At 37.8% G+C, this 72,089-nt stretch overlaps 1 protein-coding gene across 1 annotated transcript; it reads left to right on the top strand.

Annotated features, from left to right (window-relative positions):
- Positions 1-31,737: 31,737 nt before the first annotated feature.
- LOC134432546 (atrial natriuretic peptide receptor 2-like) lies at positions 31,738-66,975 on the top strand. Its single transcript, XM_063181392.1, has 23 exons — positions 31,738-31,791; positions 32,763-32,859; positions 35,672-35,808; positions 38,180-38,308; positions 40,303-40,407; positions 40,999-41,101; positions 42,640-42,785; positions 45,381-45,453; positions 47,682-47,829; positions 49,228-49,314; positions 49,586-49,729; positions 50,487-50,608; positions 52,221-52,362; positions 55,233-55,278; positions 56,228-56,326; positions 57,312-57,425; positions 58,281-58,374; positions 59,181-59,268; positions 60,035-60,174; positions 62,946-63,098; positions 63,836-63,934; positions 66,170-66,261; positions 66,826-66,975. Exons 1-23 carry the CDS (start codon positions 31,738-31,740, stop codon positions 66,973-66,975), a joined length of 2,562 nt encoding a protein of 853 aa, XP_063037462.1.
- The last annotated feature ends 5,114 nt before the right edge of the window (positions 66,976-72,089 follow it).

Here is a 72,089-nt window from a genome sequence, read left to right as displayed (position 1 = left end):
GTTTTATGTCCATTTACAAGTCTGCCTAGCTTTTCCTCTCTTGGAATATGATTTGTCTCACAAAGAGTATTTCTTCCCAGCCTCACTGCACATCAGTGCAAGAAAGAAAAACTATAAAGACAACAGAACAGTGGAAAAATGCCTTTTTCACCTTGTACTCTGTCATTTCCCCGCTGAGATAGGAGAAACCCAACATTGTCATATGGATGCGTGTTAGAAATGATATGGCTTTGCCTCTAATGTTTAGAAAGCAGAAGGGCTAGAAGCAGGTGAGAAAATCACAAAGGTCAAGAAATGAGATCTAAAAATAACTTGCTATGGGGACAGTCATCCACAGGGGACTCCATCATACATTTAGTAATGGATATAATGCACAGGATAAAGGAAAATCAATTGACAGGCTGTGTGGCAGCAGAATAAGTATTCAGATTTATCAGTTAAGTTTTAATAAAGTCGAACATGGTAACTCTCTAGATCTCACCTCACAGGCTTTAATTGTTTATTCTTTCAAAGTTATCTTGCATGGTGTCTGTTGGAAGTATTTCTCCCAGTAGATAAAAGCACAGGTGTCAAGCACTACTGCATGGTATTTGACCCTCAATCAACAAAACCTATCACGCAGAATGATTTGTGCTTAATAAGTCTATGTTTGAATCTACAGTTTCTGCAACCCATGCCACTTTAGGCCATCAGAAGCATGAAAATTCTTTACTCTTTGTTCTCAATACTTTATTTTCCATAAATCTTATAATTGCCTGAGATATAAAGTGCTAGCAGTTTATGCAAAACAGGATGCATATGTCCCATACAATAAGATGAGGCTTTGTGGCTGGAAGTCTTTGTGGTTGGAAGTCTTTGTGGCTCTAAGACAAACTGATGACAGGCCTGTGGGTTGCAAATATAATGTACTATTTCATCCATCCAAGACTTCTTCCACAGGTTTATGAGTGTCTTAAGGAAAGAGGGGCTCAAACAAGCAATTTCTCATCTAGTAAAGATATCCTGGAGATGTCATCTACCAAACCCAGGTTATCATGAGGAACCTTGTGAGAAGAACAGATGTGGAGAAAGGCAAGAGGGAGAGAGCATGACTGGAACTCTTACATATTTTTATTTCTCACAAGATTTTGTCTTCCAACACTCTCAAAAATGAAAAGTGTTAGATGCCTTATCATGCATAATTCTCTTAAATGCAATTTGCACAACATATTGTACCGTCTCTCCTTGAGTCTTCAATTTCATTTTCACCTATTAAGAATTATCTTTTCTTCTTCAATCAGTTCCAATTTTTTTTCCTGCCAAGTCAAAATCATCCACCCTTCAAATCTCTTTATTCCTCGTCAGGTTACAAAGATATTTTTTATGTGAAGCTGGATCTCTGGCCCTACTATTCCACTCCAAAACTCAGAAAATTAATTTTGCCTTTCTCCTGATATTATTTTCCAACAGCCTCTCTCACTTTGGACAAACAGATGTTTAGCTGCTATAGCCTTGGTATCTTTCTTCTCTTAACAACCAGGTCTCAATAGCAAAGTCAGAGCCAGAAGAAACTTTCTCTATCTTCTACAGGTCCAGTTGCAGTTTTTGGAGTCTGTTGAGGACAAAAGGATTAGTTTTGGCTGAAGGAATAGTATTAGGGCTTGGGTAAGCCCACTAGATTTCCTGTGACAAGGTTTCCCTCAGTTCTAAAGCCTTCATTCTGTAAAGGTTAACTTCCTTCGCAAGGTCATAGCCGTGGTATAATGTTGGAATTTATAAAGTTAGAGGGGTTTTGGGAAATGGTTAAAATGGTTAAAAAAAATTATGTAGGCTTTAGGCTGAAATTCTTTTATAGTAGAAAAGATTCTCAAGTAAGCAGAAACATTTCTTAAGCAGTAGACGTGACGAATAACAATAGGCTTCTGTAGAATTGGCTTTAAGATGGCAATAAGGTTTTTTAATGTATATCTTTAGAAGGTTAGCATGAATAGAACTCTGTTCTTTGTTTCTTATGAACGTATGAACGGAGATCACCCCACAGATGAGACTAAGTAAGGCTCTGTATGTTTTTAATCTTCTAAACAGTTCAAGTACAGAACCAGATCCACCAATCTTTAGGCACTTTTCAAATAACACACAGGCAAAACTGATAGAACGTCCTCCTGTTCTAGTTAGAAACCCTGACTCTAGACAGATAGAAAGTCCGTTCCAATTAATAACGTGGGGCAAAGGGTATGCTTCTGTCTCCACAGGCGCTAAAATTAAGTGGGTTCCTGCCAAAAACATCAAACCATATCGCACTTCAGAACCTGTTGTCGAGCCTAGAACTGAGGAAGCGAGTACGCAGACGTGAACCGAATCGAAGGATCCCGGGTCTCGCCTGACGCCTCTTGTGCCTGACGTTCTTTGTGCATCGGTAGAACCCATGAACTCTGATTTTGTGCCAATGTTATTTATGAGTATGCTAATTGAATGCTGAATGTTTGTTTAACAAAGCTAATTTTTGGTAAAAACTTAAGTTATTGTTTTTGTGTAGAAAGAATTCTGCCAAAACTTAGTTCCTGAAAGAGATGAGGCAAATTCAAATGGTATACTTGTTTTGCTTGATTTTAATTGTTTTTTGTCGTGCAAATTTCCCTGTAGATCAACTGAAAACGAATGTTTGAGTGACCTTAGCCAAGGCTGCCAGATCAGATACTATATGTCTGTCTAATTCAGAACCAGAAAAGCCTTTTTCAACCTGTTTGGTTGGTGTGCCAGTAAAAGAGTTGCCTTTAGTCAAAAAACAATCCAATAGTAAACCAAGTAGAATTGACAATGGAAACAATCCTTCCTTCAATTGGAACATTTGGTCCAAAAAACTTCTCAGGGCAGCATCTGAACCTCAAGAATTGAAAATCCTTAGTTCTTTGACCATAGATTTTTGTTTTACTTTCATGACTCGTGCCTGGCGAAAAGGTGATCCCCAAAGTTCAGTGTTATTCCTCATTATTTTGCATATAAAAATTTGAGTTTTTAGTGTAATGTTTCAAACAGTTGGGATGTATTTCCAGAGATAGATCAATATCCACGGCAATTGCTGAAAAAGTATTAGTTCATTTGCAGAGACAGAGCTTAGCAAAGCATTCCAGCTCACCTTGAAAGTAGCCCTTGTAGCATTGGTATGCTCACCATAATTGCCTCCACTGCCAAAGCAGTGATGAAAAAGAAACAAAGGAGAGCAAGAGCTATTCCTCATTATGATGAGAACTGTCAGAGTGATTTTATGCCTTAGAATGCCACCAGAAATGAAATGAAAACTTCTGAGTCAAACAGAGAGGGGGAAATGTTGGAATCCATAAAGTTAGAGGGTTTTTGGGAAATGGTTAAAATGGTTAAAAAAAAGTATGTAGGCCTCAGGCTGAAGTTCTGTTACAGCAGAAAAGTTTGCCAAGCAAGCAGAAAAGTTTCCCAAGCAGTAGACGTGACAAATAACAATAGGCTTCTGTAGAATTGGCTTTAGGATGGCAACAAGGTTATTTAATGTATATCTTTAGAAGGTTAGCATGAATAGAACTCTGTTCTTTGTCTCCTATGAACTAGTCTTTGTTTTAACTATCATTGCATGTGCTTTGTGGGATTGGATGGAATGCTTGTCCATATGTGGTTTTCTGTGTGTGATTGGCTGAGATCTGGACTGAGATGATTTTATGTCTTTCTGTATTATCCCACCCTCGGCAGACATTTTGTGTAGATCCATGAGCTGTTAACATCGTGTCTTGATTGTTTTGAGACTGATGTTCTGGAAATAAAAGCAAAAATCTCTTCACTGGTCTGGTTCCAATGCTGTCCACATCTGGACGTTTTGCCGCAGCACAGTGAGTTCCTTTTTTAAGACATGAGTTCCTGACACAATTAGACTTATATCTACCCTTCCCCCGCAATAGTATACCAAGACAAATTTCTGGTTTTTAACATGGATATTCTTTTTTTGCAATTTCTTCTTTAATCTTTTTTTCAAGCTATGGCCTGTGCTAAAGCCAAAGAAACTTCCCTTTGGGAACAAGTCCAGTTCTCTTTTCTCAGTACCCTGAACTGGGCCTCCTAACACCTCCTTGTTCCCAAGCAAAGTTTAAACTTGAAGTTTATCTCAGAGCATTGGACCAAGCTGTCAATCAAAGCTGGCTCCCAAAACTGTAGTCCACCAGGAAAGAACACAAACAAAACTTCACCAATTTTTAAGTCATCTGAATTATGCCATGGGTAGAAGGACTGAACAATTTTCTTTCTGAATATATTGGCCCTAATATACTGTAGGTTATGAATACTTTTCAGTCTCTTCATTCTCTGCAAATGCAGAGATTACTGAAAAATAGGTAATGAGGCAATCCAAGAGCTTTCCCATATGTTCTCCCAATGAAGTCCTGCTGCTCTTTGACCTTTAGGTGCCAGAAAGCAAATTAACTGCAAGTTTCTCTCTAAGTCTGAATTTCTTACTTTTTATCATTTGAAGCAAACTTCAAGGTATATTTTTGAAATACTAGGAAAACAGGAAATTGTACAGTATAAATTGAAGAGAAGAGATGAAAAAAAAAGAAAATTATTATAACTATGAGACATTTCCAGAGCGCATGGATTACCAACAGATAACCCAGACTGGCTATATTGGCTGTGACAATGGGAGTAGACATTTTCAAAAATTGAAGCAGCCTAAAGAACAAATAGTTTTTAGCTAGGACAGCTTTGATTTTACAATCACAACAGCTTGTGAGTTTTATGAAATAAAAGGAAAATCCTTTTAAAACACTCACATCTGAAAAAACAAGCAGATCAGTTTTGATTTTAATTTTTAATTTTGGGATTAATAAATCATACAGACAGCTATACGCAAAACAGTTGTGCTGCTGAATAATCAGGGACTCAAAGGATCAGAGCTGCTTTTTAACACAGATTCACACTTAAAACAAATACCAGGGACAGAGGTCAGAGAAGTGGAAGAGAGACTCTCCATTAGGAACCTTATCCAACAGAGAAGTTTAACATAACAGTAGAACACAGTTGCCATATACGATAATAAAAAGAACAGCCTATTCTTTCTTTCAGTTGACACGCTTTCTTTACTTTCGTAAAGCAAATTAACAAATAAAATGCTACCAAAAACTGAATTATCTGATCTTTGCCCTAACCAGAATGAACGTGTCTTCTAGATAAAAGAAGTTTGGGTCATCAGTAGCTACAATATTTAAAGGGTCTACATTTGCTTACTTTTCACCAGAATTGTTACTTAATTTGTTCCCACTGCCATGCTTACCATGTTACCAGCATGCAACATGATAAACATGTAATACCTTTATCATGTTACCAGCATGTTTACCAGCATGGAAACAGAACACTGAATTTCTGTTAGAACTGGAATAGCCTCTGTTTGCCATTTATGTTGCTGCTATCTTCTTGCCTAATGGTCACAGGTTTGCTGTTTCAAATGTTGGGTTGTTCTTTGGTCATAAAGCAAAGACTAACATTTGCATAATCTCCAAAGGACTTTTAGCATGGTTATGACTTGTGCAAATATACTTTTGGGCTGCTATTCTTCCACTTATGCAAGAGGGAAATAAAGTTGTAATCTTCATTTCCTGTCTCCGTGATCTAGTTCTGAAACCATGATTTTGAATCGGGACAACAATCTCTGCAGCAAAATTAAAGAGATTCATTAGTTTCTGTGGTCAGGAGATTAGGCTCTTAAAGCTGGTCTATGGGTCTTTGCTGAGCCAGTATTACTCTTCTGGTTCTCAATGTCACCCATAAGTTCAATTTTAAATGTTTTCTGGATACATTCCAGCACGAGCCCATGACCGGGGAATTAGGGATCACTATCCTGTAACAACTTGACACTGCTGCCTCTTGCTTGGCAGTCCTCTGAGAGAAGCTGAAAATGAACCCAGATAGTCCCTTCCTTGTCCCGCACAGCATGGGGAAGCAGCTGCTGGATGAGTTATCTGTCATGCCTCTGACTTAACATCCCAGCCCATGCCATGGCAGTGACATGCCAGAGCAGGAAGCAGGTGGCACATTTCTGCAGGAAGCACTGGTGCCTTGGCAAGTGCACTGCAGACAGAAAGTCTGATCATCCCAAGCATGTGGCCACAATTCCAGGCCCCCCGACCATCACTTAAAGAGGCTGTGCTATTCCTGCAGGTGCTCCTGGGCAACAGCTTGGGAAGCAAGTGTTCTGCCATATGGGGCTCTGGGCAGGGAGCCATTGCTGAAGATACGTTAGGCATGTAGGCCTGCTCTTTGGGAAGAGAATAATGAGAGGTGAGGAAGAGGAGACATCCACATGGAGTCTCCTCCTGGAAATATCTTCTGGACACACTCAAGAGCTGTCTGGATGCAATTTTGTGCAGTGTGGCATAGGGAGACCTTGCTTGAGCAGGGAGGTTGGATGAGATGACCCATTGTGGTCTCTTTCCAACATGACCCATTCTGTGAGTCTGTGATTCTGTGACAGGCCAGTAGGAGCAGATTTGCAGGCAAGTCTTGAGAATCAAATCTGATTTCCAGGATGAGGGGTGCAAAAGACTGCTACAACATCAAAAACTGAATTATCATGAATGTAAGTTCGACAGGACATTACGCTTGAGAGGTGGCTGAAAAAGAGTAAAATTATTCAGTTCACACACTCTAAAGTCTGTGTTTCACCATCCCTGAAGGAGTACACATGAACATGGTTTCTGTCCTTTCAGCTGTGTGCAAGAAGCAACCAGTGGAGACTCGACAGGAAATACCTGTGACACAACCATGACCGCAGACACAGGTTTATGAGTGTCTTAAGGAAAGAGCAGCTCAAACAAGCAATTACTCATCTAGTAAAGATATCCTGAAGATGTCATCTACCAAATGGATTGAAAAATAGATTTTAGAGGGACATGGAAATAATAAAATATATTAAACAATAACCAGTTTAACCATAAATTAAAAAAGAAAATGCAATTATTTCTTCATAAATACCTTTACAGTAACTGTAAAGAAGTAGTATCCCTAGACATACTTGAGTTACACTCTGCATTCATGTCTCTGCCCTGCTGTACTGTGCACTGATTTCCTTCTAAATATAAACATTTTCTTCCATAGTGGCACTATTTAGTCCACAATGGGAACTGACTTCTTAAATTTTATCCAGAAATAGGATTTTAACTACATTCTAAATAGCAAACAATTACAGTCGAATGAGCTAAAATTTCTACAGAGGAATAAAATTGCAAATATTTGTGAAATAGAGGAATTAAGCAGAAGAGAAGAATAAATCAATGATTTGCACTTCGAAACAGAAAAGCTGTGGTTGTAAACCAAAATTCTCTTGAAAATGGAAGCTCCATACTGTTAAATTGTACTGTATGATCCCCCAAAAGGAAACCAAACTTTATTATTAACACCATATTTTATGGTGTTCTAAGATATACATACTAAACTTTACTGCATACTTACTAAACTGCCCTGAAGAAAAGATTGGCAACCTGGGGTTTTGGCAAGAAACAGAAATTAGAAGTTACATCTTGATTATTTTGAACTTTTAAATATTAATAAACAAGCTTCTCACATTCCTGGAGTCACTGAATACATTAGTTACAGCTTGCTGTCTATAAACAAAAAAACTGCCATTGACCCCTTAAATTTGCTGTACCAAATTAAACTAATTCCTTACTGCAAATGGAGGTATACAGTTTCTGTAGGACTTCCTTAATTACCTAGCTTAATAACTGTTTTCATCAAAACTTCAGTATGCTCAACCTCAGCAACATAGGCAGACAAGAATTCAGTGGAACAGCATCCAGAAGAATGAGATGTAGACCAGCTGTGAGACACAGAGCTATCTTATTGAATTCACTCCTCTGGTTAACAAAGTAGTAGATCTCTTTCCTGGAAAGACTGATAGCATTTAGGAAAAAAAATAACAATGAATACAGACATTGCAATCTTTAAATATCATTCTCAAGCCAAAGAGATGCTACCAACTTCATCTCAGAGGAACTTCATTTGTGGTACTATTTTACAGTCACTCTGCCATGTGTTTTAAAAGAAATCTGTAAGACTTTGTAAATGATGTAGTACAAGCACTGAATCACTACAAACTCTGGTAGATGAAGAAAAAACAAACAGTAGGCGACAGCAAGCAATATAAGTCTGTCTCTCAAGTATCTCATAGCAGCCTGGGTGCAGCCAATCAGGTAGTTTGGTTTGGAAACTGACTGCTGAGTTGGCAGGAGACCAGCATGGCCATCCTGCTCTACCAGGCTGCAGGAATGCCCACTGCTGGCTGGATCACTCTTGAGGGTATATGGAAAGGGAAAGCAGTGCCTGAGGCATCAGCAGTCCTTTGGGATCCTAGTTAATAAGAAGACACCAAAGAAACAGTGGGATTGAAAAATTAAAAATTACTCCAGATGTTCAAGCAAAGTGAACGTAAGGAGTCTCCCTGATCAGTATTACACATCTTTTTCAGATGCAAGGGACAAACCACTATTTGGAAGAACTTGTATCATTGCTAAGGGCAACGAGCAACAATTCAAATATGAGAGAAATGCAAAGAAATCATACTGACATATTAAGACAATACTGGCATCCAGTGGATTTTAAAAGCTGCCATGCTTGGGGGCTTTTTGTGATATTTTTGTTTATTTATTTGATTGGTTTGGTTTGCTCTATTCTTTTCTGAAAAGAAGTGTTCCCTTTTGAAACAGATGTTTGGCGCATCTCCCACATTTTGTCAATTAGGACCACAGTAAAGACTGTGATTTATTTCTAAAGAAAAATTGAGAAAGTATTGTTTCCACTCTTCCTAATTCAGTTTTTGCACTCAATAAAGTAATTTGTTGCAGCAAGAAATAAGAAGATACAGGAGCATTTCAGTCCAGTAGAGTGTATGCACTCCCAAGAGCTAGGCAGCAGAGGCCTTCAAATCCTGCTGGTTCTGTCCAAGTCCCCATGTCAGGGTTTATCATCAGGGTTTCTGCAGTAGACTCCTTCATGCTACAAGAAGCAGTACAAAGCCTACCTCTCCTCAGGTAAAGGAACAGCCAAAAGAAGAAGAAGATTACACTGTATGAGGGAACTAAGAGGAATGTGGGAGAAAGAGACAGGAACAGTCTATGAACGTCCTTGTCTATGAAGGACTTAAAAGCAAACAACTACAACTATCAGCAGGGAACACAGCTGGGCAAACTGCATGGCATTTGAGAGGAAATCCAGGAGTCAGTAGAATAGTTTATGGGCAAGAAAACTCTTGGAGAAACTTGCTAGCAAAAGTAACTCTGAAAAAGAGTTTTCCTTTCATCCACATCAAATGTAGATTGAGCAGTCTTGGGCATACACACTCCACAGAAGACTAAACTTCCTCTGCTGTCTCTGCTTCCACTGTGACCTGGGACTGTGGGAAAGCAGCTCATTCAAGGTTTGCCCTCTCTGGTATTGTGGGCAGCTGAAGTGGCATTGGGTTTCATGATAGTGACTTTTCCATCCAAACACAGCATCATCTTTTGGTTGCTACAGACCTAAGCAAGGCTTCACCAATTAACAGTGTCATTGTGCAAGCTTCTGTAGACCATTACCAGCATAATGGGTTTCTGCTGTAAATTTCTTTTGGTTTATTTTTAACGATTTTGCCCCCCAAATTCTGGCTTTTTAGATATCTATCTCAAAGTAAACCTCCCAACCATGCATTGGCGTGAAATTGCCATCCCTCAATATATTTAAGTCTGTTCACAAGTGTAAACATATATTTCACTCAACTGGGATTTTCACTGAAATGCAATTAAATTTGCAAAACTCACTAAAAAGAAATACTGTACATTTCACTGAGGTTCCTGTCTTAACAACAGTTATCAAATTCTAAAATATCTGTGGTGTCTTACAGTAAACCAGTATTTCTTTACACATTTCACCCGTTTTCAGGATTACAAACTCCGCTGTAGTCAATATCATCCAGGCATGAGACCAGATGTCTTCCTGTTTAAAATACATACACATTTTTTTGGCACAGCTTGCCAGTACACAGTCAGTCATGGAAAATCTGATAAGGAATGCTTTCATGCCTGGTGTCTTTGTCAGCTCAGGCCATTTGAAACCTCATAGTTTTAAAATAGGTACCCAATGGTCCATTCTGCTCACTATATCCTAATAGACTGTCTAACTCACATGCTAATTTAGCTTCTATCTCTCACTCCTTTTATAGGATCAAAAAATCGATCAAGAAAAGATCTCTGAGATCACTGAGTTCAGTTCTTAATCTAACACTGCCATCTACTCCACTAAATCCCCAAATGCCACATGAACCTGTCTATTACATACTTCCAGGGATGGTGACTGAACCAATTCCCTATTCCAAGCCTGTTCCAGTATTTGACTACCCTTTCAGTGAAGCAACTTTCCCTAATATTCAATCTAAACCTCCCCTGATAAAGCCTGAGGCCATTTCCTGTTGCCATGTCACTTGTTGCCTGGGAGAAGAACCTGACCCCCATCTCACTACAGTCTCCTTTCAGGCAGCTGTAGAGGGCTGTAAGGTTTCCCTTGAGCCTTTTTTCTCCCTCTCTCCATGACCAGCTCCCTCAGCTGATCCTCATCAGACTGTGCTCCACAGCTTTCACCAGCTCCATTGTGTTTATCTGGACTCATTCAAGCACTTTCTCATAGTGAGGGGCCCCAAACAGGACACAGAACTCAAGGTGTGGCCTCACCAGTGCTGAATATAGGAGGACAGTCACTGTCCTGGTCCTGCTGGCCACGCTATTGCTGGTACAGGCCAGGGCACCACTGGCCTTCTTGGCACACTGCTGGCTCCTGTTCAGCCATTGTTGACCAACACTCCCAGGTGCTTCACCTCTGGGCTGATTTCCAGCCCCTCCCTCCCCAGCCTGCGGCTCTGCAGGGGTTGTTGTGACCCAGGTGTAGGACCTCATACAATTGACCTTGGCCAAACAATCCAGGCTGTCCAGATCCCTCCAGCAGATCAGCTTGGTGTCATCTGCAAACTTACTGACAGTGCACTCAGTCCCCTCATCCTCATCACTGATAGAGATGTTAAACAGGACTGGACCTGATACTGATCCCCAGGGAACACTACGAGTGACTGCTCTCCAAAGGATTTAACTGCATTCACCACAATGAAGTTGTGGTGGGCTGGGCTACCCAGCCAGTTTTTTAACCAGGGCAGACTACACCTGTCCTAATCATGATCAGACAGTTTCTCCAGAAGAATGCTCTGGGAGACAGTGTCAAAGGCTTTACTGAGCAAAAAAACATCTACAGACTTTCTCTCATCCACAAAACAGGTCACTCTATCATAGAAGGACATCAGATTGGTTGAGCAGGACTTGCCTTTCCTAAACCCGTGCTGGCTGGTCCTGATGGCCTGGTAGTCCGGCAGAGGCCATATGATGGCACTCAGGTTGATCTACTTCATGACCTTCCCCAGCACTGAGGTCAGGTTGACAAGACTGTAGTTTTTGAGATCCTCCTTCCAACCCTTCTAACAATTTGCATCACACTGGACAACCTCTGGTTGTCTGGGACCTCCTTTGTTATCCAGGACTGCTGGAAAATGATTGAAAGAGGCTTGGTGAATTCTTGTGCCAACTCCAACAGGAGAACCTAATTGTGTTAGTTTAAGCAGGTCCTTAATAAAATGGTTTAATTGCTATGTTGCCTTCACTTTTACAGGGAGACAAAGCTGATAGCAGCAGTGAAGAAAAACAATATCTTCACTTGGGCAGGGGAAGAGCACCGCCAGAAACTTCCCAAAATCAGACTGACTGCAATTCTGGATGACAGGTGAGTATGACACTAAAGCCTGACCTTCACTAAATTCTACATTTCAGTCCTTCAGAGGTGAGAAGGAGCCCGAGCTCATGCTCAGCATGGGCTTTAATAAGGCTTCTACTGACTGGAATCCTGGAGAGAGACCTTGAGGACCATTATCTCATTGCCTGATTGAGCAGGCATCTGCTGTTTTCACACGTTCTTATACAGCTATGTATAGCTTCATTATCCTTCCTTACTTCCTCCAAATGAGTTTTGCAATGAATTCAAAATGTCATAACACTGATGGGCAAAGAAAAATCCCTGAGCTTAGAGGGAAAAGAAACATGAATGGGCCTGGGAAACTAGATTTTAACATGACGGGCTTAGTGCCTTAAGTGGATATGGTAATTATTAATGTAGAAGTTTGTTTCTTAGATCCAAACATTTAAATACAGTTTTGTTTTATATCCTTGTGTATTTATTACAAAAGGTCAGAAAGGATCTTCTGTTAGAAAGATTTGGGTTAGGAAAAGGGTTCAAGAAACCAGTTTTATTTCTAAGGAACACATCTTACTTCAAGATTGCTTCAATTGGTTAAGCATTTTGCTAATAAAGCTGCAGTTGTGGGTTTGATCCCTGTATAGGCCATTCACTTAGGAGTTGGACTTGATGACCCTTGTGGATCCCTCCCAACTCAGACTATTCCATGATTCCACTTTGCCTCAGAAAATGGCCATGCCCCACTCAGGTCTATCAGTTCAAGAAATCCCTTTTCTCCTTGGTAAACAGTACAGAAAGAAAGAGCAAGCAATGGACCTATTGCAGAAGAATGGACATATAAATTTGTATGCACACACATAAAATACAGGACGATGTATGACAACACTTTGATGTCTGTAAAATTCTACTTGCTGAAGCTTGTACTATCAAACCTAACCCACCACTTAGTGTGACAGCTGTCAAGAGAAACCCATTGTATCTACCAGGTTTAGCTGTGGGGATTTTTTAAAGCAGACTGGCATGTATGAATCAAACAACTGTTGAAATATAAGTCTCCATGGACACATGCGTATCTAATGCATGTAGGGAGTGAAGGAATTTTCTGGACATCATTGACAGACCAACTGATCACGAAACTTTAACTTTCTGAAAAGCCTTCGGAATAGATTCAAAGCAGCATCTTAGAGGTACTTCTGCCCTGACTTCTATGGCAACAGGCTGTATCCTGTCTAGCACAGCAGGAACTGAAATCTGACATTATCTAACAGCTATTTATCAGCCCATATAAAATGAACTGATGTGGTTAACTTGACCTACACAGACTACAGTCAAGAAAACGGGAATAACTTTTAAATACAGCACAGATGACGAGTAAATTATGTGATTCTGTGATGGAGTGCAATTGTGGGTCAATATCTACCTAAGAAATGTATTTTAGTGTTCTGCTGAATGATTTCCGGAATATGATGTCCACTATAAATTTTCACATTTTTGAGAGTGAAAAATCAGTTCAGCTAAAGGAAATTCAGCTGAAATTCACATGTTCATGAATGACATTCTCAGAAGCCATTGTCGCTTACTTTAATCTTACAAATTGTACGATAAACTCTTTAGTACAAAGTTTAGTCACACTTAGAGCTGCTGCATTTTATTCCAACAGCATGTACTAAAATACAGAAATTATATATTTCTCAATAGTTTCTTTCTCTTTTCTCTAGTCAGACAGACAGCATACTCTCTGTATTTCAGGTGTGTTAGCAGACTTCCAAGGAGAAGCCTGGTAATGTATATTCTTTATATTTTACATTCTTCTTTCATCTCCAATGACCAGGGTTAAGCAAGCAAATCAACATTATAAGAAGACAATGAAATCTTTGCTTCAACCTGGCATAGAGAATTTCTTAACTTTTTTTCCCCTGGGATTAATACTGTTTATCTTTAAAGTGCAATACAAGGAGCACTATATGCTTCTGTACCTAAAATTACTCTTATTAGTCACATCTCTGAAGTTATGTAACAACTGAGACTGTGTTTTACTGAACAATTTACTGAGCAATTCTGTGTAATAAAATTCAAGCAATGCTGAAGGACCATGAAGTTAGAAACCATTTGCTGTGTGGATGGCCAATAGAAAAATGGCAGCTGCATTTCTATAGCTGCTGAGGTCTCTTTCCTTCTTTGACAATCATCTACTTTTCCAAGATGTACATGGACTTTATACCAGTTACCAGCAAATAAGAAAAAGGCTGTTTTCTTGGTATTCCTCTGACCATAATTCTATATTTCTCAGTGCACAGATATTTAGCCTGCAACTTAGAAATCCTAGGATTTTAAGCATAGTATCTGTATAGTACTGAAAACAGAATATAAGAATATGAGGATTGTGCATTGAGAACCAACCATTAAAGTTAGGTCTGGTTAAATATTCTCCAGTTGCAGGAAAAACTCTGCAGTCCCATGTTGACCCCCTTCAACAGTTACTTTCCATGGATTTTACTTGTATCACACAACAGCAGGAAATACCCAGCCATGACTTTCAGGCTTCCAGGAGCTCTCCTGGCTGCCAAGACCTTTAAAAGATGACTGTGAGCAGCCACTGCTAGGTGACCAGCTCTCTCAGCACTCATGGATGCCTCCCATCAGGAGCCACGGACTTATACATGTCAATGTATAGATGTCCTCTAACCCAATTCTCCTTGACCAAGGGAAAAATCTTCCTTCCAATATTTCTGTATCCTGGTCTTGTGGGTCAGAGATTCTTAAGGGCTGCTCTTGTCAGTGAAGACCTATGCAAAGATGGCATTCAGTAACTCTGCCTTCTCTGCTTCTTCTTGCTTAGTACCATGTCTGTCATTACCCTTTGCTTTCTTCTTGTTATTGATATATTTGAAAACCATTCATTATGTTAAAGACCATTCATTTCAATAACATTATTTTGAGCTTCATTAACAGAAAAATATAGCTCCAACTCTTACGGGTCAAGTTTTTTACATTCCCTGCTTAGCAATTTGTCCTCACAAGAGCAACAGCCCCAGTCTAAGCAAACCATAATCCCAGAGCACTCTGGTTCACCAACAGGACAGCAACAGAACACCAAAGCATGGTACACCCAGGGAGGTTTAGGAATTGTCTTCGAGATCCTTTCTTTGTTGAGCAATTCTTCCTCTTCTTTGGGACATTTCTCTGGGAAAAGGCCAAGAAAATAGAGAGCCAAAGCACTTCCTAATGGGTGTTTTTGTAGAAAAATATACATTCATAAAGGTACTGGGTAGAAGACACGGATGTTATTGTCATGTTGCGTTGCTCCACTCAGCAACACCACCTGGAATAAGTTACTGTACGTTGGTACTGGACCTATATTTGTTTCCAATGAAGTATGTGTTCCTTATTTAGTATATGTTCCTATTTAGTGTAGTCTACTGAAACTGCTGCAGTTTAACGTTACAAAAATTCCATAAAAAAGGAGAACTTCTAAACCATTACCTCTGTTTTGTAGTTTGTGGGGTTTGGATTTTTTGTTTGTTTTGGTTTGTTTGTTTGCTTTTTTTTTTTTTTTTTTTTGGCTGAGGAACTTTTACTGCACAATAACCAGTTTGCATTTGGGTCATGCAAGCTTCCTCAGCTTGTCTTTCAACAGTGAGCAAACAAGGAAAACAAAGGTGAAACAAATCACTCTTCCATCAGACATGGCCTACATGAGCAACCTAATTTGAGTAGAGAGTTCTCATGGTGTGAATTATGTTGCAAAGCACAAAGAAACTGAGGAAATCAGGGTTTTTACAGTTAGCCTTGACTCAACAGCTTTCACCAGTGGGGATGGTTTCCACGGGGACTGCAGAACTGGCGACCTTGGGCAGGCTCCTGAGCACATCTACCAGCCAAACCTGGCACGAACTGAGCTTTGTGATTCCTTTGTCCTCTGTCCCTCTTCCTCACCCAGCCCTTTACAAACTGAGGCAATCAGCACTTCTCTGCAGTACATGATAGGTAGGGAAAAGGCCTCAGCAGCTGTTGGGACATGCTGATAAAAGTGCAAGGGGAGGGCTAGATGGGGGACAGCTGCAGGCAAGGCGGCCTTACAGCCCGAACTTCCCAGACGGGCAAGTGCTGCCCTGGTGAGGAGACCATCAGGAGGAGGAGAGCGGACCGCCTGTGCCGGAAAGCCCTCAGCACCCACGGCCCTTCGGCCATGCCCCGCCCGCCGCCATCTTCCCGCATCCCCTCAGGCCGCCATCTTGCCCCGGGGCGCGGCGGGCGGTGCGCGGGCGCGGGGCGCCACCTGGCGGCACGCGCGGGACAGGGCGGGGGGAGTGGCGGGAGCGCCTTGAGGGGAGGGCAGGGAGCGGGTGCAAAACTGACGCAGCAGCGGTAAATATAAATATAAATAAATACGGCCTTGCTGGGGTTTGTGGCGGCTGCGTGTTGGGTTTTTGCATCCCCTGTGATTATAGGTGACTTTAAATTAAGTATTTTATGACAAACAGTGGGCTTTAGTTTGTACTTAGCGGATGGCTATTGTAAATTTCTGTGAGCGCCATTTACTCCTGGAAACAGAGCAGTAACTCCCGAGTTCTGGCTCCCATATCACACGTAGCTTCAGTTGATCGGATTGGAGTATTTTAGTTGTCATTCTGTCAGAAAAAAAAATCCTGCAGAGGAAACCAAGAAACTAGTCCTGGAAATTAAGTGATTGTTGCATGATTGGTACAGAAGGCATTTCTGGATTTTTAAAATGTAGTTGCTAGTCATTCCCTGGAAATCCTGATCTACCAAGTAGCAAGTTCAACATTTTGAATATTTTTGAATTTTTCCCTTGTTATTTTTCTTCTGAAAAGTAAGGAAATTGGTCTGCTTTGTTTTACTTTGTTTTGTCTTCTTAATTTTTTATTATCAAAGTTTCGGTGGTGACACATCTCCTAATTTTGTTGGTTTGTGATGTGTTCTTCAAACTGGCGCTGTCACTGAAAGAAAAAAAGCTGTGTGACATGCACATTGTTCCCAGTTATTTAATCCAACATGGTACTGCATCTCTAGGCAGCCCAGTGCTGTTAAGAATCTTTTGGCTGTTAAGAATTATGTGTATTGTTAACATTTGCGTCATAGGTACTTTAAAGTACTCCTACAGCCAATCTTGCAGGCATCATGTTGATTAAAGAAGCAATTAATTATAAGAATTTTGTATACACTACTAGTGGTGTTTAAACCGCTAGAGGTGGTTTGGGTTTTTTAAATTAGATTTCTCTCACTAAAGTTCACAAGAGCTGTGTTTACTGGAAAGAACTGCATTTGTATTTGGGTTTCTGTAGGGTGATATTTTTTTTTCCTGTTTTAATCCTGAGAGGTTTGGTGTCACCAAAATATGTTATGCTTACTCTTCCTTCTCCTATATTTTGTATTTCTCAGTCCCTTCAGAAGATGAACTTTATTTACTTATTGGCTGGTGTGGGTATGTGTAAAAATCCTCCAAGGGATATGATTCTGTATACACTTTTACCTATGTCTGATAGAACTGCATAAAGTTTATTTTATGGCTCCTAGTTTACATTTTTAAATGAAACGGTTTTTATCTCCCCGTCTGCAATGTCTTTATTGGCTATTGCTATTACAAACTTCCATGGAGAAGTTTTAGTTCCTTGCATTCTTCCTAATGACTAAATATAAGTAACAAGGGACTAGAATAAGGTGTCATGTCAGTGAGGGCTGGAAGTGCTGTTGATTCAGAATACCAAGAAAGTTAGTGGACTTCTGTTAATGAGATCAAAAGAGAAAATTTCCTGTTAATTTTCAAGTGCTCAAGCTATGTGTAATTCCAATCTGTTTCAGCCACAAGTGTCTGGCTGCCCAAGGACTGAATTCATACTCTCACCAGGTCTCCTTGTGATCTGGTAAAGCAGGGAAGAGAGCTTGCTCTTAATTCAGCATTGCTCACAGTATGTAATTTCTTCTTAAAAAGCAAGACCCAGAATTGATATGAAATTACTAAGTAATACAACATCTGGAGCAAAGAGGACTCTTGGAAAATGTCTAGGACTGCAGCTTGAGCTCTTTTAGGGGAAAAAAATGGTGTGTTTCACAGGCACTGAAAACTGGCTTCTAAAAAGGAGTGAAAATGGCTAAGAACAAACACTTACTGTCCGTGCCATTAATACCCACCCTTGTTGAAAGCAGGAACACCTGATTTAAAATCAATATGGGGATCCCAGAAGTTGAAAGTTTTTCTAAGAATCTCTGGCATTTGAACTAATTTTTTAGAAAAGGAACAAAGGTATTGTACTGCATACCGGATTTTATTTAATGCTAACTTGCAACATCTGTCTATAAACACACATGCACACATCTGTAAGGAGTCCTATTTATTCTTATTTTTATTTTTGCTCTATAGCATGACTAATTCTTAATGTGTTGTTGCACATAGTTTCTAGAGAGTAAAATCAAGGGTCAAGTACATAGTCATTTTTTACAATTCATGAGGATTTCTAACCTGAACATTTTCTTGCAAGACTTGCATTGAATACTAAAGTTTTCTTATGAATTTTAAAAACTTCAACATGCAAAGATATTTTATACTTATATAACATATCTCACCTAAGAACTGAGTGGCTAATGCAGCTCAGCATCGGTCAAACCTTTGTATTTTTTCCTGATATCTGGTTTATGATTTAGTGATTACCCTGCAGCCTTTCTTCAAAAATAGATAAGTTGAAGGGCAAAGTTCAGCAAATTACACTAACATAGAGCAGGTCTAGGACAGAGTTGGAACTGTTTCTCTGGTGGGCCGGCCAATAATATTATATTAGTATTATGCTGTCTGCATTTTCACATTGCAGAAAGTCTTGGATGTAGCCCATCAGAGTATCTGAAATCTGTACTAATAAGGATAACAGTTTCCTTTAGGTTTTCACTTGGAGGATTTTGGTTTAAATAACAAATCCAGAGGCTGTTACCACCGACTCACCTGAGTCAGTGGTAACAGCCTCTGGATATGTTATTTCCCACCTCCCTATTTCTTTTCCCCAATGAGTTTGTTCTGTTCATGTTTAAAGACTTCTCTTAGTTCTAAATTGTGGCAGACCCCTCAAGTGAGACTAGGATATGAAGTTTTTAAAATTGAGTTTTTGGAATGGCAGCACTAAGGATTGAAATACCAGATGATTTAGTTACAAAAAAAGTGATGCCTGTATATGCAGATAAAGCATAACTTCCTTTGCAAGAGGTTGAGATCTACTTGTGGTAAATCAGCATCAGGCATTTAAAAGTCCTAATTTAAGTTTATGTTAAATGTCTGCATGAGTGCAGTAAACTGCCTCTTTGGCATTTGTTTCAGGAAGGATTGAGTAGAACTGTACTATTATCACCGAACTATGCTTATAGAGAGGTGTAACATGCCATAAACAGTTTCAATAGCAGCCAAATTACTACTCTTTCCAAGTACTGCTGTTTTCTGTAATTAAATGTGATGAGTCTGAGCTATTTGTTCTGGCTTTTTTTTTCCTCTGGGACAAAGGGTTTCATCAGCTTGTTTTCACTCTGATGCCCTAGGAACTTCAAAGCAAATCATAAAGGGTTACCACCTTCCTGCCTCATCTAGTTACTGAAATTGCCCTCATTTTTTATGTACCCCAGCACTTCCTAGATCCCCTGTAAATTCACTTTCCATTAAGGAGAAAATCAGACACATATATCCCTTGCACTAGTCTCCATCTCCGAGAACTCGTTTTCATAATTTCTGCAGAAAATAGCACTTAGAGAAGGTGCTGCTGACAATCTGTTAAGCAGGTTAAGTCTCTCTTTTTCTTGCTCTTTTTCCCAGCTAAATGAAACAGTTTAAGAAGAATGTATGAGTGACATTCATGAAACCTGAGTGGAAAATGGAGGTGTTTTAAAAATATATTACCTATTCTTAAAGAAAAAGCTTTTGGGTTAGAAAAATACTGGCAAGTGAATTTTTAGACATGCTTTTAATCACATTTTGAAAGAGAGTGAAAAAATGCTGAGAAAAAAATTTAGTTAATCCTGGCAATTGTGATAGGCTATACTTCCCCCATAATTTAGCAGAGTAATGAAGTCCAACTATTAATAAAAACAGAATTTATAAAGTAATTAAGTATTTGTAGTGGTATAGTGATGCATCTTTGACAACTCTGACAAAACTGATTAGCTCATGGAGTAGGAAACAATTCTGAAGGTAGATGCTTGAAATATTTTTTTGTGCTGAATGCTTGATATAGTCTAGGGAGGGAGAAATTCAGATAACAGTTCTGAAGCCAGCACTACCTAAAGGCTTTTGAGCCAGATGGGCCCAAAGGAAGGATCCAATGCAAACTGAGATGTTTCATCATTCTGATTTGTCTGAATCCTATAAATCTATTATAATACATTTTTTTCTTGTTATTTATTCTTGATACCAGTTTTCTTTCATTCAACACTGTGATGAAACCATTGTTATGTTTTCACCAGAGTGAAAACATTGTTACTAAAGAATTCACCTTTTGGTGATGTTTCTTTTGTACAGTTCTAGCCATGAGTATTGTTGCCTTTAACAGGTGGGACATGATTTGCCACCAAGGCAGAATGGAGGTTCTACAGCAACAGTAAATGAATGTTACATATACAGAATTTTGTTTGTGATCCCTTCCATACTAGGACTAAAGAAGTTAAATAAATGTATTCTTGAATTAACTAAACATATTAATAAAAGAGCAACTTCTTGGCCAATGAAAACACTGCAAAACAGACTATATTAAGAATGGTCAAACAGCCTGGCTAAATTAAAGTTTTTGGACTTTAGAAAAATCATTACAGAAAAATACTAAAATTATGTCTGTAAAAATGTTGCATTACCAGAGTTTCTGCTATGATTAGTCATGCGTGATCATTGTCATCTTTGTTCACAATTTTGATTTTTCTCTTCCGTATCAGGTAGAAACTTGTATTGTCTTTTGCATTGCTTAAAACACATATAATAAATACAGCTTGCTTGGATTCTGGCAGTTTGTGTGATAGCTGAGACTTCTGTTGTATCAACATGTGTCTTTTTCACTTTTTGTTGAAGTTCTCAGACAAGACAATTCTTTCAGCACACCCTGAAGAAAATGGGAGACTGCATTCACTACAGAAGGCAGACAATAACAAATACTGGTGACCGTTCTCATGTAAGACAGAGATGATGTGCTTAATAGCATTACAAGGTAAGTGAGGACATGCTTGGCTCCTGTCATTTTTCATTTCATACATCTAATGAAGAGTAAATATGTGTGTGTATAAATATATATCTCACAATTATGAGTACCACTCCCCCATTCATTCCTAGCAATGAACATTCATTCTTCCTTCAAGGTCCTTTTGTCCTTCTCAAATAAAGCAGACCAAACTGATGATTGGCACTCTTTGCTGGGGGGCCAATGAACTGTGCTCCTCTACCTTCTTCTTTGCTTGCCTATCAAGTGCCCTCCTGCATAAATTCTCATTGCTGCTCCCAGTACTTAAGAAATCACAAGGGTTTGTTGTGCCACTCTTTGTTGTGCCAGCAGCATTCAGCAAAGCTGTTGTTTCTCACTTCGTTTGATTTCACAATCCAGATTATCAATCAGAAAAAAAGGAGACAATAGAGCAGAGCACGTGGAGTATGTCTGTATCAAATCAAAATAATTTTCAACCCAAAAATCTAGTGAAACACGTTTGTTCAACACAGAGGTGCAAGGACTTTTCCACTGTGTGATGTCAGGTAAACCTTTCTTCTAATAGCTCTGCTCTGTGGTCCTGCTGCTACTCCTTACTTCACTTGTTTCCCTGGATACTCTTTACTCCTTTAACCACAAACATTTCTACTATTTAAATTCTTCTAGAATGCATATACCTGGTGGAACTGCTGGTCGTCCAAAGGTAGACAACTCGAAATAAATTTTCCTTCCCTTTTTTTTCTTCCCAGGCTATAACATTTATACCTCAAAACTTTTGCTAGGCAGACTTATCAAAGCTGGCTAACTCAGAGGTTTCTGCACACAGTTACAAAACATACATTACAATGATCCATATGTGGTGTGAGTGTATTATATTGTTTTCTTATATATTGCGACTGCTTCTTTAAACAAAAGTGCCTCTCAAGCAGATAGGATTAGATTGAGAAGTGTTGCTTCTTGAAAAGGCTAAAATCTGGCCCAGTGACTACATGCTGTGGACATAGAGTAATGGAGTAAAATGGTGCTGCTACTGATAGATCATGTTAATTTCATGGTTGGAACTGAAGGTAATCTCAGATTTCATTAAGACATAAGAGAATACTCTTTGTGGGACTAGAAATATCAGGTTTTGATCCTAGTCGTTATGATCCCAATCATAATACACAGAGATGTAGCTATGTCATAGAATCTTCCTGTCTCAGGTCTGGCAGAGAGAGGGTGTTGAAGCAGCAGGAGGTGTAAGCTGGTTTGAGAATGAAAGTTACGTGTTGGGTACTTATTAAACCACTGATACCTCAGAGGAAACAAAAGTAAGCACTGATTTATTTAAGAGAATGATCTTCTGTTTACCCAAAGCCACACAAGTAATTTTCTCTTTGACTTTATGCTAGCCACAGCTTCCCAATGGAATTACAATTTAAATCTCTTACATAATCAGAGCAATTTCAGGGGAGAATTTGACCCCGAGGGAGGCAGGAGAAGTGGAGAGATTTGCTAATAGTCATGTGATAAAAATAGTCTTTTCATTAGCCCTTCATGAAGTGCAGAGATTGCCTTGAAAGATGCCCTGGCTAGTATCAGAAATAGCCAACCTAGAGATGAAAAGCATCCTTGTGCTCTAATGAAAAGGGAAAAGAAGACCCTAAGATATCCTATGACAGTGTTCCTAATGAGTTTCCCACAGGTTACCGTTTCAAATGGCATCCTTTTCTCACCAGCACAGAAGTACCAGCGTACCCTGAAAATTCAGGTTCTCATGCACCCTTTCTCCCCTTAAATGCAGAATACCTTAGCATCAGTTGCATTTCAGGGTCCATAGAAATTAGTCCCTTACAGCCCATGTGTTATATGCAAAAAGTAAAATGAGCAAGTCTCATGATCCCTGGGAGGCAAAACTTGAGGAACTGAGAGGAGAGCAGTTTCTTTCCTGGTTTTCACTATACTGCATATCTAGTTCACCTACCTTGTCTGCAGGTAGCCTGGTTCTTTAATCCCCTTTTTGACAGTGGTTGGACTTTATTCCTACTTCACACTGGGCTAAGAATTTTGTGTATTGTTCTTCCAAACATGTTACTTGCATCTCTAAACTTTTGAAGTATGGAGCAGTTTATGCAGCTTCCATGGGATATAAATACTAATAAGGTAGGTTTTTCCTTCCCACTGAAGTACTGAGAACAAAATATATATAAGTTAAAGGTCATCTCCTCTTAATGGAATAAGGGGCATGAGAAGAAGATATGCCTCATCATTTTAATGACTAGTGAAAAAGTGATATTATGATCCAGTACAACAGTTTGTCATGGTCAAGCATTAACAAAAACTTATCAGTGGTAAAACATTAAAGTGACAATGTATATTTTATAAAAATATCTAAAACCACAGCTGGTCTCAAGCAGATACTTTGAAGTGGGGGTGTGATGTGAAACTGGATATTAATCTAAATCAGTTATAATACTGTTCATTTTAAAATATTACTGAAACCACTGATAATACAAAGATAGTGATAATGTCTGTGTTTGAAGTTAATGATGTATAGAATTCTGTCCTGTCTTGATAAATTCCTACTTAAACAGAAAGAAATGAAAATATTGTCTTGTTTGTAAAGAGTAAGTCCTTTACAAAAATCCATATTTGCAATTAGAAATAGTTTGGCAAAAGATACTCTAAGAGGGATATCTCTGTGAGTTTTGAGCAAATAATGTACATTTTCCTTTTTGGCTAGAATTGCAAAATTTTTATTGCAAACTTATTCCTGAAAATTATTTTTATTTGTTAATTTTTAACACATATAAGTTTTTTTTTTCCCTCCAGCATTATAGCTGAGGTATCCTTGTGACTGAGCAAGAACAGAGTGCACCACGAGGCAGGGATATCCAAACAGAATGCCATCACCCCAAAAAGAGCCAGGTCTCCAGTGCCAGAGGAGGGCTATCATGACAGGTCTGTAGATAGTCTTCAACCAAAAGTGCAGGTTAGCAGATGAATGAGTGATGATAACAGATAACATGGTGATGAGGTAAATCCAAGGTCAGGCCAGGAGGTCAAATCCATGTGGATTCAGATCAGCAGGGTTCCTAGCCAGGTGTGGGCATAGGTGCCGTATAGCTCTGGCAAAAAAAAATTGTGAGAGCCCAGGCTAAAAGCAGATCCTGGAGAAAGGTGAGGGGTCCCTGCAAGGGCTTCTCAGGCGACACTTCCACTTCCACACGTGGCTTCATGACTGGAGAGCTGCACTGGCCGTGTTGGCCATGAGAGCAGGCAGGTAGCTTCCAGGAGAGAGGGGCATGCTCAGCTTCTTGTCAGGATTGTGTTTCCTTTGTATTACTCACTTTACACATAATACATAAAAATCAGATATTTTTTGAGAACTAAGTATTGGCAAGCTATGTGGAGATTCAATGGACATTAGGCCTCTGGTTGCTGTTTATGTCTTTGAGAATCTCCTTTTAGAATTTAAAAAAAACAAAGAATTATTTTATAAGAACTAAATTATAAAGGAAGTGGAAGACATTTATAAGATGAGAAGATACAGCTCAACTCCTAACTAGTATTTGACAGCAGAGCACTGGAATACTTTATGGTAGAATCATCTGACATATTATGCTTCTTGCCAACCAGACAACACTGGAAATCATTAAGGATTTCACTTTGGAGTGTACTCTCTGAAGGGAGAGGAATATAAATAAAAAAAAGGAGAACAAGCAATTAGCAGTAGGCCTAGACAATATAAAAATGAGCTAGTGGAAAATAAAAATCGTCTTTATAAATATGACTTCATATGCTCACATTTCTCCTTGCAGTAGGTTCTCAAGTATCCATTCTGGAATTAGCACATCATCGGGAAAACCAAAGACAAGTGCCTGGGATTTCAGTAAAAGTGAGTCTGAGCCCTAAATCAGATGGTAGTTGCATGTGGCTATAAAGGATACCGTATTTTATTCCCAACAGGCATGTCACATCAGGTATTTGGGCTTCAAATCAAACCAGTTTTATTTTCTATCTTTTCCTTTCAGTGACCATTTTAGCCACTATTTCTTGTGTCAAAGCTACAATGCAAGTGGTAGATTGATGTCTGTGTAAAGAAGTTCTTGACTGCCCAGTGTTTTCTGACAGAAGAAAGACATATCTGACTTCAGCAGCAAAAGTACTGTACCCAAAGAACCAGAGAATCCTGAACTCTGGAGAAATCTTTTCAGGTTCAGTAGCATATCAAAATCTTCTCCCACTAGACTACTTCTGTCAACTAGTCAGTCACAAACATTCTACCAAGTGGCATTATGCCAAACAAAGTTTGCTCTATTTGAGGCACAGATTAGAAAAGCTCATTGAGACAAAGTCTCCATCAGCAGAAAGACTGTGATGTTAAAGAAAGACTGATTTTTACATTTCTCTGTGACTGACATTTATTTTAATTGCAGAATGAGAACACTTGCAGGGTAGTGATCCCAGGCTGCATTTGCAATCACTTATTTGCATACAATACTCCAATACCCCGAGGACAAAGTGTTAATTTTACAGGTGAAATATCTGTTCTGCTTTTTTTTTGTGGGTTTTTTGTTGTTGTTGTTTTTGTTGGTTTTTTGTTTTTTTGTTTGTTTGTTTGTTTGTTTTTAAGTTTTTGGGGTTTTTTTGTTTGATCTGCCTTTATTGCTGTATTGGGTAACAGAAAATAGGATGATCCTTTTTTCCTGTGCAGAAATGCGAGAATACATTTCTGTAACGCATCTTGATACATAGTAACTGACAGAAATCCGAACCATGGAGATTTTGAGCCTGTAAAAAGGATACAGAACAATCTGACTGTTCTTTGTGTAGCTGGTATAAGTACTGAACTGAAATTACAGCAAGACAGGAGCTGATGGGGCTATAGTGAAACCCTTCTATCAAGGAAGTGTACTGACGCCTCGGATGACACCACAAAGGAAGGGATAGGGGATCCATTTCCAATGGTTATTAAAAACAGGTTAGGCAAACATTTCTACAGCACGGCATATGCAGAAATTATCATGACTTGAGGAAAGTAAATAATCTGAATCTCTTTTTCTTTTTTGGATTGGTTGAAAGAGATGATCAATAAGGCTAAGTTCCTAAGAGATGATCAATAAGTTCCTTCAATTAAGAGACACCCTATCTCAGGGATCTCTCAGTGTCTCTTAGGAATTCCTGATTGTATGACATCCTGGAAACATGGAAGCAGTTGTGGCTTATGAGGGCATCTTCCTGGGTGAGAGAAGGACTGTGTGTAATGTCCATAGTGCAGTGCTAATAGTCCATAAAAGTATGAGCTTCAGAAAATCATTGAAGAGTTCTGGAAAAAGGAATGACTAATACAGTGAGAGGTGAGGACAGGAAAAACTCATTCAGGGAAAAGGCAGATTTCAGTTGAATGACCCTACTACCGGTGGAATGCCCAGTGTATCTTAGGACTGTGATGCAGGCCAAGAACAGAATTGTCCCTCAGCTGCTGTATGTCACTATTACCCAGGTCCTCCAGTAGATCTTCAGAGCAGCCAGTTTCTGTTCTTAAGCACTGTAGACATCTGTAATGTTTCTGCCTGTGTGGGAGGACTGAAAGATGGGAGGAATTTGAGAACATCAGTAATGTTCTGCTCAGCTGAAAAATTCAAATTACTCTGTGCTGAACTGGGACCCACTCTTCTTAAGCCTCCCAGGCAGTCATCCTGACAAATTGAAATTGATTCTCACATTCTCAGACTTGCTGAATGCCCTTTGAACAACTACAGCATTGACATGCTATGTTACAGTAACAGAAACACAAAGATTTGTTCAGGAAAATCCCTTCTGCAGAAATCTGTTATGTAATTAGGCTAGGATTTTCTGAAGTTTAACCCTTTGAAAATAAAATTCTTGGTGGCTTTTCTGGGAACTGAGAGTCCCTTTTTTCTTATCCAGTCTCTTTAGAGGCTTTCAGTGATATATCAAAAAACTAGCATCACCAATATTTTCAGTTAATGAGATAATCACTGTTACCTGTTAAATTTTTACCTGTGAGTTTTTTTCCTTGCAGGATTCTAGATTGTCATTGTTCTGTCATCTCTTTAAAAGAAGAAAAATTACATGTTGTTTTACATAATGAAAATTCTTGAATGTTGGTTTTTTTTCCACAGTAGTTCATGTACTGGTCAGTCATCTAAACAGAGAATAGTCTTATTCTTAAAGAAAAATGTTTCTTCTTCAAGTCTGTAACATATGCCAGGTGACAGTATTCATAGAACATGGAGGAAGTACACAAGATACTTTTCATTTCAAGTTTTGATGTATTTTATAACATTTTTGAAATAAATTAAACATTTGGGCTTGTTTAGTGACACAGATCAAATCCAAAGTAGAGCAGCACAACAAGCCTTCCTGTGATGTGTCATGAATTAGAGTGAACCTGAGGAATGCATCTATAAAAGCATTCATTTGTTCAGTATTCCCAGTAACCTGAGAGTGCAGGGAAAATTACCTGCCATCTTCACCAATTAATATCACTTACTTTTTTGAGGTTTCTCGGAGTTTCTGAGGTATGTACAACATTGTGGGTGGTCATCAGAATAAGCAGTTTCTTTGCTGTAATTTTCACTGGCTGTAGTTATCTTTTTTATCTGTTTTGCTTGCATACTGCCTCCCGGGTCTGTTCCTTTGTGTATGTATGTAACTGCTACTTCTGCTATAAGAAAAGTGTCATAAAAGATCGATCACCTAACATTAACCTTTCAGATACTTGAAAACCAAAATGTCATCACTTTTTTCTTTAAGGTATGATTACATTTTTTTTTTTACTTGAGACCTCTTTCTTTGAAATTATCTCAAGCTTTCAATATTTGGAAAAATGTATTAGAGAAATGAAGAGGTACTACAAAAAATGATGGTGTGTGTGCAAGGCTCAGGATCTTCCTTACTGCTCTCCAGCATTTCTTCAAACCCACACTTGATTACCTGTTAAAATGTCCCAGCAGACTGAGGTCACTCAGTACCTCTGAAGCTACTAATCTACTGTGCAGTTTATTAAAATATTTAGTCTTTTAATTAAATTATCTGTAATTCTGGAGAAAATCAGGTGGTTTTTTTTTTTTTAAATTTGCTAATCCAGGCTCAGATGAGGTGTAAATCTCACTGAACCGTATGAGCTCATGTGTGTGTTACTTGAATAAGTGTTTGCAGCAAGCATTATGAGAAAAAGAAAAAGGCTGGGAGGAAAAACCCACTGAATCTTTTTAAGGTAATGCATAATAATAACAATCATAACCATCATCATCATCATCATCATCATAGCAGTTGTAACCAGATCAGGCTTTTGATCCAGTTGACCAGTTCAGTTCATAAGCAGCAGAAAGCTTGGAAGACCAGTGCCCTGAGAAGAGAACAAGAATCCCATACTGAAAGGCCTCTCGTGGCACATATAGCTGTCTGCTTCGATGTGGATTTACAAGACAAAAGTCAACACCCTTTGTCTGTAGGGCTGCATTACACAGGTCAGCAAAACCCTTTCTCTGCAGGCTGAAATGCATAAACAAATTATTAGGGTGACCCAGTGAAATTGTGATCGCTTCTTGTGCTGTGGTACTGTGACCACGAGCCAGAGCCCTGGAAATGTCTTGTGGCTGCACAGTGCATCCCTCTGCTCTTGGGAAGGGGTTGAAGGCCACCATCTGCTGCCTCTGAACTCCCTGGTAAGAACCTGAAATTGAACAGTTCTCTGCTGCACTGTGGCTCTGTACTCCATTTGCAGCAGTTTGTGCATCAAGAGGGGACTTCTCTTGCTCCCAGACCATGCAGTGTGGGTGCATCAAAGAGGAGGATTTCCTTAAATCAGACTGGGTGTAGGAGGAAGCTGTCCTTGAGCCAGACCTGCCGCTGTGCTGCAAGGAAACCACTAGAGAGCAGCGTCAGAGTGCTCTGGCCATACCCGGCAAGCGCCGCGGGTAGGGGAACCTGTGCTGGTCCCAGTGAGAAAGGCGCTCGCACTCCGTGTCGTTTAAAATTATTTTGGAGCTTTCTGTAAAATGAGAATAGCATGGATAATCATCACTTAGACGCTAGGAGCCTGGAGCGATGTAGCATTGAGCAGGATTCAACCCTTGCACAGGATGAATATACTCTGCATAAGTGGAGTTTTATATACTAAGAACTAAGCTTTAGCTACTGATTTCACAAATCACAGTACAGCCCTCATCAAATGGTGTCTTTGGAATGCCATAATTTTGAAATGTCAAATAAGCCCTTGTAGTGGCTTCTGAGGTTTTGTTTGGGAGTTTTTGGTTGTTTGTTTTTGGGTTTTTTTGATTTGGAGGTTTTGAGGGATTGTTCACTTTTTTGTTTTGTTTGCTTGCAGTTTTAGGAGGTTTTTTTTTGGGGGGGGGGTTAGTGGTATTTTGTTTTGGCTTTTTTTGGGGTGGGTTAGTTTTTTTGTTTGTTTCTTTGTTTCTTTGCGCTTTTTTGTTTTGTTTTGGTAACTCAGTTCCAAGACAAGAATCATCTGGAAAATTTGAATGTCAGAATAAAGAAATATTTTCAAGGATATCTGAATCTTTCATCACACAAATTTTTGTTTTGACTTACTGCTGGAAATTACTATCCTAAAATACTTGAAAGAACACAGGAGGTAACTTTTGTTCAGCAATATTGTATCCATTGTTATTATTTACTACAAATATTAAAAATTTGTATGTAAGTTATATGATTAGTGAAACATTAACAGGAATACATGTTTTTAACAATATCTAAAATTTTCTTGGTCATAAATTTTTGAAATGTCTTTATTTTGCCTCTGTTTCTTTCATAGTAGAAGCTATTGTTGTGTTAATTACTGAAATGGAAATAATGTAGCTTAAGGGACTGCCTGAGTACAGTCAACATAATAAAAATACATCTTTAAACATAAAGTGATTTGATAATTTAATTTCAATCAGTAGAAATTACCTGGGGTTTTCCTTTTTTTTCAGATTAAGTGATCCTTTGATGAGAAGAAGCCAAATAACTCAGTGTTATTGCACTAATCAAATCAGCAGTACATAGAATTCACTTAATCTGTGCTAGAATGGGTCTGGCTATGATTATAAACTCATCTGTGATCATAAACTTATCTGTAATAATAAACTCTGTGATGGAATGTTAAGATATAAACACAAATTATGTAAGTGCATATAACTTACAAACCGTAAAAGGGGCAAATGTAAAGCAATTACTATTAAGATGAGTACTTCACTTTATTAAAATGTATTTCTGATTTCTTTTATATCCAGAGAGTTGTGGATAGAGCTGAAGAATATATTGCTCACCGAGCTGTCAGTCCTTTTTACAAAGGTTTATGTATTTATATTGCTCTGGTTTTATTTTTAAAATTTTCAGTGTTTCTCCACTTTAATGCAGAAATGGTATGTGCATCTCAGGTAGCTGGGATAAATTTTTAAATCAGACAATTACCAGACATTCCTGTCTGTCTATCTTTAATCCAAGTCTCTCAAGTATTTGTGGCCGTTCTCCAGGAGTTCTCAATGAGGTGATCAACAAGTAGCTGTAAATGTAATGTATGATATTTACAGTCCTTGAGAATCATGATATCAATGTCATCTGAATATTTGTCAGTCCATTTACAGAAAATAGGATCAGTTGGGCAGTCTTTTGGCTTCTATAGTATCTAACAAGTTATAATCCTTAGCTTCCCTGCCAGCAAATTCCTTATCAAGCAAAGACATCCTAAAACACAGGGCCAATAAAACCTCTCCAAGATGTTGTAGAAGTGGGCTGTTTTAAGTAGATAAATGTGCCAAAAAAATTTCTAAAAGAATTCCACATAGTGAAGCCTATCACAGCACTGGAAGACAAAGCACACATGAGATTTAGTATCTCACAACAAACATAAAATTTCAACCTGAAACATATAGTTTATACAAATAGCTCTTTAATGAGTGAAGCCAAACAGATTTTTTAATTAATCTACAGCTCTTTCAAGATTATCTGGGCACACATTGAAGTTTTTCTCCTGCCATTTTCATGCGAGAAATAGTGAAGTTCAAGCAGTTTGACTAAGATTCTTAATATCACATTGGGCTGAGAGACAGAATTCAAGAGGGAACATAGAGAAATATTCTGGAGAGCTGAATCACAACTGAAGGTTTGTATTGGCAGAGCTTCAGCGAACAAAGATATTCATGGACACATCTATGTCTATATTGTATCAGCATAGCTACACAGAAGTCTGTTTCACCTGTGCATGCAGCAGGACACGGATAGAAGTTGTTCTACACCTTCAGGGACTGAGAAATTGAAGTCACAGGGTCTCATGCAATTCAGGTTGGAAGGAAGCTCAGGAAGCTGGTCAGCCTTACTGTTCATCTTATGCTGGTAGCCTTTGGTGTTTATGTGCATCTTCTTGCCTTGGTGTTTATGTGCATCTTCTTTGGGCTCAGCTGTGTCTGTGTGTTTATGTCCACAGCATCCATTCCTCTGCCTGAGAGTCGGATGCTGCTCACATTTGACAAAGCACTGCAAGAAAATCCCCCCAGTTGGTTTTGTACTTTTAAGCAGTAAGGGGCACAAATTTCAGGAGGATGGGGCTGCCCCTAAAACAAGTGGGGATTTTTTGAAGGGTTTCAGCAGAGGCACAGAGGGGTATTTCCACCCTGCACTGTGGAGTGGAAGAAGAAGGAAGGAAGTGGGAGAACAGCTGCAGCAGCTGGAGTTGCCAGGATCAGCTTGCCTAGCAACCCCCTTCTTAGAAGAGGGTATCTAATTCAGAAGCAACAGCAACATCAGAAGCCGCCCTGACACTTGGTGAGCTGGGTGCACATTGGGGAGCATGGGAGCTGTCAAATCACCAGCCGTAGAGCTCCGAAGCCTCCTCAGTTTTTTGGTAGGTCTACCTAGATCTGCTTAACAGAACTTATTCCTCTGATCTGTGTGTTCAGAAAGAACTGTATATGGCTTATTACAGTGAAACAGCTATTTATGCTAGTTGTTGATTTTTATTTTAGTAATGTAGAAACCAAGAGTAATGGAAGATATATTGGAAAAATAAGTTGTACCATTCCATCTTATTCTATTCACATTGTGTTGTGATAAGCAATTGCACAGTACAGTAGATGGTTATTCTTTAATTATATGTAGAGAAACAATAGCAGATTGCATGAGTAGAAACTATTATCTTTTACTAGAAATAGAATAAGCCCAGAGTGCATTATCATAGAGTATTCAGATCTGTTAGCATACACCCTAAAGTGTATTTTTTAATACATGACTAATATAATCTGTTATATATACATATATAATGTATCTTTTATTACTGTTACAATTCAATTTCTGTGCTATTATGATGCTGTAATAGGCTTATGCAATTCTTATTTTATATGTCATTGTGCATATTAACATTTATATGGATAAAATTTGTATTGTGTTATTAAAAGTATAACAAAAATTACTCCTTCAAAAATTTTAGGTTTGAAAGATTAAAAGAAAAGGAGCATTTTGGAATGGGGGGAGTGCCATTCTAAAAAACCTTTGTTAAATAAACTGTCTCTCTGCATATGGTCCTAGAACTGTCTGATCTTTGTAAAGAACCATTTTGGGAGAGAAAGGTTAGTTAAGTCCACTAACTGTTTCATGCCAGTTTCTGGAAAAATCAAAATAATGTACTGGTTGTGTTTGTATGGAATTCTTTTTCTTTTTCCCTCCAGAAGTTAGAGACATCAAAATCTGCCAGCCTATGTTTCTGCATTTTGTTTGATTTCTGTAGAAGAATTATAAACTTAGGAGATGGAATCCATCCTTTCCTTCTTCTTATCCTGTCTTTTTTTGACTCTTTTTTTTTTTCTTTTTTTCTGGCAGGTGGTATTAGTGCAAGGGTGGCATGATTTAGATAACAAAGACTATGACTGTTGGCCCCTGGAAAAGCCAGATGAGTATAACATGCTGGACTGTGGAGGTGAGTGAGTCATAAAGACGACTGCGTATCTTACTTGGGGAATGGCTGAAATCCCCAAATTGAGCTATTCATAATAATAGCTTACTCATGATGGATGTAATCCGTGATGAAATGCATCTAAATCAGTGACGACCTCTCTTCCTAGAGAAATAAGTGAAAGAAAACAACTAAAGATACTTCAGAGTAATTATTTGTCCAGTATACCTTTGTTCTAACAGAAAAGTAATAACAACATCTGTATCCATTTGCCCAGAGAGAAACTGAAAACATTTTTCTTTCTCATTAGAAAACCAACTGGAACTTAATCCAAATGAAGCATGGAGGCAGCACAACATTGTAGCAAATCTACTTGCTGAAACTTTGCATTGTAATTTCAAAAGCATACTGTGCTTAATCAGTAAACCAGAAAGCAAATTCACCAATTCTACATCACGCTTTTCCACCTGGCACAAAACTCTTCCATGACTAGCTAAAAAAACCGTGATACCTTTAATAACATACTCCTGTCAGTTTCCAAAATTAATTCACTTGATGAGATAGCAACAAAAAAATGCCCAAAAAAAAGTTGGTAATTTATTAAGATGAAAAGCTATTTAATGAGCAAGTGATATGTGTAAAGCTCAATTTAAATATATAAATATAAATATAAAAGTTTCTTATACTCTAGGGGTTATAAAGCAGTAGAGCAGGCATCTCAGAAAGGTTGTGGCTTCTCCATTCTTGGAGATTTTTAAAACCCGACTAGACAAATGCTAGAGAAACATCCTTGAGATGACCCTGCCTTCAGCAACACAGGCTTGGACCGAATGATTTCTGTGGATGCCTTCCAAATTCAACTCTTCGTGATTTTGTGACTCTGTAACAAATAAATAACTGATGTAAAGGAACACTTTGTTTATGTTGTAAAAGGTAGGGCCAGAGACATGCATTCAATAGGGTTTTTAGAAAAAAAACCAAGAGCGCCTCAGAAGGTGGTTCTAATAAAACACTTCAGGAAATATACTGCTGTGTCACGCTCTTAGCTCAATGTTACAATTAAACATTCTTCGATTAGTTCTCTTGGAACAGTGAAGTTTCAACTAAGACTTTTATTCCTGTATGAATTTACTCTTGGTTTAACACTGAAACAGCTATTTATCACTACAGATGCCTTGTTTGAACCTATTTTTACTAAGTACAAGGAAAACTAATGTGAGTAGATTGCTAATTAATGTGTACCCATTACAATCAATTTTAGAATGAACTTCCAACTCTATCCTCTCTTTCTTTGTAGGTTTTCTTTGCCATTTTCTGGGCATTGCTAGAAACAAAGCAAAGCACATATACTGTAGCCTCATTGCTGTGGAATTAGCAAAAGATTTTCAAAGCTTCTAAATGTGGGAGTAACTGTCATTGAAAGAAGAGTTTGGTTTACCTTTCTGAGACCTTTATAAGGAAGTAGAAAATAATTTAACTGAAATTTGTGCTGACCTTTTGTCTTCATTCTCATATATTCTTTGAAGCTCAACTCTCTTACCTTTTAGTTGAAATCACACTAGCATTTTTTTTACATCTCTGTATTATGGTTTTCACATAATGTTAGCAATTAAAATGGGTTTTTACTTTTCAAGGGAGATTATCAAGGGAAATCAAGGTTATTTTACAAATTGCCTAGTTAAATCTGATAGTAAATTAGGGGGGAAATAGTGGTTTCAGTACTGTGCAAGCGAAGAATGTACTTGTTAAAACAAGTATGAGTAACAAAAGAGGTCATAACTGAACAACAAGAACAAAAAATGAGATGTCTTGTAAGGCAGGTTTACCAGTCCTCTGCAGAAGGAATTTAATACTTCCTGACAAACTGAGTTACACAGTTTCATTATGTAAGTAATTTGATGTGGTGCAAATTAAAACCTTTATCCAACAATAGACAAAAAGGTAGGTGAGTGCGCTGGGAAGATTTTGATGGAGTTAAGGTTATGGATTTAAGACTTCTCCCAACTTTTTTCCTACTTCATTCTCAGGCACAGAGGACAAGAGACATGATGGGGGTAAATCGTCTTTCCCAGTTTAAATTGTGAAAATGGAAAATGGAACAGATGTCTGATATACTCCTTCCACTGTCCTCTGTTCTAGATGGCATATGATTCCATCACATGATAATGCATTCTTAAATATGTAATTATTAGTATTTATGTTTCATGAGTTTGAGGGTTTTGACTGAATTTTGTGTGTGGTAGAGTTGTCTGTTCTCTTCCACAATAAGGTGTGTCTCAGTGGAAGCAGCCAAGAATTAAGGGTAATATTGTCTGATCAAAAGAGGAAAGCAAATATACCAGAACAAACACCAATGCGATATAATGGAAGCAAAGTTAGTTTACACAAGATGAGCAGATTTTTTGTTGCGTTTATCCAACTGCTTGGTCTGAGTGTCAGAACTCTTCAAATAATGTGCATTTGTATTTACCAATACAGCCATTAAAATAAATGACTCTATTTGGCTCATAAAAAGTAATTGGAGAATACTGAGAGGGTTACTCAGAGGGTTGTGAAGCACTGGAACAGGCTGCCCAGAGAAGCTGAGGATGCCCCATCTCTGAAAATGTTCAAGGCCAGGTTTTATGGGGCTTTGAGCAACCTGGTCTACTGGAAGTTGTCCCAGCCCATGGCAGGGGAGGAGAGACTAGGTGATCTTTAAGGTGCCTTCCAATCCAAACCACTCTGTGATCCTATGAATAGATGAAAATCACTACAGAGAAAGTTTTATATTTGTATGTATCTGTTAAGTAAAAATCTGTATCAAATATTATGACCCATGATTGCGCTTTTCTAGGACTGGAGATGACATGGGTTCATAGGCCTCCAGAAAAGGCTGTGAGTGGGGAGTCTTTCAACGTGACCTATGCCGTCTTTGCTTCAGACAGTTTTTATCAATATGCTGTGCAAAATGGAATCCTTTCCCACAGGTATTACTTCTTATAAAAATGCTATAATGATCATGAGTATATGAGGATTTTGTGTGTACATATTCAGTGATATAATTGGAGCAGACATTCTGGAGCTCGTCATTAATTCCTTCCATGTTCTGAGATCTCTCATAGCTCTATTTGCCCTGCTGTTTTTCCCTTTGCTCTCAGACTAGCCATTATGGCATGTTTGCCTGCTAGGTCAGAGACAGGGCACATCGCTACTGTCACAGGGCAATGCTGGACATCACTTCTTGCCTTCTCTACACATTGAATTTATGACGTTGAAGTTTCATCATGAGTCACGGGCTCTCTGTATCTTATACTCATTTTAATGATAAGTATGATTCAAGTGCACAACATGGATATGAAAAAGGCCTTAAGCCATTAAATTCAGTGGTCAACTGTGCTTGATTTCTGTGGGATTAAAATCACTCCAAAAGCGTATATGTCAGCTCACACACTGTGTTAGTGACTGTGGACATGGACAGTTAGAGAGTATGTAGGGGTGCAGCTCCAGATCTACGGATCTGGATCTATAAAGCTGGGGGCAATACGCTCTGATTTCATACTTTTGTCTGTAAGTAGCAATTCTCCATTCCTATATAGGAACACCTGAGACAGAGGGTGGGACCCCACTTCCTGTGCTGTTGCGTAAGAGATATTTACAGAACATTTTTCTCTGCCTGAGAGTTCACATTGCAAAGTTCAATTTATAAGAGCTGTTATCCAGAGTTATTTTTTTTCATATTGAAAGATGATCCATAATCTATTTGCATCCACAAAACTTGGATTTTTTTTTTTTAATTTTGGTCATCTATGTACCATGTTTAAAAAGTACTTAAAATTTGCTTATCACATCTTCTGAAATGTATGGCTGCTAACAGTTCTGGGAACTTAACCATGAAGCAGGTTTTTTGACTACTTGGCATGAATCTGATTTTTCTAGTCTTCCCTGGGAGACCCACTCCCTCAAATCAGTAAGGAACTTGGAAAAGTCTCCTTGAAAATAGAGACAGATAGCCAATATTTTATAAAAAGGGAGATAAATCTAGGCTTCAGTTTTCAAAGGGATTAAATTTGCTTCACATTTTGTCTAGGTTATCTGGTTGACACTAAAGGTTACAGTAGCTGACCCAAATATACCTGATGTTGGCAAGTCATTGGATGGGCATCAGTGTAATTGGATAAAGCCATGGTGAAGTTATTGAATAAAAAATACAGAATAGTGGATAAATTTTGAAAAGGAAAGAAAAGTACATGATGGATTAGACACAAAATAATTAAGTATTTTTCTTAACTTCCAGTATGAACTCAAAGGCTAGTAAATTTTAATATTTTATCTGTTTAGGTGTTTTGGAGGTTGACGTATTTACTTATGTCATATTTCAAATATGCCTATGCCCTCGTAAATCTGGCCATGAGTACAATCAATGTTAACCTAATCCTTTGTTGTTTTGTTTATTTATCATAATTAACAGTCTTCTCATAATAAACAAAGCCTACTGTTTTTGACCTAACCATTATTGGCTAATTCTTTCATTAAGAACAAGCCAAAAAATAAATCCTGTGTTCTGAAATTTTTTTCTAAAGATCCAACACAAGTTGGATAACATTTCAGCTGAATTGCAATTACTCTGGCTGTATCTGAGTAAATCATGTTTGCAGAAAACAATTTTATCTTACAACCAAATTTATTAGGGTGATAACCACTGAAAGTGTAACTGAGGAAACAGTGTTGCATCACACATTTCGGGGTGAATACATGCATCTTTCAGGAATAAGTTTTCAAAAGTTGTTTTGCAGAACAGCCTGTTCAGAAAGTCTGCTCTAAAGTTGTGGTTTGGGAAATTTTATCTGGTGTATAAGACCATTATACTTATTTTCCTCAGCAATTTAGATTGTGAAGACTGGAGCTAAATGGTCTGCATAGATGCTAAATTTCATGCATAGATGAAGATTTCTGATTGGAAACTTTGAGACTGGAAGTAGCCAGGGACACATATATCTGAGAGTGGAAGTAGAATAATAGTGTCTTTGCCTGTGCCAGATGAAGAAGTGCAAAGTAATCCCACCTGGTCATGAAGTCAGGTTGGAAGGAGTAGTGGAGGTTGGTCCCTGCTTGCAGCACAGTATCTACTAGAAGACCCTAGTGCATGGCAGTCAGCAGAGGTCAAGTTGACAACAATTTCTAGTGCTCCAGGAGCATTTCAACTAGAAGACAAAAAGAAAAAATGGTTCAACAGTGTTTATTTCACTGCATATGTTTTTGCTGCTAATTTGTCTGTGCAGAATAAAGAGCAAGCTCTCGTGTGTTTGTTGCAATTTTTGTGAATGAGGAATGGATGTAAAAGTTTTTCTCTCTCTCCTGCTTGGTTAGCAATGCTACTGCTGCAAAGGAATTCTGTGAGGAGCATGACTGTCCTGCCAGATGGAAAGACGCAAATGGGGACAACTGCTGTGTCTACCATGCCAACATTCATTCCTGTCCTTTGGCCTTCATGGTTAGTGGGATGGTGCAGCATCATGTGCTCTGTTCTTGCTACTGGCTGAGACATCATTGTAATAAGCAGGTTCAAGTTCGTGAAGAATTTCTGTGATTACAATTAGACCAAATTTATATAGTTTGATATATACTCACAAATTATGGTTCACTAAAACCACTGTGGCAATGTCTGTCAGTTTTGGAATTTTTTTTGCACTGGATGCTGAGGCTGCAAGGCAGCATTCCGAATCTCTCATTAGCAGGACAAGTTTCATCTGTCTGAGTTTACCTGACTTGGACTACTGTGCAACCACGAGAGAAAGAAAGACAGATCACTGGATTCTAAAACAAGCAGGGCAAATTTTTAGTTAGATGTATTCCAGTCTTTCTGTTTTACAGAGTGAGTGTGATTAATTTGCTTGGATTACTGGAGTTGAGGAGGGTGAGTATTACTGGCTGTGACCTGTAGAACTGAAGCCTATTTACCTGTGTCCTGAGATGGAATGATTTTTCTTCATTGTATCAGAGCAAAGCAAAAAAGAATCTAAATACAAGATAACAAACTTTGTTCATACAGTGAAGGCAAGATCCATTCTTAGCTTGTCTTGGCCTGTCCCTCTTTGAATAACTACTTAAAGTTCTGATCTAAAAATACAGTTTGGAACACCTCTTTTTTTTTTCTTTTTTTTTTTTTTTTTTTAATCTGTGAGGTAAGCCTTACCCTGCATAAGAACTTTCATGCAGCTGCCCAGTTTTTCTAGTTAATCTCCCTTCTGGAAATGTGACACGTTCTTCGTGATCAAAGGTGGTGTAATAGGAAGCCTAGCCTACACATCTTGCAGCTGTTTCATATACCCATCTGTGTGAAGGTCTTATGACTCCACAACAGCTCTAGTTTGCTTCTTGGCAATCTGTTCTTGAGGACTTGTTTTATTAATGATTCCCCAAAAGCCTTAGCTGGCACCAGGATTTTGGTTTAAAATAGGAATCGCTGTTGGAAGCATCACATCAAAATTTTCATCTAGAATCATAGTAAAAAACTTGAACATCCCACTGCTTTGGTGACCTCTCTATTATTTCTATTTTCACAATTATTTCTGCTTGAAATTATGGTGTGGAATGGCAAAAGCATGTTCACTAACATGCATCATCTGGTTTTCTTCATAGTACTCTAAATGTTAGAGTTTCTGCCTAAAGAAACTCTGAGCTATTTGTCTGTTATGGAGTTCACTATCACTGCATAAGATTGAACATACACTTCAAAGTAAGTTTTTCCATTGTTTGAGAGGAGTTTGGGTTTTCATTGCTTTATTTTTTCAGTATCATGTGTTCTAAAACATTTTATTTTGGTTAATGTGCTCCATTTCTTTTAACTTGGTGTATTTCTTACAGTCCTTCAAAAGAAATGTCTGAAGAATTATCTGGAATTAGGAGACAAGCTTAATCCTTTCAATTAAACAAAACAGCCAAAATTAATCCTCCATGTTTGCAGTTGCAGGAGGTTTACATTTTAATAGCTTTATTGAGAAGTGCTCTGCAAACAGACTCTGAAGCAGTGCCTCCCTTCCAGAGGGAAAAGAATAAAAGACAGAAAAAAAGAAACAAAAGCAAAGCAAGAAAAAAAGCTACTCTATCAAAAGTGACACTTCAGTAAAACCTCTTGAGAAAAATATTAAAAGTGGAATACGAATCTGGTTCTGATTCTAGCACAGGAAATCAAAAAAAGTGAACCAACTTTATAAGAACACTCATTCTTTGAGTACACTACTGAGGCTCATATTTTAAGAAATAACAATATATGTGAGATCTTAACTGAATATAGGAGCAATTGCTTCTCTGTTATTTTGTCACCAAACAGTGTTTCTTATGTTTTGGCAATTTGATAGTTTTGGTTTTAAAACAGAATTTTATTTGCTGTTAGAGAACATAAGTAATTTTGAGAAAGAAAGAGAGGAGGAGCTAGGACTTTCATTGTGTTATGGTATGCTGACATAACCAATATGTCTACTAAAGGCTAAAGGAGGAATATGTGGTCCATGGATCCCAGATGATGGTCAGATATTTACTCACACTTTGTCTACTGCTGGCAAAATGAGCCAAAGGAACTGGACTGCCAAGGTAAAGTATATTTATTGCATATAGGATTTTACCTCATTTGCTCTTTTTGGAGCTTACTTGCTATTAATTTAATGCAGTTCATGAACATGCTCCCCATTTCATTTATATGTATGTGTTATTAACTATGCTATGCATATAGCTGAGCTGACTGTCAATTCCCAACTGACTTGACTTGGAAGTCAAGTAAGGTACCTTTACAGCTTGGGTAGTTAGTGGAAGGAGTGGAGATGGCAGGAAAATGAATAGCATAATCTGCCCATTTGAGGTCTACACTAAGAACACATCTCACTACTGACAGGATATGAACATGTGATGCAGGTTCCTATGACCATTAGGGAACTTCAACCTGAAAGAAATAGCAGGAAGGCATGCACAGCAGAATGCACAGGGCTGATAGCTCTGCCTGGTGAGAAGAAGACACATCAGGAAGAGAATCAAACCAGTCTTTCTTTAAAGAGCTCTCTCTCCTGATTTTGAAAGAAATGCACAAATTCTTTTGGCAGATACCACAGTCATTCAGTTCTTCTTATAAAAGCCTTCTGTATGCAAGTGAAGTTTTGATGCTTGGTGGTTTGTTCACTTGTTTCACAGGTTGTCTTAGTTCACGTGGGTGTGACTTCTCTCATTGCACACATCAGAGTGGGGAGAATCCAAGCTGCTCTGGAAGCAAAAACCACAGTCCTTCCTGCAGTAGGTATGATATAAAATGAAAATGTTAGCTAACTTCTTATTGACTGCAAATCTCAATGCTATTACCATTCATGCATAGTTACCAAGAGCAAAAGCAATTCTTACCCCAGCCTTTGAAAATACACAAATGTCTTCCTGAAATTCTTCTTCACATGACACTGAAGTCTGAAAAAGTGTTTGAGCTTCTAACAGTTGTATTAATCTAGAACAGTAGAAAGTCACTCTTGTCAAGTAAGTAGTCAAATACCATGACCAATGGCTTCAGGTACTACAAGGCTTGTCTGCAGTTCATGGGAATCTGAGAATATTCCTCCAGCTAGTGTTCTGAGAATCCAGACACTTTTCCCCTGAAGGGGAGCAGACTTGTCTTAAACATTGGAAAGGCAGAAATCTATATTGGTTCCCTTGTTCACATTAAAAATTGCTCCCAAGGGCATCAGTCTTCCATTCTCTTTAGTATACCTGTATGGAGGGAAGCAGAAATGACTGTAACAATTATCTTAGTGATGTCAAATTGTAAAAGTGGGCTTCTTTGATAAATTAAACAACCTGAAAAGTTATTGGCTAAAACAAAAGTGTCATCACAATACTCTTGATATCTAGTCTTCTGGAAATGTGAGAATATATTTTGCAATGTTATGGGAAAAAAAACACAAAGCAACTCCAGTGTGAATAGAAGTATTTATCTACAGAATTTTCTACTCATTTCCAAATAACTGCAGATGAATTTTCCTGGAAACTTACAATATATCAGAGAAGAAATTTTACAAAATGCAGCTCTACCCCTGAGACAGAAAGTGACTTCTGTTATTATCTTGGTATTATACTGGAATTAGTGAGGCTGAAACAGAATTATTACTGAGCAGTAGAATTTTTTTTTAGTTTTTTATTTAATTTTAAAAAAATTACATAATGACAGAATAATACCTTCAGCTCACCTCTCAAGTCTGAAGTACAGCATGATATTAGTTTAATCACAGAGGTAAAATTGAAATACCATTTAAAACATGAGAGAGGGACTTTTTTTATTTAAGACTTTTGTTTTAAATTACATGTAATATTGCTGATAATTTATGTAAGACCTTGGAGTAAGTAAAGGAAATAATTGAAGTGTGGGTTGCAAGATTTTTTTCTGCAGTTCCCAGTGTATTTTGCTGCTGCTGAGGAAGGGTCCCTGGCTTCCTGGAATCACACGTGCTGGATCAAATATAAAGAATGCAAAAGAAAATGTTGGCCTTGAAGAACTTCGAGTTTCAGAAAAAAAAGTGTAGATAATGAGAAACACAATAGTGATGAAGTGATTTATACACAAAACATGTCAAAGGCTCACATGTAATTCACATTTACCTTGATGAAAGAGACCCTGTATTACTTCAGAAATTCAGATTGTTCTTTCAGTTGCTGGTATGATGTCCCTGAATTCTTCAAAATTTATTCTTTCTGGGACTCTGAGGTATCCCAGGTCAAGAACCACATGTTTAAATCTGAATACAATCTTGTGGGTGGATGAAACTGCCTTAAAATGTTTTGTTTTCTAATCAGTCTGTGGAGATGGCTTTTGTGAGGAAGAGGAAGGCTGCTCTATCTGTCCAGCAGACTGTGGGGAATGCCCTCTTTCTGTTGATGTTAGGATAGCAATTGCCTTACCAATATGTTTTGTCTGCACTGGCTTCATTTTGACAATAATGGTAAGTACCTGTTCTCTACTCTTATTTCTTTTCTCTTCAATGAATTTATTAGACAGAGTGGAGCTCTCTCTAAGTAGAGGGAGAGATTTTCTTCTGCCTTCAGCATTTGTGTGCTATGGAAAAAAGCAGAAAGAAGGGAAATTACTTGTAAACCTTCCTTATTAGGGAAGCCACTGTACTAGGAATTTTCATCCTGTACTAGGAATTTTCATTCCTGAGGTGGAATCTAACGGGGGAATGGGTAGATTATGGTAAAGGTAAAAAAAATTTTCCACTACATGGGGAGTAGGGGATGCTGGCAGAGTACTTTTCACTTACAGTAGAAATCTGTTATGAAATTAACAGCTTCAAAACCTTATATAGAAGCCAGAATTATAAAAGATTTCAAAATCAAATTAGGTAAATTCATTTAGGAACTAGCTCCACATGAGGCCATTAAATATCAGAGTCCAAACAGAACTTTGAAGCAAAACATTCAAGTTGGGATATTCTCAAAAGAATCATGCAGAGAAGGTAATTTTTTTTTCTGTTTTCGTTGCTTGATTTATTTAATAGGTTGTTTCCTTAGTAACAAACAGCTTGGTTCCTTTCAAAGTGATTAATTTTACATAATAATAATCAATAATTATAGCAAACTCATGAAGGAAAACAAAAAGAGAATGAGGAGAGAGGAGTATATCAATATTGGAGAAGTAGTTTTGGGAGTCTTTGAATGAAAATGCCTGTATAAAGAGAGAATGATATTATGGCTTATTACTTAAAATGCTTATTACTTAAGTGCTTCTGGGAAAGAATATCTACATTCCTTATGTGTCTGCATCTTGAAAAAAATGCATTTTTGAGTTTCATAACAGAGGTTTATCAGGTGAATATGGCACCTGTAGAGTCATTGTATTAACTATGTTCATAAAGAGTAATTTATTTAGCTCTTGGCCTATATATCCTGTAAAACTATAGGCCCCTGCTTCCTCAGGGATTCCTTCTCGGTCCATCTTATACTGCAGTTGCAGTGAGCATCTGAGGTAGGCAGCTGCACAGATAGAGAATGAGTAGGAGAAAGCTGATGGCCCACAAATTGAGGTTCTAAAGGAGGCCTGAATCACATTTGTTTGTTTGTCGCTGTGTGACTTTGTGAGTCAGGAAAGAAGTACTGTTGAAAGCTATTTGAGCATTCCTCAATGGAATCCTCAAGGTAGTTGTGACAATGAGTTTATAGCAAGTGTCCAGTAAAACTACATGATCTGATAGAAATAAGCAACTGGACAGATGAGAAGTTCAGATGTTCAGAAGTTCAGAAGTTCAGTTTTAGATTACAGGTTTTCAGAAAGAGCAACAGAGATTCATGGCCTTGCATATGTTTATTTAAAGTTCTTGTAGCAAAAGTCTATTATTTCTGCTGTTTTTTCTGTATGTTTGGAGTTGTCTGTTTTGCTTCTTTCATTTCTGTAGATATATTCCTACTAAATTCTTCAAAAGTGGCGTCATGGTGTTTTAAAGTTTTGATGGTTTTACTGTAATAAGATAGGAGAGATTATTTTTTCTAATTCAGAAATTGATATAATGCAAAAGGAACCATCTGGGAAACTAATGCCTTCTTTAATGCTTCAAGTAGCAGAAAGGATTCCTTTGATATCAGTGTCAAAGGAAGCAAGCCTAGTACTCACTTCTTGCTAATATATCTTTGTACAGTCACACCTTTGCAAGATAAAATGTAGGTTTCTTTCCTCAGAAGCCTTTTGAAATAAATGGGATGACTTAATTTTGATTCAGTGAGCTCTATATTTGTCACAATTTCAACTAGTATACCAACACAATCTCCACAACCTGTTCCTTGTTCATTATCTGGACTTTTATTACCTGTTTCAATGAATCCATCAGTCCTAATATTAAATTTTGGACTATAGAAAATGGTATAATTATGATAAAATGATGCTTTGATTTGACATTTTGGCATTGATTGCAGTTGCATAATTTAATCTGTAGCTCATTTGAAAGCACGTGTTTACACTTTGTAAATGTTAGCTTTGTATGTCAGTTCTACTGAAAATCAGCTAATAGCTCAATGCCTTCTTTACAAAGTAGCCACAGAATCCCTACCTAATATTCTTTATGATAGAGTATTTGACATAATATGGCCTAATTAGTAGGTCATGGGCTAATTCTACTCAAGATATAAGATGCATTGCTCCTTATCTCAGGGTTGGGATGAAGTTCTTGTCATGTACCTCTATAACATAGGGCACTTCCATGAGATGAGATGATGTAAACCCCTCATCTGATGTCCAGGCTGAAATGTAAATGCAGACGTGTTAAAAATAATGGAGAGCTTATAGACAGTGCAAAATATTACATGTAATTAGTTCTGGAACATAGCTTGTACAATTTTTAATATGTTCATTAGATGCGGTTTTCTTCCAAGCCTGTTATTAATACTTTTGGTTCTAATGTTACTTTAAGACATATGCTGAATGTTTACACTTCAGATTTAGTTTGTATACTTTTAAATGTTCATATTTTATAAAAATAATCTCTGAGTCAATTTCTTCAAAGAGAGGAGGGCTACATTAGGAATGATTTTTTTTTTAACTCTTGTAGTGGTTTCAATATCAGAAACAAAAGATGCTTTGGGATGAAAGCTGGATTATAGACTTCACCTGCATCAAACAAGGTTAGCAACTTGTAATCTTGATACTGTGATCAGTTTACTTATTAATTTTGAAAAATAATCTGAATTCTATTGTTCCTATTTTAAGGGTCTAGCAAAAAGTGAAGCTGTTTTTGAAAGACATATCCAATATTTCATCCCTGTAATCTCTGGGAGCTGCTCTCTCATATTTTTGTTTATCAAACAGTTTGATGACAAAGTTATTTAAAATAGTTTCTTTCTTTTTATTTGTGTTGATTTGTTAGTCAAAGACGACAAGCCTACCCCATAATAAACAGATAAGCTCTGGAGTTGGATGAAACAAATTACAGTTGCTTCAGTGGAGATACCTTTCTGTATAATTAATCTCATTAAATTGTGCTGGAATTGCACAAATACATTGAGGGATATAGTACTATCTTAATTTCTCTCAGTGTGTCCTGTCTGTGGCAGACTTGCTACAAAAAGTAATTAATTTTGGCGAGAGGTATGGAGCACTCTTTTTCTATTTTATCTCCTGATATAAAATATTATTTCATTTGTTCTAATTAAACAGGTTAAGAATAAATTCAGGTGTTATATGCTTTATTATGCTGTACTTAAGATACATATAGATTATTTATTTGCTGTTCCTTTTTTAGCATTCAGAAGGAAAACTGTACCTATATCCTCAGAAAGGGTAAATCTATAGAAGTATGCTGTGCTGATTGTACACACACTCATTTTCTGTCTCTGGGAGAAATTGCTCAGCAGATGTCTGCTTTATCGGTGTTCTGTTGGGTTGCTGGTGTCAAGATGTTCTTGTGATAATATGCAGTAGAGATACTTTCAGGCTGAGACTTGAACATTAATTTCTGTATACTTTTGATAAGATAGATATCCTTGTTGTTGTAAATAAGAGGTTTTGGCTTAGAAATTAATTTGATTACAGGAACCAAAATAAATTGCAATCCAGATTTTTGAAAACAGAAATGGAGAAAAGTGTTTTTCAATATAGCAAAAAGTGACATGAGCAAAATTTTCAGCTGAAAGTAAATTAGAAAATGTCATAAGCACCACATGTGAGGGAAAGCAATAGAAAGAGACGGAGGGAAATTAGAAGCATGATCAAAAAATAACAGATTAAAATTACTTTGAAAACTCCAAGATGAAAAATGTAAGTTTCTTGGAAAAAAGCCTGCAATGCAGCAATGCTGTTTCAGAGTATTGCTCTAAGAGTGATGATTAACAACTTAATGAGGACTGATAACATTATAAGGTCACAGACAGTATGTCTTCTCTGGATAGAGTTATTCAGAGCTATCTACAGTAGCCTGAAATGCACAGATATCTAAATGAAAACACATCAGCAGTGCTGCACCCTGGGTATGTAGCCCTCTGTATGAAAAAAAGAACCTTATTTTTTTAAAATAATTTATTTTTTTGGTGTATTGGACCGTATATAGACATATAGATATATATGCAGTCTTATTCTCAAAACTATCTCAGGGATCTGCAATGCATTTCTGGGTGGAATGCTGTAGAAAGCTTCAAATGTCAATGCAATTTTGAACTGCATATGGATAATACTATGGTGTGGGAACATGGCAGTCCTGATTCAAGGTGAGATATTGAACTTCCTCAGCAAGATATTTCTACCAGAGAGAGTTGAGATGTCTCAGCAATTCCAAGCATAATTGGCTAAATCTGGATTTTGATTGGAGATTATGACATGACGTGTAACTCATTAAATTTGTTTTGAAGTCCATTTTTTTACTGTGAGCTGGTCAACAGACATTAAAAAATGTACATTGAAAATCACTGGGATTTTTTTCCTCTTACTGTATTGTTGCTATTCTCTGACTTCTCTCTGGTGTCAGAATCACTTCCCACATTCCTGTACTTTTCAGTCTTCTAGGAGCTCCAAATAGACTTGTTAAAATATGGCACAGGGTTTACTCTCCTTCCCTGGGTTCTGTCCTCAGCTTCTGTGTAGCAGCAGGGGCTAACCATCTCAAGTGCAGAGAAATGAAAGTTGCATAAAGTCCTGAGGATTAGTGAGAAGTATCTCTGGCAATGAATCCTCTTTGAAACATTTTTTACTTTTTATGCAGCAGTCCCATCCCAAGCAATAGCTTTCTCTCTTAAGTATTAACAAGAGCAGATGAGATGCAAGGTTTTGAAAATTCTCTGCATTTCTTTGTGTCTGGAGTCTCCACCTGTGCATAAATAGGAACCTTCGTGTGCCTTTTCTCATTCCACATCCCATTTAGATTGCATTATACGGACAGCAACAGGAAGCATGACGAGCACTCCCCCAGCACTCAGTGGCTCCAGTGTCAGTTGTGTTACTGCTCTGAGCTCCTGCACAGTAGCTGCCAACATGCCCAGGAGGAAATACTTCACCCAGACTGGGAGATAGTAAGTCAATATATTACTCATTTACTGCAGTATCTACTGTATTAGTTTCACCTTGATTTCTGATTCTTGCCACTTTCAATTGATAGGCAGCGAAAAAACATGAATTTATCTTGTCAGGCCTAATTGGGAAAGTTAAGATCATCATCTGACTTCTATACTGCATATTGGCTGTGGAGTATTTTAACATTCCAGGCTTCTGGCTTGGTTTTCATTTCTCCTTAAATCTTAGTGTCTTGTTGAAAGGTTGTTGGTACATAAGATGTCCTGCATCTGTTAATGAATGGCCCTTGCTGTTCAAATGTATCAGTAACCAAGACTTTTATAAATTCCTTTTTTCTGAAATGCAGGCAGAGCAAACTAGGTTCTTTGCTCTAAAGAAGGGCATCCTCTACAGTAGCACATTAGAAGTCTTGTCCTTTAATTAGCTGACACGACTCAAGATTCAGAGCATTTCACCTCTGAATCAAATTACAAAGCTGCATATCATGTAACTATAAGGACAAATGTTACAGATATATCCTGCCATTCAAGAAGCAATTGAACACATGCAAAGCTGGAAGTGGTACTTATCATTTGAATAAACAGAGATGGATCTGTGCTTTGCAGGACAAAGAAGCTTACTTGGGATCATTGGCTGGGGAGAAAGTGCCTTCAGCATAGATTGTGGAAAATCACAGTCACTTCATTGATTAAATATTGTGTTCAGCATTGATCTTTTTTGCTTCTTTCTGAGTGGTGATATTTTCATCATCATCATCATCATCATCATCAGATGACTCAACATCAAAAGTATTTATCATGGGTATAATGGGGCTTTCAGTCTCATTGGTGAAGCATCTACAACTGCTACACTAAATACCCCATACTCTGTATTTATATGGTTCATCACTAAAATTCCTGCAGGTATCTCCACTGAATTCCTTTACTCTAAAAAGGAAAATTTCTTTGTTCTTAATGAAACTCAGCTGCTTCTTTGCTGAGAATGCTCAACCCCACAAGAACAAAACTTTGTTAAATGTCAGTGAAGAATCTGCAGAACAGTAGTCAGAAGTAATGGATAGACGGGAGGTGGCTGTATGTATTTCTCTAGCTCTGACATTTCCTTTGCTGCTCCATCCTCAAACTGCCCCAACTGACTTTAACACTCACATTTCAAATGGTGTCCACAGATTCAGATTGAATATAATAACTAATGCTTCCTTTATCAAAAGAAACAGGATCCTGTCTCTTGTCCTAGATTCACAGTTACAACCACGTATGGGCATGCTTAAATTCTCTGCCTCATGTCTAGAGATGTGGAATTATTCCCTGATACAAAATATATGCTGTCCCTTTTTGTAGTATTGCTGGCTTCTGAAGTTGCCCTAAAACTGTAAACAGCATTTCATTCTGTTTCAGTGATGGCAGAACAGTGGCCATAAAGAAAATAATGAAGAAGTCATTCACCCTGTCTAAAACCATACGTAAAGAAGTGAAGCAAGTGAGGTAAGAAGCGAAATCTAAGAACTGTATGTTGTTCCATTTTTACACGGATTTTTTTAGGGCTTAAAATCTTTCCAGATGTGACTGTAAATTCATATTCCTCTTTCTTTCAAACTTTGCTAGAAAGAGAGCAAAGATTAAAATTTCCTTATGTCTGTTTTACTTTTTCTCTACATTGTGAGACAAGACACTTAGTTTTCCAGTTGCACTACAAAATCAGTATGGGCATCTGTGAAAATTACTGTTATGCTGTGATTTTTGTTGATTTTCACAGGGAACTTGACCATCCCAATCTCTGCAAATTCATTGGCGGTTGTATAGAAGTTCCAAACGTTGCAATTGTCACAGAGTACTGCCCCAAAGGCAGCCTTAGTGATGTGCTCCTCAATGAAGATATTCCTTTGAACTGGGGTTTCAGGTGAAAAAATCCAGTTTTTGAAAAGCTAAATGACATAGACCATGCTATATGCTGTTTGGGACGAGATATTAATTTTAGACAAAGCTCTTGTCTAGACAAGCCTGTACTGTGATATAGGGAGAGAGAGGGAGGGAGAGAGGGAGGGACGGAGGGAGGGACGGAGGGACGGAGGGAGGAAATTTGAATATCCAGACCAATTTGTCTTTTGGGTGTTTTGAGAAATTACATGATTAGTCCTTGCAATGCTAAGGCAACGACTTGTCAGCTTTCTGTTTGTGAAGACATATGGATGAAATGATTAGCATACCTGCAAGTGGTTCATTATTCTTACCAATAGAGGAAATGAGTTCACATTGTCAATGAAGCTTTCACAAAGGCAGTGACATTGTTTTTTCAGATTGGTCCTCTTGACATGTCCTTTCTGCTTCTGCTTTATGCTTGCCATCAGCAAAGAAAAATGGTTTTCAGGAAGGAAACCTTCCAAATAAAGCAAGGAAGATAATAAAATTGTTTCACTTGTAAACATGTGAAAGCACTCCGAAGGATAAAAAAGTACTGACAATTTCTAGAAGGAACTTTATTCTCTTGGCCTCTGAGCTCAGGGAGGTATGGGTTTTCAAACAGTCACCTTAAGTGTTTTGGAAAAATGAACATGGGGACACAAGTTGAAAACTACAGTTTCTGTAAACCTCAGTAGACTTTGGAGCCAATTATGAGGGAAATTGGAAATACTAGCTCACTGATTTTTGATTTTCAGATTTTCTTTTGCTACTGATATTGCTCAAGGAATGGCCTATCTCCACCACCACAAAATGTATCATGGACGGTTGAAGTCTAATAACTGTGTGATAGATGACCGGTGGGTTTGCAAAATTGCAGGTAAAGAGAAAGCTAGAAAAAAGTTTCAAAACTGCTCAGCTAACCCTCTAATTTAGATTTCACATGCAACACTTCCCAAGTGCTTTCATGTTGACATATCATGTGGATTTGCTAACTGTACCAGACTTCACTAGCAAGTTTCATGTTACAATATCAAGTCAAGTAATTTAGTATGTGTCACAGATGCGCGCTTTAGATCCCACAAATGATTCAGCCTGTCAACATCTGAGCAGAAACTCTGCCTCATTCTCTCTTTTGATAGAGAGAGAACCCTGGGGCATAGAGAATGGTGTAGAGATGTAGTAATGCTGACTGATTGGTAAGCACAAGGTCATTTAATGGAGAAAAGCAGACTCAACTCAGAGCTTTTAAGTCTTGTTCATGGCATTGAATTGTATTCTCCCAGTGATGGAGCTGCAGGTCAGGTCTGCTCTCGGTACAGCAAGAGAGCTTGTGGGAACAGGAAAATCACTGGAGAGTGTAGTTTAGTTTGCAGCTGCTAAAGGGAATTAAGGCAATGATCATCTCCTACTTTTTGCCCAGAGCAGTCATCATACTCTTTAACCCATAGCCATCCTGAAAGCAGCAGCAGATTGTTTTTTTAGTGGTATGTGACCTATGACTAAGGTTCCTACATGGGGCCAGGCTTGCTTCTCCAACTCCTTCAGTATCCTTCTACCTACTCTGCTTGGAGCCTGTTCTGGAGAAAAACATAGAAATTAGACATAGTTGGATTACATCCACTGCATCACCTTAGCACATCTCCTCTCAATTGAATAGGATATCTGTGAAATCATTCAGCAACTTCTGTTTTGATTCTGTTCTGTGTCAAGCTGTAGGGTTTTCAAATCTTCATGGTTTATCTGGATGCAATCATGTCAAACAAATCTCATAAATAACAAATGTGGGAGCTATTTTAAAAATGACCTCCACATAAACATTCAGTCCCTAGCAACATCTTAATTAGAGGTCACTCCAGAGCAAGCCAGATGTCTGCATCCAGCCTTCACATACAGTCAGAACAGCACTGTTTACGTAAGAAAGAAAACAGAAGTCAGTTGTTTTTTTCTCATTCTTCCTGATTCTGAGTCATATGCTAAGAATTCCTTCTATATTAGGCTAGAAGTATAGATGGAAAGATGTTTCACATCTATGCTGCCTTTGTTCTCATGCTAGTGGTGTTCAAGTAACACCCACCATCTGATTTTCAGTTGTTAGTCTGTCTAACTAGTAATTACTTGAGCAACCTGCCACCAGAGATAAGGATCAAGGGACAAAGTAGAACAGAAACCTGTATTTACATGCTAACTCTTGCACTGAGGTGAGAATATTATCTGAAAATAATTTGATAAAACTATAAAATAATTCTGATTGCAATGGTCATGAAGTTCAGTTTGCCTGCTGTCATTCAGTCTTGCCTAAATATTTGGTTTTCCAGATGCTATATTTTAGGGAGGCAAGACCACACAAACCCCACTGTTTCTAGACTAAGATGTGTATTTAGAATAGGGAAAATTAATTTATTTAGACTAGCTGTGTTACTGTCTACTACTGTACTTGTTTCAGGGAAGTATCCACTGAATAGTTTGCTTCCTGCTTTCTTCCACTTCAGATTATGGCTTGCAGTCATATAGAAAAGAAGATTTTCCTGATGGATCAAATTCATCCCAGCAGCATTTGATACAGATTTACACAGCTCCTGAAATACGTACTCTTTCAGATTTTGAGCCCAATTCTATGTCTGATGTCTACAGGTAGCTAACTTTTTCTGATCTCACTTTTAGTAATCTTGAGTATTCTTTAGCAACAGTTAGGCTTGGTGGAATTCTGTTGTCACTCCAGGTATATTTTTGATTGTATTTTTAAAAGGATTGGTCCTGGAATAGAGAACAACATAGATATCACAGGATCTTCTCTTTCAAGGTAGATAATCAAATACTGAATTCACTGACATTATTTAAAAGCAGAGTTGGCCCAGTGATTTATAAGTAGTCACTTGACTGGTAAGATAAAAAGGCATAAAGATCTGCTATTATCTAATTATCCTTCTTCTTTCTGTTGTTGTTTCTTATGAAAAGTAGAATTATTTTCAACAATGGCAGTGCTTTAGAAGTTAATAGCATCAACGTTCTAGAATGTCATAATGCACATATGCATCCTGTAATTCTATTACTGAATGTCAATACAATTATTTGGGGGCATATACATGGTGACAATATTTGGTTTACAGTGGAAAAATAAAGAGAAGAGGAAAAAATGGATTCACTAGCAAATAGCTCAATTCCTTTCCTTTTGAAAGCCTTTATAGAAGATTGCTTTCCAGTGGCTTTCCCTCCTGGTGGTGGACTGCTTCTATCCAATCACTTTTCAGATAAGTGGGAACACAACTGTAAACAAATGTCTGCATATGTGCTTGAACATCATTACTTTTTATCTATTCTATCAGATTAACTGAGCAAATTGAAGTCTCAGTAGTATTTCTTCCTATAGGACATTTCAATATGGCCTTAGAATTTTCTCCAAAATAGCTCAGCTAAGGCAGTTTGGGATTGTGTTGGTATTTCTGGCTACTGTTATTTGTCCTGTATCTGTACTTTTTCAACATTAAGTAGTCTTTGAAGGAACTGTGCTCCAACTAAACAGTAATTTTAAGATTGTCTTATACATTCCAGTTTACCATTGCCCTGCAGCCAAAATGTATCCTAGAAAATGTTTCTTTGGCTTGTTTTTCTCACTTTGATCCTCTTCTGGATAGGTATGATTATTTGACTTCACAGGCAACTTTGCCTCCTGAAGGCATTTCTTGCCAAGGGTTCCCCTTTAAATAGTCCTAAGATCTGATTTGCTCACATCCTATATGTCTACAATGAACTTTTGACAGATTCAGTGAATGTTTCCTGGATTTATTTTGCTGTCCCACCCACATGTCTGAAAAATCTACATCTTCTTTTGTGACACTGCAGTTATTAACTTCTTGATTAAAAAAAGTAAAAGCAGTGAGAGATCACACCAGAAAAGGGAGAAGAGCAACATGCAGGCAGGGAAGATTGAGAAGTACCCTGTACCATTGAAAGAGTTGTCTTCTTCTCTGGGCTGTTCTTTAGAATTTGCATTTTAAAAAAATTTATTTTTGATTATATGAGCAGGAGGTAAGCCTTCCTGGTATATGTATTTGGCCTCACTGGCCAGGCAGCATTGATCCAGTCTTGAAATCCTTAGTTCTTATCTGTGCAAATAATCCATTAATGTTCTTGAAGGTGAGGCCCAAATAAAAAATGAGTAGAAACTGCAGGAGAGGGACTTGTAATTTAGTGTGCTCTTACAGATGAATCACTTTTTTTTAAAGTTCTCTAGGAAAGAGTTGGTCAGATGGGAAAGCTAAAATGGAAATGAGAACAGAAGTATGAACGTAGCTCCTGTTTTGACCTGAAGAGGCTGTTTCCAGTCACAGTTTCTCCTAGATTTGTTCTTCTTGATTTGTAATCATCATATGGATTTCTCTATCCACAATGGATAGTGCATTTTATTGGGCGGTGCAGCTGAAGATTAATTAAATCAATGCTGCTTTATCAGAGTTACTATCATCTAATTACTATCTGTGAAAATCTGTTTTAGTTTTGCTGCCTTACCAGGATTGATTTTGCTTTCTCCTAACAAATCACCACAAAATTAATATAAAAATATCATCAGATTAATTTCTAAATTATTAATCATGTTTTGTATGCATTATTTTATTTTCCAGTGGTGGTCCACAGGTGGGCTGAAAGATAGATAAACATATCCTGTTACCAACAGAATGTCTTACAGTGCAAGCATTAGTCACACCACAGATTGAAAACTAATATTCTCTACAAAAGTAAATGTTACCAAGCTGAGAGTCATGCAGGCGTAAATCATTACATAGTTTTACTATATAAAGAGACATCTTTATCCAGCCTGTTGGCTGAAAGAGGTGCTTGCTTCTAAGAGATCACTGTTCTGGAAGATCTCCAATGAGTTCAGATAAAAGACTAAATTCTCAGTTTTTACTGTCTTTTTCCACTCTTCATCCTTGATGAATGTATTAGACCTTATTTCAACTGAGAAAGATAATGACCACGAGAATATAATTCAGAAGAAACAAGCAGAAATGCTTACTATAGAATATCTTCTCTCGACACACTATGTGATCACAGACTTTATGAAAATTTTCTAGAACAGCAATCTTTTTGGTGGCTGAAAAAAAGCCACTTCCCCCATTGGTGATTCTGATGAAGCTGCTCCCGACCCTTGATTGGAGCAAAAATCAGACCCTTATGTTTAACTGGTAGGGTTCATGTACATAAACCTGGACATATCACCTCTGGATTCCATTAATAGTTACAGAGAGAATTGCTTTGCTGTCCATCAAACTCAAATGTCTCTGGGGCCTATAACCATGAGAGGCAAATGCTATGAAGCATTCAGTAACAAATCCCTGAAAACACAAAGTAGTAACAAGTAGCAGCACCATTGCCATCCTTCCTTTTGAGATACTGGGATTTCAGCCATAGGGTGGGGAAGAGTAAGAAATCATGAAAAGAAGAAATCACTGACTCAATTAACTATTATTGCATTAAGATTTTTCTTCATTTTTGTTCTGCAGTTATGCCATCATTTTACTAGAAATTGCCACAAGAAGTGACTCTCTGGCAGTAAGTAAAGATGAACTATCTTCAGAGAATAGAATTTGTAGGATTTGCACAACTTTGATTCTCTTTCTGCTGAGGACAAACCAAACTTTGAGTTACTGCACCTTTGAGTTACTTTATGAGCATGCATTTTCCTCATGATTTTATGGATGCCAGTTCAGTTCCCATGGAACATCCAATCAGGGTTTCCTCATAGATTTACCAGTTTTCCATTTCAGAGCTTTGAAGAAGAATATATGATAAAAATAATGTAGCTCCAAAACTGCCTTTTGATTAGTTTTGTGAGGCTTAATGGCTAGGTGGATGCAGCGAGAATGTATGTATTAATATCTTCCTTTTTCTCCTGCTTCTTCCTTTACCTGTCTTTTACAGGCCCTTTAAGTGGAATCTTCCAGTAAAAAGAATAACCTAGAAAAGCAAATTAGCTGCTCTCCATGAGTAAAATATCTGTTTTGCATATGTCGTTTGATCAGTGCTAAATGACAAACACAAAAAGTATGCACCTTGAAATTGGAAACAGATAGTCTTGATATGTAACCACATTCTCTCTGAAATAATTGCATCAAGAGTTGTAACAATAAAGACTTAAAACTACTATTTTTCCAGTTCTCACAGTTTATGATGATAGACTAATATAGTCCTTGTGGTCTCCTAAAAGTTTCCCAATATCTTGCCAGATAGTAGTTTCCAAAGTTGTTTATATCATATAAACACTAAGATTGAAGCCTGTCAGCCATTAAAAACTTTTAGAAAAGGTGACCCATTTTAGACTGGGTTATATATTTTTTTATCCTTTCTTTTCCCTTGTGCTGTTACGTATAAAAAAGCTGACTTAGAAGTGATAGGGAAGATGTTATAAAAGTGGTGATGATAATAGTAATATCTTTTCAGTGTCTGGCATGAGAACCATAACGCTTGTTTCAACATTGCTTAATCTCCTTTTCTCTAGAAAGATGATGTGCATTCTGGTGAATATTCCTGGTGCCCACCTTTGGCAGAATTAATTTCAGGAAAGACTGAGAATTCTTGTCCTGCAGATTATGTAGAGGTGAGTAAAATACAATAATGTAAGTGAAGTACAAATCGTGAGTAAAGTACAATATTGCATACAAAAATCATTTATTGAAGTGGATTTACAACATGTCATAGTAGTTTTATGGTGATATGACCTTTGATAAATATAAATAACCCAGAAATCAAGAAGTACGCCTCAAACAAGGCAAAATGATAATATCTAATATCCTTAATAGAAAACCTGTCATTGTAACAATGAAAAATTCAATTGTCCCCTCCATTTTTCAGTGTAATCGATTATGTTTTTAATATTCAATCATCGATTTTTGTGCAATCTCATTTTATTGTAAAGTGTTGAATTCCATACATATTTTATGTTGGTAATATCTAGCTTACTGACAGAGAGCTTTCACATAATGAAGTCTGTCTCAGGCAAATTATGAGTTTGGTTTGTTTCTTATGCAACAAATCTTTCTCTTCAATAGCCTCAATAAAGTACACCTCCTCCCAGTTTAATTAAATCAGAACAAGATGGGGTCATCCTCATTTCAGTTGTCGTTTAAATGCAATATAATTCACCTTTGCTGGTTTGTAGCAACATAAATGTAAAAAACTTCTCCTTAGCAGCACTGTTTTCTAATCAGAAGGTAACATTCTTAAGGGGTACTTCAGCTCTTAATCTTTTGTGAAATTTATGTACAGACAAGTCCTCTGAAAATAGTATGTGACTCCAACAGCGTAACTCTCTTACAGCACAAGACAAGAGCTTCAGCAGAAGGAATGTGCATATCTTACTCATGATTTCCCACAGCAGCATTTTCATGAACTAATATCCTTCATTCAGCAAAAGCCTGTAGAATTCCAGAAGCTTCAGTATCTCTCTGGCACTTCACCAGCTGCAGATAGAGCTTCACATAGGCAGTCGGCACCAAGAAAACAGAAGTATTAACTTAAAATACTGCTTGTGCCTGGAATAATAAAAGGCTGTTTGCTTTTCTCACTTTCTTTCCCTTCTGCAGTTAATTGAAAGGTGCAGAAAAAATAATCCATCCCAAAGGCCTACATTTGAACAAGTCAAGAAAATGTTGTACAAGATGAATCCTGTTAGCCCTGTTGACATGATGATGACTCTGGTAAATTTAGCTTTTTAATCCAATCCAATCTGCTCACTTTCAATAACTTTCACCTCTATCCTTCAGGTTTGTTTTTTTGTTTTTTTAATCTTATACCCCTTGTTTGGAAAAAATATCCACAGTTATTTGTTCAGTTCTGTTGGGGTCACTGTAGCTGCAATTCTGCTTGGAACCCTGCTTTTCTTCTCATTCAGTTTTTTAACTTTCTCAATTTCTTCAGGGCTGAACATTTTTTGTCTGTCAAATGTTGTTTGCAAACTATATTCCCCCTTTCCTGTGGCCCAACACTCTTACAGTACCATGGATATAGAATCCTTGAATACAATGCTACAAATAGCATATTTATAAATCATTTTGAGCGGAGTATCTGAAGCTCATCAGCAGCGAAAGAAGGTATCTGCCTCCAGACTATTACCACACACAGAGCAGGGATGCAAAAAGCAAAGCACAGACTAGCATAGCAAGATAGTTTATGAAAGCATTGTGAGTTTTTGATAAAAGTTTGAGACTTAGATACCTTTTGTTTTGTTAAGATTTTGTCTGTAGGCTGCTCTCTGCATTGGATTTGCCCCCTCAAGTTTGCATGAAATTTGAAAAACCTGAAATTGCCTTCTGCTGTCTTGTGTGTAAGAAACAACCTCAAGTCTAAATTCATAAATTTACTTGAGGAGAAACCTGATCTTTGTATTTTGAAAAAAAGTGTTAAGTGTCTTAGGCCTGTGCCCTTTTAATCTCTGAATCTCTGAATGTTTTCAAAGCAGAATCATTCCAATACTTAAATCTTATCCAGCTAGGCATCTTTTTCAGTCAACAGATGAATTTCTGAGAAATTTTACCTAGTTCTCTGTTATTTAGATGGAGAAATATAACAAACATCTGGAGATACTAGTTTCTGAGAGAACCCAGGATTTAATGCATGAAAAACAGAAGACTGATCGTCTGCTGTATAGTAAGTTATAGAAAAAAAATACTTGTTATTCTTCTCAATAACTTTTATTTCAGCTTTCTAACTACAAAAAAGAACCCTTTGATAGGTGATAATTTAATAGGTAACATTTAGCTAGCAAAGAATGAATATACTTGTTTCTTGCAAAGCTGGAAAAATATTTATCTACTTTCTGTATTTCCCCCCTAGAAATCAGTACACTCATCCGAGAGCTATGGCCCAAAATCCATAGTGCTCTGACTTGGCAAAGCCATTTTTGTGGCAGGCCTTTTGCATAGTTATAAATGTTGTGGAAGGGTAGTTGGCTGCTTTTGATGGCAGTGTATGTTCCAGAATTCTGTAAGAAAGGCATAAGGAGATGGGAATAGCATATAAGAAAGCAAAACCAAAGAGATGTGAAAGTCCAAGACAGGGGGAACAAATTAAATAAAAAAAAAACAAATCAGGGAAGAGATAATAAACAAACCTAACACAGGTAGAAAACACTAACAAAGAGTTCACAAAGAGAAAATTAGTAAAATCCCAGATCACACCATTAGAATATAACCTTACTCTTTCTTGAAAAGTATCCATACTGGTTTGTTTGGCCAAAAAGTTATGGCCCATGTGAAGAATCTGGATGTGTTAACAGTGAGATTTATTGTGATTTCTCACATTACAGCAGAGCAGATTTTGATGCCAAGGTGTGTTTTCACCTTCATAATATTTTGCCTTTATGAACGCTTTTTGTGCATTTAAACCAGCATGTTATGTTTAATATGTTCATTTATCCATGTAAAAAGATTACAATGCTCTACTTTCTACAACAGGTATGTTGCCAAAACAAATAGCAGATGATCTCAGACAGGGAAAACAGGCACAAGCTCAAAGTTACTCAAGTGCCACTATCTTCTTCAGGTAAATAAAAGATGAAAGGTAGGACTAGAACTGTCTCCTACTGAAGAAACTCCTAGGCTTCTGGTGGAGGTGAAGCTCCTAACCAAGTACAGAATTTCTATCTAAACTGCCACCTGTTGTAATAGGTGGTTCTACAAAATAATAGTGTCTTTCAACATTCTCACACTCTCTCCCTATTTTTGATTAGAATTACTTAAGTAAAAAATTACATTACTCTGGAGCTGTAACAAACAGCAGCACATCACTTTACATGTGTTACACGTGCATGAATCTATGTTTCATAAAATAGGTCTAAGTAAAGAATCTACCATTTAGCCTGCGTAAAGAAAAATTGCCTATCCTTAGAGTCCACATGGATTTACAGTTTTAATATTTTTTGTGTGCAGGAAACAACATACAAATGGCATGCCTTCACTTGTCATAAAAGAACAGATATCAAGTTCCCCTTTTTTTTAAATTTATATATAACTCAAAGCAGAAGAATGCTGCTTAGTCTGTTACAGATTTAAACTCTACCTCTCAAAATGTTTTACTGCATTGCTAAGCAAAAAAGACGGGTCAATCTGCCCTTTTAAAATGGAAGGAGTCTTTTGTAAATTTAAATAAATGAAGGCAGAACTATCCAATAAGAATCTTAGTGAAAGAATTATTGAAAAGAGAAAGTTGATGTAATTGCATTGAGAAATGTTTGCTGTGTGTTTAAGATTACTAATTAGCAACCATTAAGATAGTGGATGATTATGGTCTTTCTGTTGTGTTTTAACAGTGACATTGTTGGCTTCACTGAGCTGTCCAGCAGCAGCACACCATATCAAGTGGTAGATCTCTTGAACAAGCTTTATACCATTTTTGATGAAATCATAGATAACTATGATGTCTATAAGGTGGAGACAATAGGAGATGCCTGTAAGTTCCTTGAGCTGTGGACTATGATGGGGCCTGGGTCAAGATAGAGACTCCCTGATGATGAGGAAGAACAGCTGAAGAAGATTTGGAAAGCTTCTTATGAGTGGGACGACCAAATAAAGCAATTAGGAGATGAGTTCTAGCAGAGCCCTAGCAAACTTTAGGAATATTTTCCTGCATACATTTCATCATTTGTGGGGTTAACAAGTGTGGTGAATGGGGCAAATTAATGGATTAAAATACCACTGCTGTTTATTTGATTCCTATTACTAGTAAGATATGACTTTAAGTCTTGGCAGCAGATTAATCCCAGATGGAAACTTCTGTATTACAGGAACACAACTAAAAAAATTGTCTTCTACATGGGATCATACATGCCATACCCTAAGCTTTATTGTCTTTTTTGCAAAGACCATAGCAATCTTCTTTCTCCTAATACATTGTAGGGGCTTGACTGCCTCTTCTCTTTTTCATCTTTTCTTTTGTAGGAAAATAGCTTTGTATTTGCTACCATGGCAATCTGCTGCAGATAGACTATGATTAAAATTGAGTTCTTTAAAACCTAAGGAAAATCTAACAGGGCTTTTGGATGAGACAGACAGAATTCCTGTAAGAGATGGGAAACAAAAAAAAACACTCTTTTTTCCTCGTGGAACTGTTGAACACATTCTTGAGCATAAAATTCCTGAATAAATGCACCCCATAGATCCCTAGAAGACCAGTTTCTTGCCCTACAGTGTCAGAATCATAGAATATACTGGTTGGAAGGGATCCCCAAAGATCATATGGTCCAACTCCTTGCACAGGACCATCCTCAAGAGTTATACCATGTACCTGAGAATGTTGTCCAAATGCTTCTTGAGCTTGTCAGGCTTGGTGCTGTGACCAGTGTGCTGGGGAGCCTCTTCCAGTGCCCAACCACCCTCTGGGTGAAGAGCCTTTTCCTGATATCCAACCTAAACACAACCCAGATACCACTTCAGGCCATTTCCTTGGGTCCTGTCACTGTCACCAGAGAGAAGAGGTCAGTGCCTGCCCCTCCTCTTCGCCTCATGAGGAATTTGTAACTGCAGTGAGGTCTCCCCTCAGTCTCCTCTTCTCCAGGCTGAACATACCAAGTCACCTCAGCCACTCCTCACAGGACTTCCCCTCAAGGCCCTTCACCATCCTCATGGCCATCCTTTGGACACTCTCTAACACCTCAATATATATATATATATTTCTTATATTGTGGCACCCAGACCTGCCCCCAGCACTCGAGGTGAGGCTGCTCCAGAGCAGAGCAGGACAATCCCCTCCCTTGCCTGGCTGTGATGCTGTGCCTGATGCCCCCCAGGACATGGGGGCCCTCCTGGCTGCCAGGGCACTGCTGGCTCATGTTCAGCTTCAACCAGGATCCCCAGGTCCCTTTCCTGCACTCATTTCTGCTTTCCAGCCTGTCATTCGTCTGTCTGTCTGTACATCCAGGGTTGCCCCATCCCAGGAGCAGAATCTAATACTTTTCCTTCTTAAACATGAAGTTGGTGATTGCCCATTCCTCTGATTTCTCAAGGTCTTTTGGCTGGGCCTTTCTGCTTATGGGGCAATTAAGTAGACTTAGTAACCCTTAGTAACCCTAATTAGCAGACTTAGTAACCCTTCCAATCCTGTGTCCAAGCCATTTATGAAGCTGCTGAAGAGCATGGGGCTGAGCATGTGGAACCCCCTGGTGACAGGTCACCAGTCTGATGTCTCCCCATTCAGGCACCCCCTTTCTGCCTGACCCCTGATTCAGTTGCTCACCCATCACATAATTTGTTTATCCAGCTGTGTTCCAGACAGTATGTCCAGAAGGATCCTGGGAGAAGCTGTATAAAAAGCTTTACTGAAATCCAGAAAGATAACATCAACTGGCTTCTCTTGATCACCTTGGTGGGTTATCCTGTCATAATAGAAAATCAGATGTGACAATCAGGGCTTTCTACTCATGAAGCCATGCTGGCTATGACCAATGACTGTGTTGTCCTTCAGGCATTTTTCATAACCTCCCAGAAAAAATTGCTCCAAAATTCTGCTGGGCACTGAAGTGAAAGTGACTGGCCTGTAATTTGCCGGGTTGTCCCTCTTGAATTCCTGAAATTCTTGGAAAAATTCTTGAAAGGTGGCAGATTTGCCAGCTTCCTGTAGACTGGAACCTCTTAAGATTTCCTTGACCATTCAAAATGCATTTTCAGAAATCTTACAATGACTTCATCAGCTCTTTGAGTACATTGGGATGAATCCCATCACGTGCCATAGATTTACAGGGCTCAAACTAGAGCAGCAAATCCCACATAAGTTCAGGGTTTAGTGGAGTTTATAATTCTCACAGTCATGGTTGTCCAGCTTAGCACTCTAGGACCCCAGTTTCCCATCATCGGTTTTCAGTTGGAGTCATTGCCTTTTTTTATAATATTTGCCCAATGACAGAAGGCACTGAACTTCCACATTTGCACTGCCTGTCCCACTTTAACCTTACACAGTGGAGGGGAGGATGAAGAGAGAAAGGATTGGAGGGAACAAATCTCATGTCAAAATAAGAAGGAAATACAACATTTTTCATACCTAAGGTAATTCCACACATGAGCCATTGCCCTAGCATTAATTTGTTTCTGGTTTTCTTTGCTCAGCAGGTGCAATTGTGCCTTGGGGAATAGGGCTTCTTCCTTTTTTTTTTTTTTATTATAGGCAGCATACTTTAGTAAATCTATGTGTAATGGCAAAGGTTAACACATTTGCATTGTTGTGTTAAGATATGGTGGTGTCTGGAGTACCCAAGGAGAACGGGATCCTTCATGCTGGTGAGATTGCAAGCATGGCTTTAGACCTTCTGGATGTCTGCAGGACTTTTAAGATCCCACACAAGCCTAATACCCTCATAAAGATAAGAGCAGGAATACATTCAGGTATGTTGAGAAAGCTGCACAAATGCATCTGTAGTGGCCATTTCCTCTCCATTAAAAATAAAGTTAATTTTTTGATAAGCAGTGGAACACAACATAGAGGTCATTCCAACAGAATAATTTATTGGATGCATGGGATATTGGTACCTCAGTTTTGAATACAACATTGGAAACATCCCATAGCCCCTCTGCCTTTGATGATGTGAGTTAGAACTGCTATTCTGTGTCTGTAACCTGTCCTTATCAGCTGTTCTCTTCTCAAAACAGTGAGTTGTTTCTTGACAGTCTGATCTAGGCTTCACTCTTGGACTCCTAGCTCCCTGATTTAATCTGATGTGATTCCAGTTCCTCACATGACTTCCCCTCAAGGCCCTTCACCGTCCTTGTGGCCTCCTTTGGACACTCTCTAACTGCAGAATATATATATATTACTTATATATATATAAGTAATACTTACATTCCCCAACTCTGGCTTGATAGACAGCCAGAGTTGGACATGTCCTGTGCAGCCCAGCATCTGCCAACTAATCAGCGTACATTGTCTTACCAAGAAATCATACCTTCTATGTTTTAAATCACTTGTAAGACAGATTTGTAACCCATGTAAAGACAATATTGACACTCAGTCTTTATATGGTGAACAAATTAGGTTTAAGGTAGTGTAGGAAGCAGCCACAAGGCTGTATGACTGGCTATGTGATTTATAAACACAAAATATCTTGCTTTCCATTTCTTAACAGGGGCAGTTGTAGCTGGAGTTGTTGGAACCAAGATGCCACGGTACTGTTTATTTGGAGATACTGTGAACACAGCTTCCAGGATGGAATCTACCAGTGAGGGTAATAAGGAACAAACTGCAGATGGGGTTTTAATCATCCCTGAATTACTTCTTAAAAATTGTTAGGCTGAGTTTTGAGTCCTGACCTATTCAAATAATTCTGAATCCTATAAAGAGGTTCTTGATTTCTGGGTCCAGTCTGCCTAGGGACAAATTATTTGAGTGATATTCTCTAGAACTGTTTTTGCAATCAGATCCCCTTATTTCTCAAGTCTTGGGAAGGGATTTTTGTGGCTTTGAAGTTCTGTACAGTAAAAAAAGTTTGGACTGAAACAAAATGAGAGGCAAGTGGTTATGTTCACTGTTTCTATTTGTTCCTGGCACCCAGCTGGATTTATGGTAAAAATATTTTCATTACTCCTCTTTTGCCACTAATAATTTTCTCTAATGGAGAACACAAGAAACAGTAGAATATCATGGGACCTGTGTCTGTCTTCAGCCAGAATAGAAGATTATGTATGTGCCCTCTAGAAAGGAGTTTAAACAGAAATTTTGTGGAGGTATTCTCACTGCTTCTTCCTAAGAGATAACAGAGCTCCAAGTCTACTTAGAAAACTTTGTCTTTAGCTAACATGAACATTTGAAACTCAGACTCTGAAATATTTTAACAGATTTAGTGATTCCATACCACAGAACCTTGATGGCTTGTTTCCTTACAGTCATGAAACAAAGTTGAGTAGTTTTATGGCCCACATTTTAATGAATTGTAAATGAGCTAGGCACGTACAAGATTCTTCAAATTTAATTTCATGGTAAAAACGGATACTTTTAACATCTATCATGATCCCCTAAAAACAAGAAAGAAAGGTAGGTAAATGGTCCTAAATTATGGATTTGAAACTTTTGAAAGGATTTGAAAATCACTAGCAATCATCCATTGCTTCTCACCATTTTTTTTTTCCAAAACAAATGCTAACCTGGATGGAACACATATAACTTAATTTTCGTTTTGTCAGTCTCCCTGATAACACCATTCATGTTCCTTGTGTCATCTTATCTGAACTCCTTTAAAACTAATACCTCCAAAATCTGCTTCCATCATTCATAGGTTATCTTTTGTTCTGTATGCCAGTCTCTTTCTCAGATGGTGCATCAGCACTATAGACTTAGAAATAAAGACAAAGTATTTATCTTTCAAGCATTTATTTTCTCTCCCTTTTTTTCAGGCTACATACATCTGAGGACCTCAAATTATATTACCAAGTTTTAACCCTGAGATGATTGCTTTGACTAGCAATGCACACTAAAAATGCTATCACCTGGAATTTGAGTGCTAGTGTCTTGTCCTCAAGCAAGATGACAAGCTTAAATATAATGTCTCTTCAAAGAATAGTTCTGAGATATGTATCTATCTGAAACTTAGATCTCCTGATCTACAGGCAGTGTTCTAAGACTCAAAAAAACACTTAAATAAATAAAAGTGGACCTTATAGAACTGTTGTTTTCTGATGTAACAAAAATTCAGTTAGACAATCTTAGCCACTCCTACTATCACCTAGGATGTTTTTTAAACAAAAAAGCATAATGATTGGCTCTGTGTCACAGAATGTTACAGGTGAAAAAAAAAAACTTTTCTTAAATTTTTTTAAATTTTGGCAAAATTTTGATTTCAAGCAAAAGTAGAATTTCTTCTGTCTGTCCTTCTTGGCCCTTCCTCCATCATTTGCAAAAGGCAAGACAAGTGAGGTTTACATGGTTTACATGAAGATAAAATTTCAACTAAGGAAAAATAACAATGTTTAAAAAATTATGGAGTTATGTTAATATCATCTCTTCACACTGTCTTAAATTGATAGGTTTGGAGTCAGAGCAATGGTGCTGTTTCTTTAGTGTTTAGACTTTGCTGAAACTTAATGTGCTTAGAAAGCACTGGCTCTTTATTGACCAGGAAGTAGAACAGTGTATGGTTTTCTTCACCACAGGCAGAGGATGCTCATCAGTAGCACAGATAGACAACTGTGAAGAGTACAAAAATATTGTTAGATGCAGAATGTGAAGAGTAGTGTTTGTTGACAGCCCCATATTTACCCTGAGATGCTCTCACAAACAGGCCAGGATACTGGAACTTGTGTGCAAACATTTTGAATAACAAATAACAAGGAATGGAAAGAAAGACTTGGGAAAAAACCCCAAGGGAGAGTTCATTAATGAGTCTTGAAATGTTTGACACATTTTGGGAGATGGATCTGTCTTACATGTATAAATTGTTTAATATGATATTTACCTTTCTTTCCAGCTCTTAAAATACAGTGTAGTACAAGTGCATACCAGCTGTTGGAGCAGATTGGAGAGTATGTGTTAGTATGCCGTGGGAATTTACAAGTCAAGGTGTGTATGCAACATTTATACTCAGCTTTTCGGAGAGGAGAGTGTGAAAATACTCTGGAGTCCTTGAATTTTAACCCATGCAGTCTCCTATATTTTCTAGTCCTCTGTATTTCACCGTGCTTTGGTTAGACTAATTCTTGTACCTGAAGAGAGCATGTTCAGATTTTAAGCCAGGACCAATTCCATGGATTTGTTCATGGGACAAACCTGGTAAGTCAGAGACAAAGGACTTAGTCAAGCTTGGAAGTCCTGTATGGCACATTCACGGTCATGACTGCTTGAAATCAAAAAAGGTCCTTCAGAGACATTACAAATCATCATGTGAGTTCCACAAGAAAATTAACATACTTGTGGACCCAGTTTTGCATGGGACTTCAAAGAATTTTTTTAACTGATATTACTGCTATTATCTTTTAAGGAAAGGTTTTATGCCTCATTTTTCCTCTATGTAAAGTGGCTGACAGGTACATATTTCTCCTTTTGGGACTTGTTTTGAGTTGTAGTAAAAAATTATTTCATAAATAACAGATAGTTTATAACCCCATGACTAATATTCTTTCTTAGGGGAAAGGAGACATGGTCACATACTGGCTTGAAGGTAAGAAAGCTTCTGTCGCCCAGAAGGCAGTCACCAGCACTTCTGTGACTCCTCAAGATGCCAACAGATTTTCATATAGTCCGATACCAGGTGTCCTTCTCAGTGATGCTCTCTGAAGTTCTGCTTCCTAGTCACTCATTAACTCCAGTATCCCTTCTGCTTTCAGTCTGTTAGGTCATCGTACTGAATTAGAAAATTTGAAAAGAGATAATACACCCCTTTGGCCTTGTGAATGTATTAGCTCAGGCTTTATGTACAGGTGTTTCTCCCAGCAGTAGCACTGAAAATAGAAAAAAAGCAAAAACTCATCTTTAGGAATAATACATAGAAATGGCCCACCAGGTACCAGAGCAGAAAGTAGCTCCCAGTGTTACTTCTTGATGTGGTTTTAATAGGAAATGCTCAGCCAGCAGCCACCATGACCTCAAAATCAGCTGGTTGGACATTCCAGCCTGTGAGGTGCTCCCACAGGAAAGGATATGGAATAGTGTTGATGTTTAGTGGTATTATAAACCCTGTGGGCATGGTTGGTTTTGTGCTGTGAAAGGGACAAATGAGGTGTGTATTGTGTGAGGAAGCAAGATCCATCAAAAGAGAAGGATGAAAAAAAGAGCAGAGAAATTATAGTGGATACAAATTGAAACAAGAATTTGTACTCTTACTTCCATTTAATCTCCATTTTCTGGGGCATAGAAAGAGGACTTAAGAAGAAAGTCTGGTGTGTTTCCATACAGGCAATTCCTCGTGACACCTGCATCTTGTTGTGGAAAATCTTGGTAGAGAAGTGCAAGATGTTGTATGCTGTTGCTAAACAGGGTAAAGTTCGCTACAGCTTCTCTGGGATTTCTCTGAAAAACAGCTCTTAACATTAGTTTTTGCTTTGACTAAAGCGGTGGTGAACCTACTGTTGCTGGATAGCTGTCTGTCAGTGAAATCAGGCAGCCCTCTGAGTCACTGTGTAATTTAGGACACAGTTTAGGAAAGGTCATTCCCGAGCCAGCATTTCCTGTAAAGAGAGAACTACATCACTACAAGTGGAGTAATTTCTAGATGAGCATGATTCTGTGAGCATTGCTGGTGTTGGCTTTCTTTAAAGAAAATAGACTTACCTTTCAGGACTAGTCTATTTTGAAGAGTTTAGCCCATTCAAGTTCAACTGGTTAACAAACAATCTAAGAGAATAAGTGAAAATGAGAGACAAAGGATATCAAGGGTCAAAGCATTTCCACCATAATGTGAGCTCCAGTGGATAAAGTTAATTGGGAGGAGATGAAAAGGAAGGACTTTGAGTGACATAGCACCACTTAATCCTGCTTATTCTTCTCCGTTACCCTCCAGTCTGTCCCTGATCCTAGGTACAAGTACAAAAACATGCATGTAGTTGCAATTATTTCTGGTTTAAATTTGTGGAGTTTAACCAAGCAGCTAACTACTTGTTCATGTTTCTGTATAGCTAGCATAGCTACAACTTTCAAATCCAAGTATGTGTGATAGTGATAGGAGTGTCACACTGCAGTCTTTCTTCAGCTTCTGTGAGAAGTGAATGCAGCCGTAATGATAGACGTTTCAGGGATGCCTAACAAAGGTAGAAAGTTAAGTACTTCCAAATTATGGGAGGTTTTTTTGAACTATACAGAAAAGATGTATATCTTTCTGAGTGAAAGTAAGTCTCAGAAGTCTGTGTATCGCAGTGAGGGAAATAGACATAGCTGACTTTGGCACATGAGATCCCAACATAAAGTCCAGCCAAATTTTTTTAAATCAAAATTTTTAATTAGTCTCACATTTTTTCTAAGCTTAAAACTTCCTTTATCTTTTTAAATTTCATAATAGAAGGTATAGTACAATTACTGGTTTTGTAATCTTAGTAGAATAAACCTTTCAGTTATCAGTAGCCCAGAGATATCCTCTAATACAACCATTTCCTTTATCCAAATGGTATAATATAGAAATTGTGAAACTCTCTGCTTTATGACAGTGCTTTTTGATGTATTAAATATTTTACATAATTATTTTAATGAGTTTGCATTTGTTTACATTTTTATTAAAAAGGTTGATATCCTTATCAAATGTGGATGTGAAAGTGTATGCTTTCTCCCTAGTATTTCAGTTTTAACTCGTCTGCTTTATTTTAATGTTGTCTATAGAATTAAAAGATTTTTTCAAAGTGTCTTATGAGTTTAAAATCTAAATAGAAACGAGTGATGAGTGACAAACAGCAAGTTTGCTGGATTGGCAGCTTTAACCACTGACAAGTCTTTGGGTAGTCAAGTTCTGCTGAGGACAGCAGAGGCTCTTGCTGACTTCAGGAATCTTAGAGCCTGGTAGTTTTCTATAAAAGAGATACAGCCTGAAGAGTGCCTGGGTCACCCTACCTCAGATTTATTGTTACTTCCTGATCCTCTCCTTCAACAGAGCATCTCCCGAGAATTATTTTCTACTGACTGTTGAATCTCTCATATCTTTCCTGCAACTTCAAGCAATAGTCCTTACTAATGTCTGATGACTGTGATGATATGACTGACTTTGGAAGATAGAAGTACAGTAGTGAATATTACAGACACAAACAGAAGTGTCCTCAATCAACTGACAAGTATTTTAAGATTAATCTCAGGCATTTTGACAGGTGTAGTCAGTGACAACAGCCATATTTCAGAGGCAGGAAAGCATTTACCAGCCTGTAAAACTGAAGTATGATAACCGGCACAGTGCTCATTTGTGAGATGCTTTAAATCCACAGATTCACATCCCAGATTTGGAACTAGTCAGCTAATCTAGCAAGCATTCTTTTCTAAAATGGCACTATATACTAGAAATATGAGATGTGTTCTTCCTTTTCTTGATGATTTTATCCATGCCAGAAAATGGGAAAGCAATTGCAATAATAGAGCTGAAGAAGTGAAGGTGATATGTACTTTATAGATCACTTCACAGAGTGGCCATTCATTTTCTACAGTCATGCAAGATAATACAGAGGATACTAAGACTCTATTCACAATGCGGTGATTTTATTGGAAAGATTGTGCATTCTGATTATTGTTTATTACAGCTCCATCTACCTGGCAGTGAGAATGCAGGCAGGAACAAAAAAAATCACACAACACAGAAACTGATTTAAGAAAGTATTTTATTAGATTGATAAACCTTCACTATATTGTTTCAACTTGAATATTGAGGAACAGACTGAATAATCACAATATTTTAAAAAATCACGACAAGTAAAGCCAAAAATTCATTAATGTATTTCCAAGTGTAAAACTTCCTAGATTTTATTCAAACCATGGGCATTGGAAAAGACCATGTTTTGCCACCAGAAATTATTCTTTATCCCCTAGAATAGGTAGCAAACATATTTTACTTAGCTTGTTATTGGTGTGGAGGGGATCCCAATTCCAAGGTTCTTTTTTTTTTTTTTGCAAACAGAAAAGTTATCTGCTTCTTTGTACAGCCAATTAGTCAAATGAAATAATTTGTTTAAATAAAAGGGAATGAAATCAGGTGTCCTTTGCAAACAATGCAGGGGCATAAAATGAGAGTTGAACCTGACTGTGCAGTCAAAGATGCAGTGTCTCTTTAAGATCAATGTCTGATTAGTATGAGATTTTCCCAGCTTGTAGAACATTTCTCCCACTTACTCAGACCCCTAAAAATTACTAATAGCCCTTCCATCTGAATTGGCCTCAAAAGTAGAAATCTTTGGTTTTTTTAAGAGTGTCTTTCTGGGGCTGTCCTTTAAAACCTTTAAAAGACAAGGCTATGCAAGATTGTTCTGCTTATACTCCAGCTGAGCACCATCTGCGTTTCAGATAATGAGCGCTTTGTCCTCCTAATTCCTCTCCCAATTCTTCCCTTCCCCACAGTATGAAACATTGTATTGTACAATTTTATACATTCTAAATTGGAATTCAAAGATAAAATATTTTGCAATAAAATGTTATCTCCAAATAAAATATGGGAAAATTGCTTTTCCTCCTAAGGTAAATTTGATTTTAAATTTAAATGCACTTTCAGATATAGATATAAAAAACAAACAGAGTTTGGAAATGTGATAGAGTGGGTGTTCAGAATTTCTTTGTGTGGGAGCCCTAATGACTGAAACTTCCAAAGAACACACATGAGTCTACATGATGTTATTTAATGTCCCACAGCATAGTAACCACAGTCCTCTGGTTCACACAGGGAAACAACCCAGTCCACCTTATTTTTTGTACACCATCTTTCCTCTGCACTATGTCTTAAACACATATGTGATCCTTTCTGGAACTAAATTGCCAAGACTGGATTCAACAGTTTTCATACATCACTAAGCTTGACCTGGAAGCTCCAAATGAAATATTTAGTGTTAGACCTTTGCAAAATTTGCCTTGGATTTCAACAACAAAATAAGTAATTCTTACCAAGAGTGCCAAATATGAAGCTAATATAGGAGCATCCTTGTGTTCATGACTGTGCACAATTGCTGATTTTTACTGCATTTCATACTAAAATAGAGTGGCGTGAAAATAAGTGTTTTGATGAGATCTAAAATCAGATCCCCACTACGTGGTAATTTTTTTCCTGTAGTTCTTGTATCATGCCTTCAGGCAGGAAAACATTCTCTGTCCCTTCTTGAGGAGCCATCTGGGTAAGCTACCAAAGATACAATACACACATGGAACAGTGCACTAAACATACTGGTTTTGTGACAAGAATTCAACACAGTTAACCTGACAAAGTAATGAAATATTGTGTGTGATGCCTTTTTGGTCTCTTTTGCTTTTATGAAGCTCTCTTCTGTTCTACTCTCATTAGAACACGTACAGAGCCAGATTTTCAAAATGTTTAACCCTTTTTTCACTCCCTGAGGAGTGAAAAGGATACTTTAGGTTGAAAAACTAAAGCTAGAAATGCATCTTTCAGAATTGACTAAAGGTTCAGGGCATTCACCAATGGTTTGGGGAAATGCTGAATGCAAAGCACTGGAAAAAATCAGATTTCAATTTCCAAGAATTCACAGGGGCCATACTGAAACACAGACAAGGTATATCTTAACTCTGCTAGAAGAACTGTGTGTTCTTAGAAAGCCACAACAGAGTTGTACTTCTAAGAAGGTTTTTCTCCTAAAGAACTGAAGGAATTTTAAAATTTCAGCAATAGACTTGAGCAGAAAAGCTGAGTAAGGTGTTGGAAAAACACCTCTGAGGAGATCTCAAATTCCTATTGTGTTATGATTGCACATTCTGTTTCCTGC

The sequence above is a fragment of the Melospiza melodia genome, chromosome Z (genome assembly GCF_035770615.1).
Source record: "Melospiza melodia melodia isolate bMelMel2 chromosome Z, bMelMel2.pri, whole genome shotgun sequence".
NCBI lineage: Eukaryota > Metazoa > Chordata > Aves > Passeriformes > Passerellidae > Melospiza > Melospiza melodia.
This window is presented reverse-complemented; position numbering and strand designations above follow the sequence as displayed.

Excerpts from the sequence above, each read along its gene's own strand:
- LOC134432546 (XM_063181392.1), top strand. The coding sequence starts at position 31,738 with ATGGGAGCTGTCAAATCACCAGCCGTAGAGCTCCGAAGCCTCCTCAGT. Across the intron at positions 41,102-42,639 it reads CACAGTCCTTCCTGCAGTAG|TCTGTGGAGATGGCTTTTGT; the intron begins GTATGATATAAA and ends TTTTCTAATCAG. Across the intron at positions 66,262-66,825 it reads GTGGGAATTTACAAGTCAAG|GGGAAAGGAGACATGGTCAC; the intron begins GTGTGTATGCAA and ends ATTCTTTCTTAG.